Source organism: Nannospalax galili, unplaced genomic scaffold (genome assembly GCF_000622305.1).
Source record: "Nannospalax galili isolate Female #2095 unplaced genomic scaffold, S.galili_v1.0 scaffold513, whole genome shotgun sequence".
NCBI lineage: Eukaryota > Metazoa > Chordata > Mammalia > Rodentia > Spalacidae > Nannospalax > Nannospalax galili.
The window spans coordinates 3,313,024-3,380,238 of NW_008334861.1; the positions used below are offsets into that span (position 1 = coordinate 3,313,024).

The following is a 67,215-nucleotide window of genomic DNA, read 5'->3' on the forward strand; positions in this document are numbered from 1 at the left end:
CTCAAGGGAAAAAAAAAGAAGAGCTGAACATGATAGCACACACCTTTTGTCTCAGCACTCGGGAGGCAATGGCAGACGGATCTTTATGAGACCGAGGCCAACCTAATCTTCCTATATAGTGATTTCCAGGCCAGCTGGGGCTATAGGGAGACCCTATCTCAAAAAACAAAACAAAAAGTGGGAATGAAGGGTAAAAAGAGCATACCCAAGCTCAGACACTCAGATCGAATCTGCTCCCTCGCTGCTTCGAAGCGCTATATGAATTTTTTAGTAGTCACTGTAGCTATTTTAACATGCACTCTTAACAAAGTGTAAGCTTAATCAATATATCCACTCTGGTGCTTACAAAGTAGGTCTACAAATTCCTTGATACTCTTCCCTTCAAGAGGTGGCACCCAGCCGGGTGTAGTGGCACATGCCTGTAATCCCAGCACCCTGGAGGCCAGGACAGGAAAAATGCAAGTTTGAAGCCAGTCTGGCCTGCATAAAAGAGACCCTGTCAGAAAAAACAGAGGACCGATGATGTGGCTCAGTTAGTAGAGTGCTTGGCTACCATGCAGAAGGACCCAGGTTCAATCCCAGCCTGTAATCTCATGAAGGATCATCCTTAGCTACACAATGAGTTCAAGGCCAGTTTGGGATACACTTGTCTCAAAAGACAAACAAAAGAACCCAAAAAACAAAAAGAAAAGAAAAATGGGGGCGGCAAAATGTGCATTTACAGAGTTGTTCTGTGTACATGTGTGAGGAAGGCATTTTGAGTTTCTAATTTGTTATACAGCTAGAAAGCTAGGGTCAGCCTCCCTTTTAGCCTGGAATCTCCATTTTACATCAGAAATGAAAGAGTCCAAGCTGTGCCTGACTCCTTTCATGGTTCCTTTCACATGGCCTCTGTCTTGTCTTCACACTGTGCTAAGCTTCCTTGCCCTAGGCCTCCTGCAAACCTGTCTACAAAGATCTCCACGAGCCCCTGGTCCACACTTGACAAAGTTACCCTGTCCTTGGAATGTCAAGAAAAGCCTAAAGAAACTATCTTGAATGCTTCTCTAGGACTGGAGCTGCCCTACTGGGTCCAGAGGGGCATTGGCACCTTCTGCTGCGTGTTCCTCAGCCTGGCCTCCATTGCTGCTTACCATCAGTCATGTGCCAGTGGTGCATGTCCAAAACAACATCCCAAACCTCTCAGTTTCTTTACCCTTTTATCTCTCAATACTCTGTTATTTACTTCTTTATTTTCTTGTGTTTGTTTTTGTTTGTTGAAACAAGGTCTCACTACATAGCCCTAGCTGGCCTGGAACTTACTACTCGTAAATCAAGCCGGCTTTTAACTTTTTATCCTCCAATTTCAGCCTCCCAAGGACTGGGATTTCAAGTGTGTACCACCACACACAGCAACCCCAAATCATGCTAATCTCACCTCAGCCTCCTTTTCCTGACTCCACTGCTCTGACTTGGCCATGTCAAATGCTCACCCTCTGTTCACAGCCTCAGTCTGTTTTTTCCCATTCTTTGCATCTCCCTCCCACCCCTGAGTCTGGACTAGTCCCTCAAGCCCTGTGCACAAGCTGTGGGCTAAGTGGATGCTTCCCTTGCTGGCCACCTAGACCCTTGAGTGCTAGCAACTAGCCTCAGGTATCAGACGGAAGATCTTCCTTGGGACTCATCCTAAGACATAGGAACTGAATACAGCACTGATGGAGTTTACTATACACCAGTCCCCAAAAGGTCCCTGTGTCAAAGGCTCAGTTTCCAACATGGGCTACTGGGAAGTGGTCATGGGATCCAGTGGGAGGTATTCCATCCAACCATTTGGGTCATGCAACAAAAAGGGAAGGAGGGAGAAAGGGAGAGAGAGACAGAGCAATCCTATCCCCTCTCCCCATTTTTTTAGACAGGGTCTCACTGTGTAGTCCTGGCTGGTTGGGAACTCTATGTAGACCAGGCTGGCCTCAAACTCACAGAGATCCACCTGCCTCTGCCTCTTGAACGCTGGGATTAAAGATGTGTGCCACCACGCCCACCACCCTTTTTTCTTAACCAACCATGAGGTAAGTGGTTTGTCCTACCATGAGCTCCTGCTATGATCAGCTGCTTTGTCAGAGCCCCCAAATCAGTGGGCCAACCAATGATAGTCAGAAACAGTGGGTCAAAATAATCTTCATCTTTCCCAGGTGTTTCTTACAATGATGGAAAGCTGAGTAACAGAGTTCCAAGGAAACAGTCCAACTAGATCACCTACAGTAAAACCTGGGGGCAAGTCCCTTTTTATCAATTAGCTCTTTTTTTTTTAGTTATTTTGATATAGAGTCTCCCTATATCTCCAGCTGTCCTGGAACTCACTATGTAGACCAGGCTGGACTTGAAATCACGGAGATTCACCTGCCTCTGCCTCCCGAGTGCTGGGATTAAAGGCGTGCACCACCATGCCCAGCCTCCAATTTTTTTGTTTTGCTTTCATTTTTTCTTTTTTTTTTTTTTTTTTTTTTTTTTTTTTTGGTACTGGGAACTAAACCTAAGGCCTAGGTTATTCTAGGCAAGTGTTGTACCACTGAGCTACAGTCCAAGTGATGTTTTTTTTTAATTTTTAAAATTTTTATGTGTGTGAGTGTATTGCCTGCTTGTAGGTAAGTGCACCCGTGTCATGCAATGCCCACGGAGGTCAGAAGAGGCTGTCTGATCCCCTGGAATGGAGTTATGGACAGTTATTAGCTGCCATGTGGGTGCTGGGATTCAAACCCGGGTCTTCTGCAAGAACAACCAATGTTCTTACCCACTGAGCCATCTCTCCAGCCCCAGCCTGTTCTTTATAATAAGTTCAAGGCCATCCTCCACTACAATGTGAGACTCTGTCTCAAAACAAAAGAAAACAAAATGTGCAAAAAAGGGGCCTGTAATCATAGCACTTTTTAGGCTAAGGTAAGAGGATAAAGAGTTCAGAGCTAGGCACTGCTGTTTAGTCACTCTGAAGCTAGCCTACACTACATGAAACTGTCTCCAAAAAAAAAATTTTGTGTTTTTTTTCCCTGGGCTGTAGCTATGGCTCAGTGGCAAAACAGTTACATAACATGCAAGAGTCCCTGGATTCCAAAATCTCCTCCCAAAAAAGTTTTCTGAAAAATAATCAAAACTTTACTTCCTTAGGGAGACAATAGAATGTAAATATATCTATGAAATAAGAGATGGATGCTGTAAAAAGGAGCATCCAGAGGACAAACCAGAGTTATCTGTGGTAGTATAAATTGAAGCTTCAGTAGATGGTGTGCTGGTTTGTCTTGGTTGTCAAGGTGACTAGATTAAGAGAGTTCTAGGATTGACCAAATAGAACTCTGAGAGAGCTGACATGTGGAACAGTGACTGGGAAGAGGAGAAGACCCGCCCTGAGTGTGGGTGGTACCATTCAACGAGCTGGTGGCCTGAATGAAAAGAAGCTAGAGACAGATGATACCTGTCTCCTAAGTGAATGTGGATAGCTACAACTGTTCTCCACTGACATCAGATTCCCACTTCTTTGGCCGTCCAGTGTGGAAGCAAAACCTGTTACTCTTGGGGATTGGAGAGATGGCTCAGTAGTTAAGAGTGTGTACTCCTCTTGGGCTGGAGAGATGGCTCAGCAGTTAAGAACACTGGCTGTTCTTGCAGAAGACCCAGGTTCAAATCCCAGCATGGCAGTTAATAACTGTCCGTAACTCCAGTTCCAGGGGATCTGACAGCCTCTTCTGTCCTCTGTGGTCATTGAATGACAAGGGTGCACTTAAGTACATGCGGGTAATACACACACAAAATAAAAATAATAAATAAAATATTTACAAAAAAAGAGTGCACACTCCTCTTACAGTACCCACACAGCTGCTCTGGTACCCTCTCCTGGTCTCCCTGCTATACATACATACACACAGGCAAAAATTTGTGCACAAAATAAAAATAAATGAATCTTTCTGCATTAAAAGCAAACAAACAGCCGGGCATGGTGACGAACTCCTTTAATCCCAGAACCCGGGAGGAAGAGGCAGGCAGATCTCTGTGAGTTCAAGGCCAGCCTGGTCTACATAGTGAGCTCCAAGCCAGCTGGGGCTGCAGGGAGACCCTGTCTCAAAAAGATGAAAAAGGCAAACAAAGAAACACACAAACAAATACTGTGCCTCTTCGGGGAGCTTCCAGGCTTCAGTGCGGGAATGGGACTGTTGAGGTGTCCAGCTTTGGGGACTAAGCAGTACCAGGTGCTCAGCTTCTCCAATGTGTAGACAACCATTATTAAACTACTCAGATCTATCATGTAAGCCAATCCAATAAAACCCCTTTGTAATATATGCTGTCCTAGTTTGTTTCTTCATTACTGTGACAAAATACTCTGACCAATACCAACTTGAGGAGGAAAGGGTTTATTTAGTTTACATCCCTTAAAGATCAGCTTTTCTAGCCGGACGTGGTGGCGCACACCTTTAGTCCTAGCACTTGGGAGGCAGAGGCAGGTAGATCTCTGTTACTTCGAGGCCAGCCTGGTCTACATTGTGAGTTCCAGGCCAGCTGGGTCTACAGGGAGACCCTCTCTCAAAAAGACCACAAAAAAAAAGTTCAGCTTTTTTTCACTCATATGGCAGCTGACAACCATCTGTAACTCCAGTTCCAGGGGATTCAACGCTCTGACCTCTTTGGGCATTGCACGACAGGGGTGCACTTACATACACATGCACGCAATCAACTCATGCACATAAAATAAAAATTTTTAAAAAGAGAGAGAGAAACAAAGGTGGTACTGTAGAGATGGCTCAGCAGTTAATAGTACTGTTTGCTCTTGCTGAGGACATGGGTTTGGTTCACACCCACTTCGCAGCTAACAACTGTCTGTAACTCCAGTTCCCGAGGATCCAAGATGCCTTTGTCTGACCTCCATGAACATTGCATGCATATAATTCACTTGTATACATGCATGCAAAATAGCCATATGCAAAAAATAAAAATAAATAGATGATAAATAAAAATAAAAAGCCAGGCCGGGCGTGGTGGCATATGCCTTTAATCCCAGCACTTGGGAGGCAGAGGCAGGCAGATCTCTGTGAGTCAAGGCCAGCCTGGCCTACATAGTGAGTTCTAGGACAGCTGGGGCTACAGGGAGACCCTGTTTCAAAAAGACAAAAAAAATTTTTTTAATTAAAAAAATAAATAAAAAGCCAGGTGTGGTGGGGCTTGTCTTTAATTCCAGCACTTGGGAGGCAGAGGCAGAGGCAGGCAGATCTCTGTAAGTTCAAGGCCAGCCTGGTCTACATAGTGAGTTCCAGGCCAACTGTTGCTACAGGGAGACCCTATTTCAAAAAGACCAAATAAATAAGAAATAGCAAAAAAATAATATAAAAACTCAATCCCAAAATAAATATTTTTTAAATACAATAGCTATTATCCAGACTAAAATGCACCCTGGGTGTGGTGCTGCATATCTGCAATCCCAGCACTCAGGAGACCAAAGCAAGAGGATCACCATGAATTGTAAAACAGGCTGAATTACAAAATGAACTCAAGGCCAGCACAGAACTATAGTAAGACCCTGTCTCAATGACCCCTGCAAAAAACTGAAATGTAAGAGAAACAAGAATGTAGAAAAAAGAACAAAACAAAACAGAGGATATGAGATCAGATCGTTTAACATGAAAGATAATCAGGCAGTGAAAACATTTGAAGAAGTGTGACCAGAACATTTCCAAAATCCATGAAAGAGGTCATGGATGTGGCTCAGTTGGTAGAGTACTTGTGTGGTGTGCAGAAAGGCCCTGGATTCCATCTCTAGTACTACATAAACTGGGTGTGGTGGGGCACACCTGTAATCTTTGCAGAAGGATCAAGGTTATCCTTGACTGCACAGTGAGTTCTGAGGCCAGCCTTGGATACATGAGATCTTGTCGCAAGAAAAAATTAATATATAACATCATCAATCTACGGATCCAAAATTGTTAGTGAACTTTAAATCAGATAAATATAAACAAAGCCTCTCATAGGCACTTTATAGTCAAGTGGCTTGAAAAAAAGAAGGGGAGGGAATCTTGTAAGCAAAGAAAAAAGGAACAAGACTGGCAGCTTATTCTCCATCTGACATAACAGAGGCTGGAGGTAATGGAACATTATCAAATGCTAAATTAGAAATAAAAATTGTCAGTGGCTCACACATGTAATCCCAGGATTTGGGAGGCTACAGCGAAGAATGCCAAATTTAAGGCCAGTCTGAAATTAGCGAGTTTGTGGTAAACCTGAGACCGTGCTTCAAAAACACCAAAAGAAAAAAAGAAGAGCAGAAAGAAAGAAGAAAGGAAGGGAGGGAGGAAGGGAGGGACCAGTGAAACAAATCAGCTGGTAAAGACCCCTGCTCCCTGTGGTGGAAGGAGAGAGCCAGCAGAGACTCTCACTCTCCATCCTGCCCCCACTCTCCACTTGTTTACTTTTTCTATAACCTTGGAGAGAGGCCTTGTGAAGCTTCTTATACCTTTGTGAGAGCATCTTTTTTTTTTTTTTGGAGACAGGGTCTTCCTGTAGGCCCAGCTGGTGTGAAATTCACTATGTAGACCAGGATGGCCTCGAACTCACAGAGATCTACCTGCCTCTGCCTCCCAAGTGCTGGGATTAAAGGCGTGTGCCACCAGGACCCACTGTGAGAGCATCTTAAACCTCGAAAATTAAATTTCGTAAGTTTCCTGAGTTTTGTAGGTTTATTTAGTTTCTTGAGGCTTAAGGAGCCTCCCTCCTCTAGGAAGGAATGTTTCAATTCAGAGGAAATAACTATACACTGAAACCAAGGGCTGGGATGTAGCTCAGTGGTAGAGAAAACTGTATCAGCCAAAAAGTGGAAGGAACTAAATATCTATCAGCAGGCAAGCAGATAAATACAACAACTCAGGAAGTAGATTGGGGATGTAGCTCAGCTGGTAGAGTACAAAGCCTTGGGTTCTATCCCAAGCACTGCAAAAAGCCAGTGTGGTAGTGCACTCCTGTAATGTCAAGTGAAGGCAGATCAGAAATTCAAGTCATCATTGGCTGTCTAGTAAATTCAAGGCCAGCCTGGGCTACATGAGACCCTGTCTGAAAAGAAAGATAAAGGCAGGAAGTTTGGATACAGGTCAGAACATGGAGAACCTTGAAAGCATTATGCCCAGCTCTTGGGAGGCTGAGGCAGGCTCATCTCTGTGAGTTCAAGGCCAGCCTGCTCTATGTAGTAAAGACAATCAATGTTACATGGTGAGACCCTGTATCAAAAAAAAAAAAAAAAAAGATTTTCCTGTGCTTGTGTTTGCCCTGGGGGAAAATGTAGATCATTGCTTAAGGACTACAGAGCTTTTCACTAGTGTGACTTTTTTAAAAAGGATTGAGAATAAATAGTGGTGACTGTTGTATGACATTGTGAATAAAATTAGTGCTACTGAATTGTGCATTTTAAATGTTTAAAATGTTAAACTATGTCTGTAATTACCTGCATTTATAATAGCTAGATAAATAGATAAACCACAACATTTTAAAGGCATCTGGAAAGGGTTCACCTGGGCAGTTCCGGCTCACGGTTTTTCATGTGCTTGCTGCCAACAAGGACTGCAGTTAGAGCTAAAGCTTGCCTGGCCCTGTTGCCTTTGTGTTCTCTGTGAATCATTCTCCGTGCTTTGAGTCTTCTCATGGTGTGGTAGGAAAGTTGGGTGGCTGACATGGTTTTGACGGGTGAGCATATCTGCTAATAAGGGGGAAGCTGTGTTGCTTTTTCTGACACAGCTTCACAAAGCAAGCAGCACTTTTAGTATCTGATCTGAATCACAAGCAGCATACAAGCCTACCCTGGTTACAAGGGGAAGGTTAAATTCCACCTCTTGATGGGAGGTGGCAAGGTTCCAGAGGAACATGTGGGATGGGGATATTGTTGGGGCTACCTTTGAAAAACACAATCTGCCACTCATATCAGTTAAAGCCAGAGCCTGCCAGCCTTAAACAGAATAGCTATATGTTATTCCCAGCACCCACATGGTGGCTACGAACCGTCCTTAACTCTAGTTCCAGAGGAATCAGAAGCCTTCTTCTGACCTCCGCAGCATTGCACAACACAGGTGCACTCACATACATGCAGGCAATACAGTCATACACATAAAATAAAAATAATAAAAATAATAAATCAGCATAAAAGGTACCAGAGACAAGAGGCACATTGAGAGAGACAGGAGGAAGAAAAGCACCTGATACCAAATCTCCCGAATACATGAAACAAAAGCTGCTAATGCTGAAAGGTTCTAGAAATAAACAAATCTCCAAACATAGTTGGAAACTTAAACATCCCTTTCTCATAAATTGATCAGATGGGAAAAAACTAGTAAAAATATAGATTTGAGCAATCTCATCAACCAAATTAACCTAATGGATATTTACAGAACACTACATACTAAAACAGGATAATCCACATTCTTCTAAAAAGCAAATGGAAAATTCAGCAACATCAACAATAAACCACAATAAATGACAAAGGATAGGACTTGGATAATATCTTTTCACGATGCTGTTGAATTAGAAAGCAACAATGATGGGCAAGGGGTAAAAGTGCCTGCTGCCACACCTGATGACCTGAGTTTAATCCCTAAGACCCACAAGGTGGAAGGAGAGAACTGACTCAACTTGTCCTCTGCCTTCCACACTCTCCCTGTGGTGGGCACACACATGTCCTCATGCCACATAAACAAATGTAATAAAGTAAAAAAAATATATATTTATCTTACCAGGCGTGATAGTACACGCCTTTAATCCCAGCACTTGGGAGGCAGTGGCAGGCAGATCTCTGTGAGTTTCAGGCCAAATTTTTTAATATTTTATTTATTATTTTTATTTTATGTGTACGAGTGTATTGCCTGCATGTATGTGAGTGCACCTGTGTTGTGCAATGCTGTGGAGGTCAGAAGGTGTCTTCGGATTCCGCTGGAACTGGAGTTAAGGATGGTTCGTATTCACCATGTGGGTGCTGGGAATCAAACCCAGGACCTCTGTGAGAGCAGTCAGTGCTCTTAACTCCTGGGCCATCTCTCCAGCCCCCTTTTTTTGCATTCTTAACAGCAATGCACAATTTTTCTAGGTGCTCTCTAGGCATCGTACCTCACACACGCTTGTCAGTGCTGCTGCAGTTGTTGCTGACAATCTAGTGGATATCTACAGCATATATCTTATTTCTCTTTTCTTTGTCCATTTTTCATGTGAGTGTGTGTGTGTGTGTGTGTGTGTGTGTGTGTGGCACATATATATTTATCTTAAAAATCAACAACAAAAGCTATCTATGTGATTTCTAAATATTTGGAAATAAAAAAAAAGAACTTCCAAATAATCTATGAGTCAAAGAAAAAAAATCACAAGAAAAATTAGAAATTATCTTTTTGTTTTTGTTTTTTGAGAGAGAGTCTCACTATGTAGTCCTGGCTGCCTAGAACTCATTACGTAGACTAGGCTGGCCTCACAGAGAACCATCTGCCTCTGCCTCCTGAGTGCTGTGATTAAAGGTGTGTGCTACCACACCTGGCTAGAAAGCTAGAAAATATCTTAATTTTGTTTTTGGTTTAATTTTGGTGACAATGTCACACTATATAGCCCAAGCTGGTCTGGTACTTGCTATGTAGAACATACTAGCCTCAAACTTATAGAGATCTGCCTGCCTCTGCCTCCCGAGTACTGGGATTAAAGGCCTGTGCCACACTGCCTAGTCATCTTTAATTTTTTAAAAAATTACATTTATTTATTGTGTGTATACACATGTGTATGTGTGTGCATATGTGTAGGTAGATGTGTGCCATGTGTGTGCCACAGAGCACCTGTGGAGGTCAGAGGACAACTTATGGGAGTCAATTCTCTCCTTCTACCCTGTGGGATCTGGGATTCAAATTTAGGTTATCAGATTTGGCAAGTGCTTTTGCTTACTGAGCTATCTCACCAGCCCCAAAATACCTTTAACTAAATAGAAATTAAGGCATAAAACATCAAAATTTGGAAATCCGATTAAATATGTTATATAGAGGAAAATTTATAACATTAACTACTTATATTAGAAAAAAAGAGCTGGGTATATAATTCAGTGGTAGAGTCCTTGCCTAACATGACTAAGGCCCTAGGTTCAGTCCCCAGCACTGCAAAAATTGTTTAAGCTTCCACTTTAATAAACTAGAGAAGGGCAGCAGAAGCAGATGGATCAGCGGACAGGTTCAAGGCCAACCTGTCTACAATAGTGAGTTCCAGGACAGCTGGGGCTACAGGGAGAGCCTGTCTCAAAAAAGAAAGAAACTAGAAAAGGGGGAGCTGGAGAGATGGCTCAGCAGTTAAGAGTGTGTATGGCTCTTCCAGAGGACCAGAGATAGTTCCTTGCACCCACGTTGTATGGCTCCTCAACTGCCTGTAATTCCAGCTCCAGGGGAATCTAACACCTCTGGCCTCTGTGGATACTGGCACTCATGTACCTATATCTACACATATGCACATAATTAAAATTAATAAAAATTTTGTTTATAAGACAAATATTTAATGAAAATTGGTCAGTGGGTATGTATAATCCATGCTGCTCAATAGTTACATAAAACTATCAGAAATGTAAACCAGCGTAGATGGAAGAAGATGTTACATATTGTCATCATCTGATTCATCTTACTTCAAGGATTCCTTAGCATATTTGTCTGCTTCTTTCCTTGTATCTTTTGGAACAATCTCATGTCTTCCTTTAGTCAATACACCAACCCAGCTGAGCTGTAGTTCAAAAGCTTTAGTTTAACTTTATCATGTACTATGTAAATTATTTTTGCAACTTCTTTAACTACATCACGGCAGGTCATCTCTTTCATATATGAAACACCTGATGGATCAATCATATAGGGTTGAGCACCGTAATTTATACTGTACAACCCTAACATAAAACTGCAGCCGAAAGGTCTAACAGTACTGTAGACTGTATAAGCATGTATGTACATGGCCACTTTGCAAGATGTTTTAGTGGAAGGTTATAGCCAAAGTTAGACCTAAAGTTGGAAGCGTCTTCTCTTGCTATGTCTGCTAGTGAATGCGCATCTGTCAATAAACCTGCTACTGCCTACTATTTTCCACTGCCTTCATGGCATATTCAACTTGAAAAACTCTTCCATCAGGAGAAAAGTAGAGGCTGACCCGGTGCCAATGGGGCTCATGGTGCTGAACCACCCAGCCGCCCGGGATTTGCAGGCCTCAAGTCAACAAAAATATTTTTTAAAATATGCTGGTTATAGTGGTGTATGCCTTTAATCCCAACACTCTGGAAGAAACAGGTAATCTGAATTGCTCTGTATCTGTAAAAGGAGTTGAGCTTGTATCTAAACATTCTCATGAAGAAAGCTGCAGACTTTCAGTAGGCCTGACAACCTGAGTTTTATCCCCGGAACCTATGCTGTGGAAGAAGAGAACTGACTTCCAAAGTTGTCCTCTGACCTCCACATGTGCAATGTGGTACTCATGCACCCACAAACATACAAAAATAAATAAATGTAAAAGAAAATAAGAAAGTTCCAGGCTTAAACAGCTTCATTCATATAGCCTATCAAATACTATGGACAAAATATTAATTCTCCACAAACTTAGAAAGCAGAAAAGGAGAGAGCAACCTCATTCATTTTACAAGGTCAGCATCAGACTTACCCAACACCAAAGAGAAATCTATAGGTCATTATCTCTTAGTACCACATGTGTAAGAAGCTAAGTGAAATTTTAGCAAACAAAATCTAGCAATGTATAAAAAGATGACACGTATGGCTGAGTAGTTTCCTTCCAAGAATACAAGATTGCTTCAATGTTTGAAAGTCAGTCAATGTAATTAACCATATTAGCAGAACAAAAACGAAAAGAAACTCCACATGATCTTCCAGATACACAAAAAAAATTGACAAGGGCTAAAGGGACGGCTCAGTTGGTATAGTGCTTTCTTTGCAGCACAAGCACCTGAATCATATTTACAAAATCTGTGTTTTAAAACAAGCTGGGATGGTGCCTGGCATGGTGGCGCATGCCTTTGATCCCAGCACTTGGGAGGTAGACGCAGGCAGATCTCTATGAATTCCAGGCCCAGCCTGGTCTACAGAGTGAGTTCAAGGCTAGCTGGGGCTACAGGGAAACCCTGTCTCAAAAAGACAAAAAAAGAAAAAAGAAAAAAAAGAGGTGGGATGGCTGGGTGTGGTGTGGTGCACTCCTTTAATCCTAGCAGTCAGGAGGCAGAGCCAGGAGGATCTCTGTGAGTTCAAGGCCAGCCTGCTCTACATAGTGAGTTTCAGGCTACAGAGAGACCCTGTCTCAAAAAGAAAAAAAAATGTGGGGAGGATAGCTATAATCTAGTGCTGAGAAGGCAGAAACAGGTGGAGTCTTAAGGCTCACTGGCCAACCAGTCTAGGCTAATCGGTGAACCTGTGACAAAGTGAATGGCATTTATGAGAATGACATCTGAGGTTGTCCCCTGGCCTACACACACACACACACACACACACACACACACACACTTATCCCTACACACATGAACACATACACACATAAGCATTAAAAAGTATCAATTGCATCTAGGAAAGGTGGCAATAGTCTGTAATCCCGGTACTCGAGAGACTGAGGTAAGAAGATTGCTGTGAGTTTAAGGTCAGCTTGAGCTAGTATGAGACCTTGTCTCAAAAAACCAAAACCAGGCTGGATGTGGTGGTGCACACTTTTAATTCAGAGTTCAAGAGGCAGAGACAGGTGGATATCTGTGAGAGTGAGGCTAGCTTGGTCTACATAGGAAGTTCCACTCCAGTTAGGGCTGCACAGAAACCCTGTCTCAAAAAACAAAGAAAAACAAAACCCAAAACCAGGTCTGGTGAGATGGTTCAGAGTGTAAAGGTGCTTGCCAACAAGCCTGACAACCTGATTTTGAACCCCAGAACCCTCATGGTGGAAAGAGAGACCCAAGCCTTAGACGTTTTCCTCTGACCTCCACATGTACACCATGGCATATGCATGTGCACCCACACAAATAAATTTAAAAAAACATAAAAATAAAATAAAAACCAAAAGTCAAGTATGTTGGCTCACATCTGAAAATCCTATACTTTGAGAGGTACAGGCAGGAGAATTATAAGTTCCTTGCCAGCCTGGGCTACATGAGATCTTTCTACCTTCCCAAAAAATGCCCCCCAAAACAGAACCCCCCCAAACAAAAAGACAATAGATGAAAAGGTGTCCAATATCATAGGTTACAAGAAAAATACAAATTCAAACCCCACTAAAATGATTCAAATTGGAGATACCCCCAAAAAGGTGGACATTGTAGCTCATACCTATATGAGCATGTGGAAGCCAGAGGCAGGAAGATTGCAAATTAGAGGCCAACCTGGTGTTCCAGGGGATGTGATGTCCTGTTCTAACCTCTGTGGGCATTGCACAACACAGGTGAACTTACATACAGGCAGGCAAAACACTCATACACATAAAAAATAAATAAAATTTAAAAATGTAAGCAAGAGGGAGGAGAAAATAATCCCAGCACTTGGGAGGCAGAGACAGGAGGATTGTACAAGTTTGAAGGCTGCCTAGTTTACATAGGGATCTCTAGGCTAGCCAGGAGACCCTGTCTCAAAACAATAACATCCAAAGGACCCTAAAAACATGGTAAATAAGCATGTGGAATATATATGTGAGTGATGGCATGGTATATGGGTGTGCAATGTACATTGGATGATATGTAGTCTATGCAGCATGTAGACATCTGAACTGCACAGCATGTGTGCACAGGTATGGGGGTAGGGTATGCAAGGCACCTACCTCTATATCTCCCCTACCCCAATGGGGCTGGGGGAGGGGCTGGAGCCCACCATGCTTTCAGGGCAGGAAGAGGAGGCCTTGGCTGTTGGCAAGGTCCCTCAGCCTGGACCTGGTCCATACTAGTGTTGTTTTGGTTGCTAGCCTTGCAGGTCAAGGGGAGAAGACAGACAGGAAAAAAAGGAGCCTGGCCCCAGGTGAGTGAGCAGGCTGCAGGCTGGTGCTGGACCAAGGTGACCCAAAGGGAGAGGGAGCCATGGAAGAAGGGGGAGATGGCAGGAGTGGGGTATAGAGGGGCAGGAGGGCCCTGAACATCTAGGCTCCTAAGCTCTTCTCTTAGGTTTCTCTACATGGGATCTTGCTGTATGTACACAAATGTGTGTTTAAGTCTCTGTGTCATATGAGACTTGTGGGAGAGAGAGGGGATTGTACAGAACAAGGCCCTGGAGGTCAGGCCAGAAGCCCCTCCTCCTGGGGCAGGCAGGTAGTTGCAGGTGGGGAGGAAGAAGAGGGCGGGAGTGCTCCTCCTAGCTCCCCAGGGAGGAAGTGGGGATGTACAGGGTCACATTAGGCCCAGTCTCAGCCCCCACCACATCCCCTCCCTTCCAGTCCCTCATGTCTGGCCACGCCTTAATTGAGAAGGTGGGGCCTGCTAGGGCTGGAAGGGCTCCTGCTCTGTGTAATGAGAACTCCCCAGGCTTTTACCCCTTTCTCGCTTGGGAACAAAGGAAAGAAGGCATCTGCTTTCAGAAGGGGGATTTAAGAACTTGTCATGAAAAAGTTGTGATCCTGGATCAGCTCTAGCTCTCTCTGGCCTCAGTTTCCCCTCTTAGAAGATGAGGTGCTGTACTTAATAGTTTCCCACAGTGCGCCCAGATCAGCCAATACTAGAGTGGAGTGGGGGAAGTCAGGATGGAAGTTCCTGCGGAGCCCTGAGCAAGGCTGGGAACTGGCTGACTGTGCCTTGGGGCCTCAGGCTGGTGAGGAGGAGAGTCCTGGGGAGAGATCTGGGACGCCTGGGTCAGGAAGGGAAATTGGAGGCCAGGAACTTACTTCCTGGTGGATGGAGGAGGGAAGCCAGGGGAGGTGCATGGGGGAGGCGAAAGGGGAGGAAGTCTCCCCCTGTGCAGGTCACTCCCTGAGGCTGGGGCGGGGCGGACGATGGAGAGCAGATCTGAGTGCTGGGCCACCTTCACGCTGCCGCCCAGCTACCCAGAAAACGGGGAGTTTAGCCAGGTAAGGGGCTCTGAGAAACACACCTGGTCCCTTCTGCCCAGTTCCTAGCCTGCAGATGGTGTTCTGTCTAAGCCGCTGTTGGGGCTAGGAGATTTTAGTGTTTGCCTCTGATTTCCCATTCCCATTCCTGATTGACTGGGCTCCCTGGTTGGATCCCAGGCTTTCTGTGCTATCTGATTAGCTACCTCTAATATTCCCTGCCAAGGGCTGGGCACAGGCTGGACCCCTCTCTTATGTGCACCTGCTGCCTGGCACCTCTCTTTCTAAGGGCTCCTGTGCAGTGACCCTGGACAGCGGGGCTGGCCCCTTGAGTGGAGGCTGAGTTGGCCCCTGTGACAGGAGGGCAGGTCACTTGCACCAGTCCCACCATGCTCCTGGCATCCACCATATCCGGTAAGGCCCTGGGCTCCTGCCACCCCTGATGGGATGAGCCCTGTAGGCTGGGTGGGTTTGATGAAGCCAAGAAACACCTCTTTTTAAAGACCTTTGTCGCACTCTTGGGGAGTGGTTGGGAGCAGGTGTTACCTGCTTCCCAAACCACATGTGTGGAGTTCCTGGCAGATGATGTTTCCCTAAGAGTCCCCTCTGCTGGTAGCCAGGAGGTGGGCAGTGAGGCAAGCAAGAGGCTCAAGGTGCCAGCTGCACAGGGCACTAGCCCTGACATTGGAACCTCCTAAGGCCAGAGACGCAGCATAGCACCCCACTAACTTGGCCTTCATGCCTCATCCTTGCCCAGCTGTGCCTGGGCCCCTCTCTCCCCCTAGCTCTTCCAGCAACAGCAGCCAGAAGGAGCCACTGGATGACCGGGACCCACTGCTAGTCCGGGCGGAACTGGCCCTGCTTTCTACTGTCTTTGTGGCCGTGGCCTTGAGCAACGGCCTGGTGCTGGGGGCCTTAGTGCGGCGGGGCCGGCGGGGCAGATGGGCACCCATGCATGTCTTCATCAGTCATTTGTGTCTAGCTGACCTGGCTGTGGCTCTGTTTCAAGTGCTGCCCCAGCTGGCCTGGGATGCCACCGACCGTTTCCGTGGGCCTGATGCCCTGTGTCGGGCTGTCAAGTACCTGCAGATGGTGGGCATGTATGCCTCCTCCTACATGATTCTGGCCATGACGCTAGACCGCCACCGCGCCATCTGCCGCCCCATGCTGGCATACCGCCATGGAGGTGGGGCTCGCTGGAACCGGCCAGTTCTGGTGGCCTGGGCCTTTTCACTCCTTCTCAGCCTGCCTCAGCTTTTCATCTTTGCTCAACGAGATGTGGGAGATGGCAGTGGGGTGTTTGACTGTTGGGCCCGATTTGCAGAGCCCTGGGGCCTTCGTGCCTATGTCACCTGGATCGCTCTGATGGTGTTTGTGGCACCTGCCCTGGGCATTGCTGCCTGCCAGGTTCTTATCTTCCGAGAGATTCATGCCAGTCTGGTGCCAGGTCCATCTGAGAGGGCAAGGGGGCGCCGCAGAGGGCACCGAACAGGCAGTCCCAGCGAGGGAGCCCATGTATCAGCAGCCATGGCCAAGACTGTGAGGATGACGCTGGTGATTGTGATTGTCTACGTGCTGTGCTGGGCACCCTTCTTCCTTGTGCAGCTGTGGGCAGCGTGGGACCCAGAGGCGCCTCTGGAAAGTGGGTGTGGGTGTGGCTAGGGCTGTGGGGGAGGTAAGGGCTTGCCATACACATCCAAGTTCTCTATTCTCTACCCCAGTAGTGGGTTCATATGTGGTGCCCCCATGGCTTGCTAGCCCAAGCAAGGACACCCTGAATTCCAGCCTAAACTCCCCCTCCCTTCACAGGGCCCCCGTTCGTGTTGCTTATGCTGCTGGCCAGCCTTAACAGTTGTACCAACCCCTGGATCTACGCTTCCTTCAGCAGCAGTGTCTCCTCAGAGCTTCGAAGCCTGCTCTGCTGTGCTCGCAGGAGCACCATACCCAGTCTGAGCCCCCAAGATGAGTCCTGTGCCACAGCCAGCTCTTCTCTGACTAAGGATACAACCTCCTGAGCAGCCAGTGGGCTTGGGCTCTTTTCATGCAAAGGCTCCGTGTACCTCACCTGACTGACTGGGGTTGGCCCAGAGAGCCACCAAGAAAGGGGCCCTTGGACAAGCCTTGGTCCTCCCTAGGCATTACTATCCTCAGGTATATGAGAAGGAATGTTTCAAGACTGTAAGAAGACTCTTGGGTCAGTTCCTTTGTGTCAGGCATGGGAACAACTGGGGCAGAAGCCTCAGGGCCTGGGAGGGGGCAGGTGACAGAGGTGCTTGTGGTTCTTGCCCTCTCTCCCTAATAAAAGTTGCGGTTTATTTTCCACATGGAGAAGGGTCTCCTTGGACCAGGGTAATGATGGGTGTGGAAGCTGGAATATAAACATATAAAGACTCACGCACCCATAGGCACTCGGTAAGGAACCTGTGATGTAAGCAACCAACACTGCACTTTTGGGGGTAGGTCTCCAAGTAACATAGGACAACCCCCAATGGACAGCTCCATGTCAGAGGACCCCCAACAGAAGTGTTCAAGCTGTTCAGGCTGCTGTCTTGGCATCTGGCTTCTAGTAGTGCAATGGGTGCAGGGCGCTGCTCTGTACCCCACCTGCTCATTCGCTCCAAAACAGGGCAGGCTGGTATCTGGCAATCAGTGCATAGGTCTTTATGAATTGTTGCCAGGCCCACCCTCCATAGCCACAGCTCAAGCTCTCCCAGCAAAGCTGTAAAGGGTCTGGTTCCCAGCCTCCCTCCTTTGCTGCTTCCCAAAGGGGCCTAAGCTAGGGCTGAGGAGAGGCAAAGGGTCCAGGAAGAATGGTGGATTCGCTGGTGTCTGCTGGGGGGTGAGCTGCCTCAGTGTGGCTTGAAAGCTGAGTCTGGACTCTGAGGATGGGAGGCAGAGGGGGAAGCTGTGGCCCCAGGTCCCCGGGAGAAGACTTTGTTTTTGCTGAAGAGGCTGCAGGCCAGAGGCTTCTGGCTTCGGGTGCTTGGACTGGGGGAGGCTGTAGCTGCTGGCCCAAGGCCCTGGCGGACAGCAGCCTTTCCCAAGAGCTCCTTAAACACGGAGTCCATGTTCTGCGACACAGTCTGGTAAAGAGGGAAAACATAGAGGGTCCAAGTGACAGCTTCTTCCACTCCTCAAATGGAGGCCTTGGCCTAGCACCCTGTGGTCAGGCCAGGCCCTTTCCCCAGAGGCCTCCAGGCCACCTCCCCCACTCAGTTCCAGCTCCCTTCCTTCTGTCACTTTCAGTGTTACTTTTGGGACAGTAACTCCTTGGACTAGTTCTGAAGTAGGAGCCCCTCTGACTGGACCCTAGGCCCCATCTCTTCTTACCCCTACTTTCTCTCTGGCTGATATCACAGCTTCTACCCAGGGCCTTTGGGGCTGTCAACATGCTGGGGACTCCCAGGTCAATGTCCTTCCCTGCAATCTTCCTGCTGCCAGGCTCCAACTCCTGTGTCTACCAGCCTATCTTAGGCCTAGGAGCTGGCCCACTCTTCCTAAGGCTCAGCCACTGTCCCCCAGGGCCTCCCTGCTCAGCCCATTGGGGCTCACAGGACCCACTTCCTAGAGAGGAGCTCCCCAGGTTGTATCACTCCCTAGAGCCTTGTCCTAGGCCCAATTTGTTTCCTCAGCCAACCGCCCCTCCTGCTTCCCTGCCATCTGTCCTTTCATTCTCCCTGGCGTGCTAAAGCACCTGCCATGTCAATGCCTGTCACCTAGCGTAGCTCTAGGTGCCAGCCTTGAAGTCTGTCCCAGAGCCCCTCACCCACACCAGCCTAAACAGCCTGCCTTCTCCCTTATTCAAGAATGTTGTGAGGCCCACACCCCAGTAGGGCTCCTCCCAACTGTTCTGACCACATGCCCCTCCCTAGGCTGTGACTTGGGCTTGCTTGTTTGGCATCAGGTACCCCTGAATTAAGGCCAAGGGGAGCAGCAATGAGCCTCACCTTGGGGAGGGCAGAGCCAGGTTCATAAGAGAGGCAGAGACCATGCAGGAGAGGCGCCCCCTGCTGGCCCCATAGCCAGTCCAAACTCTCACCTTATCCATCTCTGCATGTCTCTCAGGGGAGGTGGGAACCAAACAGTGTCGTCTGGGCCCAGAAGGGCCCACAGCCTCAGGTGGGGTACCTGGCTCTGGCCTGCAAGGCACAGATAGAAAACCTGGCAGTGGTCCTAGGAAATCCCTGACCTGAGCTGGCAGTGGCCATCCCAGGTATGGTAAAGGAAAGAGGTGCACCTCTGTAGTCCTCAAGGTCCTGTAGGCTCTCTCCAGATCATACCCAGGCTGAATCTATTCTGTCTACCCTTAGTGTCCTTTATTCAACAATTCCCCTAGTCCCATGTAGCCAAAGCGTGAGCCCATACCCTCTAAGCCTAGCATAGTGGGGGCAGCCTCTGGCCAGTGTCTGCTACTTTTAATAGCAATGTGGGGCAAGTGGACCCTCTGAGGGGTCTTCCCAAGGACCTGTCTTCCGGCTCACCAATGGGCGAACTCCAAGGTCAGGGGGCCCTCTGGACGGCTCACAGACTCCCCTGTGGCCTGCAGCCCTAGGTCAGCCGCCTGCTTCTCATCCCTGGGTAAGGAAAAGACTGGCTTGTTTCGGACACTCCTCCCTGGCTGAGGCCTAGAGGCCAGTGGCCTCAGCCTTAGCCCCAGCCCCAGTAGTTGGAAATGATTGTTCTTGGGTCCAACACTATAGACTGGCTTGAGTTGGAAGAAGTCCTGTTTGAGCATGTCAAGTGACAGAGGTTGCATCCAGAAAGAGGAAGACATGGAGACTATGCTCAGTATGGGCTAAAGGGAAGCCATAACCATCAGAGCCTGGGAGGGTCAAGGCTAACACCTTGGACAACCTCCCCAGGGCTTCAACTCACTTACCCCTCAGGCAGTGTGATGTACTTGTGTGGAATGAGTCCCCGAACACCAGCATGCTCCCCTCGCCACCAGTCACTTGATGCCCGAGCATGTAGCCGCAGCACATCCCCTCGCTGGAATGTCAGCTCCTGGGCTGTGCGGCCTGTGTAGGCAAAGCAGGCTACGGCCTCCAATATTCCCTCCAGGTCTGCAGGGAAGAGAGAGCCTGACTGAGAGGGAAGTGGGTACAAGGGAAGAGGATGGGGTAGGGCCTCCCTGCTCACCATCCTCTTGAGCTGTGGTCCCAGCTTCCAGCTCAGGCTCCTGCTCCCCAACAATGCTCTCCAGCTGAACTTCCCTGATATTCCAAGTAGAGCAAGGCAGGTAAGGCAGGTGTTTCCCTTCATTAGAGTCCCTTCTCCTCTTCCCACCAAAGCAGCCCAAGAGCATACCCCAGGCAGCTGGCAGAAGGTGGTGCCATGCACTTCTCATAGACAGGGCCTGGCAGCATGGCCAGTGGTGGGAAAACCCGAGCAGGCTGCAGAATGAGCGTCTGTACCAGCTGGTTCACCCGGCCCTGTAAGGCTACGGGGTCCTGCCCGGCAGGCACAGGCAACAGTGTGGGCCCGAAGCACACAGCCAGGTTGTAGGGATCCATCATGTTCTCATCGCTGTACTGGGCCAGGCTGGAAGAACATACAGATCACGGGCAGGGAGCTCGGGCACTGGGGACCCCTTCCACCCCTAGACAACTAGCTCCCCAGAAGCACTCACTGGTTGAGGAAGGTGAAGAGGTAGCGCAGGACCACCAGCACCGGTCCAGGCAGCCTGGACAGCAGGCGGCTCATAGGCTCCACCCGTTCACCCACGGCCTCCAGCTCTGTGGCCAAGGCAACCCAAGAGAGTGACTGAGTGAAGCCATAGCCGCTAGTGCCAGTGGGCGGCCCTCCTACCCAGCTGGTCTCAGGCCTCACCTGCAGAAGCCAGCAGCTCGTTAAATAGGTCTAGAGGGAACAGAGGGGGCTCCAGGCTCCGGAAGTACAGCTTCAGCACCCCAGCCACTGAGTCTAAGTCATGGGAGGTGCAGCCCTCCACCAGAGGGTCCTCCCCTGTGGAGGGTGAATGGCAGGATGAGGAGGCTGTCTGAGCCTGCTAAGCCCATTGCCACACTGCCTATCCATCTGTCCTCACCTCTCTCAAAGGCTTCTCGGATCTCTGAGATCCGGGCCTGGGCACCTGATACCCGGAAGATTCCCTCATGCTGCAGGCCTGTGGAAGACAAGGAGCTGGCAGGTAGAGTCCCCTCCCCCCAGGGTACCCAGTGCCAGGGTGGCAGGAGAAGATAGGCTGTGCTTACCATTGAGGTTAATGAAGCGGATACAGCTCTCCACTACCAGGGGCACAGGCTGGCCTGAGCTCTGTGGACAGAGACATGTTTATTTCACTAGGACACAGCATGTCCCCCTTGGTATTCGATCACTTTTCTGCTAAAAGTGTTACTGTGGTGTTTCTTGAAGTCTCTGTGAAGAGTATGATTTGCCAGTGCTATTTTAAGTGGTGCTTTACATTTTATTTGCAAATTGTTGCAACAGTATAAAAAGTCAATCAAAATCTGGATGTTGATCTTCAGTCAAGGAACACTGGGAAACTGAAATTTGATCATTTAAATCACCTGATTCTTATAAATGCCTTGTGTGCATAATCACACCATTGCAAATTACAGTGTTACTTCTCTTCCCTGACCTTTAAGACAGGGTCTCATTAATCTCAGGCCTCAAACATGCTATGTTGCCTAGGCTGGCCTTGCACTCCTGTTCCTCCTGCCTCCGCCTCCTCCCAAATACTAGGATTACAAGCATGTGCCACCATGCCTGGCTCCTTCAGATCTCTATTGTTTCCCTTTTTGGCTGATATGACCAAAGCCATGTGGGTCAGCAGTAGAGCCTGTAAGTATCTTATGCTGATCCTAGTAACAGGGGGAACTCTCAACACCTCACCCCTAAAAATGCTGCAACCCAGGTTTTCTGTGTTCCTTAAGAGTTCCCTTTAATGGGTAGGCCACTGGGAAGTCCAGGGAGACCTCAGTCACGCCTGGTAAAAGCCTGCACAAGAACACAGGAAGGGACTTTTGAGGTCCACCCAGGAAGGCCTGGACTAAGAGCACTGGGATCAGGCAGTTGCTTGGGCCACAGTGGTGGCCCAGGGCTGGAGAAAGATCTAAAGGGACAGGGATGGCCTGTAATGAGCTGGAGTGTGAGGCAAAGTGAGTACCTGAATAAACTTCTCCAAGTCACCTCCAAAAAGTCTCTGGTTATACTGGGAACTGGGACGGGGTTGGCGGCTCTTCTGGAATTTTCTCTGTGTGCACTGGGTCCTAAGAATGGGAGCTGCCTCTTAAGAGAACAGGCCATAGAGAGGACAGCCCACGCCGCCCCCAACCCAGCCAGGCCCTGGTCCTCTCCAGTTATTTCAGAATGCACTCGGAAAATTGGAACATTAAGGCCACAGGGTGCTGGCACCCAAGCTGGGCAGCAAGAAGAGGGCGGATGGAGGAGACTCTGAATAGACCAGCACCTTATGAAGGACTCACCAAGATGTCTCTCGCTCTTCCTTGTTACCTGGAGAAGGGAAAACCATGGGTCTATCTCTCAGGCTGGGGATTGTCAATGAATCCCAGAAAAAGGGGGCCTGGTGTAAACACTCAGGATGGTCAGAGGGCCAAGGGGTGAGAAGCCAGTACCCATGCAGGGTTAGTTCCTGCAGGCCAAATAACCTCACTGGACAGGGAGGAACACAGGTAAAGAAGAGGGCAGGGGCAGCTCTAGGCCCCAGACAGGGGAGGCCTGGAACAGGACCCACCTCGTTGTATAGCCTCCTGCAGCTTCTCATGCTTGGCCTGCAGCTTGGCAAGGATGCTTCGGCCACTCAGATATTCCTGTAGCTTCTGGGAAGCCCAAAGAAGAGCCCCTACTTTGAGCCCCAGCTCAAACCCCTCTACCCCTACTGCCCTGTGTGGTTCTGCCCCCTCTTCCCCTGCTGCCCCTCATGGCTCTGCTCCACCTGCCCAGGCCCACCGTGATATAGAAGGTCTCTGTCTCCTGCTGTTGGCCCCGTCTGCGGCCTGCCTGTCGGGTGCCTGGGTCTGAGCTTGTGGACTTGAGGGACTCAGTGGAAGGGCTGGTCTGGAAAGAGTCCAGCATGTCCCCATCCTCTGAGGCCACCACCTCCAGCAGAGCCTGCAGTGTTGCCTTCAGTGTCTTGTTCACCTGAGGGCACAGCATCAGGGCAGTAAATAGGGGACAATGTGGGAGGCAGGAAGTCAAAGTCAGCAGAAAGAGGAAAGAAAGGCTACTGCCAGCTAGGAAGGCACTGTCAGGACAGCCAAATCTGAGAGAGGTCTTCAGGCCCTGTTCCCACCCAAGGCCGAGCCACTCATGCCTCCTCTGTCTCAATGGTCTGTCCGTCCAGGCGACTCTGGATGTTTTGGGCTCTGGGCAAAATCTCGTCCCGCAGCTCCATCTCAACCTGGATCTCAGCCACCTGCAAAAGGCAGTACCAGGGGCTAAGGGCTAGGCCCAGGCCCAGAGCTCAAATGAGGCTGTGAGGATAGGCCTGAAGAAACGGCACATTTCTGTTGCCTGCCTCCACTTCCCAATTATTGGGATAACAGGTTTCTGTGTTGCTGGGGATGGAACTCAGGGATTTGTGTATGCTAGGCAAGCACACTAGCACTGAGGCACAGTCCCAGCCGCAGATATATCTACAGCACGCTGAACAATCACCCTACTCTCTCTTCCCAAGTGCCACCACAAAGGAATGCATGAAAGTGTAAATCATGGGAGAAAGGGACATGTGCCACAACACGGATGATTCTACAAGACAAATGCTCTATGATTCCACTTCTGCGAGAGACCTTATGTGACAGTGTTGGAGTCAAGCTCATAGCAGCAGCAGGGTAGTGGGTTCCAAGGAGCTGGAAGGGAAGCAATGGAGACCTGGGTGTTTAATCGGGACAGTTTCCTTGTTAAGAAAAAAAAAAAAAAGAGCACTCTGGAAGTGGATAAGGGTGATGCTTACCCTCACTGAACTTTGCACATGAACATACCCACACACATATACATAATTAAAGACATAGTGGTACAAGCCTATAATGTGAACACTTGGGAGACTGAGACAGGAGGATTGTCATGGGTTCAAAGCCAGTTTAGGCTATATATTAAGTAGCAGACCAGCCAGAGAGTTTGTCTCAAAAATACAAAAAACAGGGGTGTGTGTGTGTGTGTGTGTGTGTGTGTGTGTGTGTGTAGAGATGCCCACCTCACACCAGTTCTCCATTGCAGTAAATCTGCTCACAGCACGGAGGGACAGAGGGAGCCGTCCAAGGGTGGCATCTGTGGAGTATGGCGCTACAGCTGTGCCTTCAAAGGATAGCCACAGAACACAGAGTCTGAAGAACTCCCTCTGGGGGAAAAGGCCTATTCATGAGGAACGCCAAAAGGACCCTAATATTCAGGATTCCTCAGCAAAAGAGCTGAGCCCCTGTCCTCTCACTACAGGAAGACACTGTTGCAAGCTGTCACATATAACATATGCACTGTGACCCTCAGTACCTCTTAATAGGAACTGATAGCAAAGAACTGACAGATGTTTTCAGGGGACTCTAAAATGGACAACAGAGACCAAAGCAAGCTTTTGAAAAAAATGCCAGAAAACAGAGCAAATGCAGGGAGAACACAGGCAAATGAGCATTTTCCCAAAAGTCCAAAAGATGCCAGGTGTTGGGGGGTGCGTCCCTACAGTTATAGCAGTTGGGAGGCTAAGGCAGGAAGGTCCTGAGTTTGAGGCCAGCCTGGGCTACAAAGCAAGATTCTTATCTCCAAAAAATTAAGACATGGAAGTGTAGCTCAGTATTAGTGTACTTGTCTAGCACGTGCAAAACTCTAGGTTCAATTTCAGTGCCATAAATATTTTTATTTTATGTGTATGTATGTATTGCCTGCATGTAGGTAAGTGCACCTGTGTCGTGCAATGCCCGCAGAGGTCAGAAGAGGCTGTTGGATCCCCTGGAACTGGAGTTACAGACAGTTGTTAGCTGCCATGTGGGTGCTGGGATTCGAACCTGGGTCTTCTGCAAGAACAACCAGTGTTCTTAACCATCTCCAGCCCCATAAATAGTTATTTTAAACAGAATTCCAAAACAAAATTCTTATAAATGAGAAACATTGGTAGGCTAGGCATGGTGGTGCACACCTATAATCCCACCACTCAGGAAGCAGAAGCAGGAAGAAAACAAGTTAAGAGCAGGACCTGGTCAGCACAGTGACTATCAGACCAGCCAGAGCTACACAACAGAAAAGAGAAGAGAGAGGAGGGGAGGGCAGGGGGCGGGAAGGGAGGGGAGAATTTTCCTAAAGAAATCTCTGAGAGTAGAATTTAATAGAGAAACAGGAAGGAGGAAATTACAGAATCAACCTGTGCAGTCAAATGCAATAATCGAGTGGCGGGGGGGGGGGCATTGAGTGATGGCTCAGCGGTTAAGAACACTGACTCCTCTTGCAGAGGAAAGGACTTGGGTTTGAACACCAGCACCCACAAGGCAGCTAACAACCGTCTGTAACTCCATTTCTAGGGGATCTGACGCCCACTTCTGATCTCTGCAGGCCCTGCATGACATGGCTGCACCTACCTACGTGCAGGTAATATACTCTTACACATAAAATAAAAAATAAAATAAAATATTTTATAAAAATGAGGGTGAGTGGCAGTGGTGGGGGACACAGAGAAACAGACAAAGAAGAAATAAAGGGCAAGACATATCAAAGGAATTCTACAAGCCTCAAACAGACCAGCACAATCATTACCTAGCACCAGGATGGAAAATGGATCCCCAAGGCAGATTATCATGGAATTTTACATCAGAGAAGAAAGACTATCCTAAAACCTCATGGGATGACTGCAAAGATGTCTAATTAGAAATGACTGGTGCATGATGTATTTCCTCCCAAGTTTCCATTATGCAGTATTTTTTGTTTCTTGGTTTTTGTTGTTTTGTTGTCTGTTTAGAGACACAGTTTTAAACTGTATCCCAAGCTGTCCTGGAACTCACTACAAAGCCTAGGCAGTCTTGAACTCAGGGTAACCCTCCTGCCTGAACTCATCCTACCTCAGCCTTCCCAGTGATGGAATGACAGGTATGTGCTTTCATGCCTGGCTGTAAAGTTTTCAGTGCATGGTGCATGGATAGCCACAGTGAACATTTGGGTTGTGGTGGCTGTGCAGTGTTTGAGAGTAGCCCTGAGTGAGCTGCTGCAGCAAACTGCTCTAGTGGGCCACATGTGCCAGAGGCTGAGGAATGAAGGCCTGAACCTTTCTCTAGCATCCAGGAATTTTTTTTAAAGCAAAGTGCAAATTATGTGACTGACCCACATTGGCAGAAGGCCTTCATGGTAGTAAGAGGGTGACTCTTACCTCATCACCCTCATGGGGCTGGTATTCAAAACGTAGAGGGGGACAAAAGGCCATTGCATGCACTTCAAGCACCTTGGCCTTGTCCCCTGGAGGATCTAGGGCCTCCAGAGCCTCTTCCAGGCTGCCCAAGCCCTGCATCTGGGAGGCTTGGGTGCGGCTCTCAGCGGCTGTGTAGCTCCGCAGTGCCTGCCCCAGGGCCAAGTGGAAGCCTGTGTCACAGCACTGGAGAGAAGCAAGCAGACACTGCTGTGGGCCTGGAACCAAACCCAAGGGCTCTGGGCACTGGTGCTCTAGTACCCCGCCTCCTGCCTGCCCATCCACCCCATGCAGGACTCACATCCATGAGGTCCAAGACATCATGTAAGTAGTAGTTGCTGACAGCGGCGTTGACACTGGCTAGGCTGAGCAGGTACTCATTCCGGGCCTTGGTGCACTTGAGTTTATGCTCCAAGAACTTGGCCTGACGCTGCTCAAGACAAGGCATACCAGGGTTTCCCATTTGGTGGTCTCCCCTCATCTCTGCTCTTCCCTCCCCTCTGTCTTCAGATTCCACCTGATGTGCCACAGGCCTTTCAAACTCAGTGTGGATTTCTTCAGTCTGCCACAAACCAGCCCTTGATGAATCCTCAGTGCTCAGCCCTACTGTGTACATGGTACCATTCAACTCCAGCTCCCAGAACCTGACTCGATTCCCCATCTGTCCACTGGCCACTTCTGATCCACTGACAAGGGATGATCCCCCCACCACTGCCCTGCACTCTTCCCTTCCTTTGGTTTGAGTGCTCAACATGCCGCCCTACCATTCCCTATAAAAGTGGAAGGGGGTCACGTGGAACTAGATGATTAAGTAAAAGGCATTCCCACACACACCTCATGATGGAGGTAGGAGGTAGGAGGATGAATGAGAAAATCACTTGGGTGCTACACAGGGATGGCACAGAAGAAAAGGTACATCCCAAGTGTCAGGGCCCAGGTCATTGCCCTCAACCCCAACTAGCTTGGGCCTCCACATATTTTCCATGAGATTGCTTTGAAAGCTTCTTCTGGAATGGCACCCAGGTGCACATCTTGAGTTCTTGGCCTTCTGACACCTCTGGGACTAGCTAGGGGAAAGTCCCTGAGGCTTGAGAGTTCCAAGTGTTTTGTGCGCCAGCAGGGCAGTTAAGGGGACAAGCTTGGAACATAAGGTGATGGCCTCAGGCGATTATGGACCCTGTGACAGTCTTTCCCCCTATCTTTTAGGCCTGTTGAAATCCCTGTAACCTCATGGCATTGTTTTTCCATGCCCCAGAGCTACTAAGACTGAGGAGGAAGAAAGAACCTTGCTAGAGGCCTGTGACTCTTCCTCTACCCCACCCTGCCTCAGGGACAGGCAAAGACTTGCAAGGACAAAGGCCAGGGGCTTCAGAGTTGGACAGAGAGACCATCCATAGCCTTCAAGGCCCACCTTCTCTACCAGTCGCCCTGCCTTCTTGAGGGAGCTCTTGCGGAGAGGCCCTGTCTCAGCAGTGGCACTGGTGGCGGTGGTGGCAGTGGTCATGATCGTGGCAGTGGCAGCAGTGATGGTGGGCAGGGCACTCCGGCCCGCCCGCTTCTCCTCCTGCCGTTCAGCTTCCCGGAGCTTGGCCTCTGCATTCATGCTTTCCACGTGGTATATGTGGTATGTCTTCTTGGTCTGTAGGGAGGCCCAGGGCAAGGCACCCCTGCTGAAGGCCACAGCCAGGATCAGCCCTTTACCTCAGCCCATCTGGGACTCAAATCTGAGAGCTGGGCCATCCCATATGAGTATGTTGTCATTTAACCACGCTGTCCCCAGAGCATGGAGGAGAACTTACTTGCTGCCCCCAAACCCAGGTCTCTTCTGAGCACCCATTCTCTCCAGCTGGGGGATGCAATGGACTGGGAGCTATTCTTGCCTCCCCCTGACCAGCACATGGTGGGCCCTGCTTACCGTCTGGAGCTCTGAGACCACCTCCAGGAGCTCATCCTGAAGCTGCTGTACCAGGTCCTTACTCTAGAGGTGGGGGAGGGAGGTAACTATAGCATTGCCTCACTAGTGCCATCCTGGGATGACCCATCCCACCTCAGCTTGGCACAAGCCCAGCTTGGGCTATAATATCCTCCTTACTTCCCATACCTCTCAACCACAGCACTTCCAGATAGACCCCTGCCCCCCCGAGCACTTCCCTTGGTAGAGCCTTAGGCCTTCTACAACTTTTGTGATGCTACCTTTATTTTATTTTATATTACTTTACAAATTATTTTATTTTATTTTATTTTTGAGACAGGGTCTCACTATGTAACCCCAGCTACCCTAGAACTCACTATGTAGACCAGGATGGCTTCGAACTCACAGAGATCCACGTCCCTCTGACTCCTGAGTTACGGGATTATTACCCTACCTTCTTAACGATACGTCCCACATCCTCTGCAGTGTGACTCAGGCGTTGGGCCAGGGGTCCACCCAGCACCTCACTGAGGGCTGCACTTTCCCGACTCTGCAGTCGTGTCTGCTCCAGCAACACAGCCCAGCAGTGCAAGGGCGACAGGAGGGATGGTTCCTTCCTGCATGCAGCAGAGGGATACTCAGACCAGTGAGCCTAGACCGCTGGCCCTTGAAGGTATTGCTTCCAGTGTGGTACCTACCGGAAGCTTTGCTGCTCCCGGCTGCTGCCCCCCAGGCGGCCACTGCGACTGGCAAAACGTTCGGCCAGCTTGTCCAGGCCCCGGGAGTACTCCAGCTCCACCTCGGCCCGTCGCCGCATGAACTCCGCCAGCTCCTGCAGCAAATCCCTCCGTAGTTCGCCCTGGAGCTCCAGGCAACGAAGCTGCTCGCTCAGCTGCCAGCGCATCTCTGCAAGGGGACCTCGGCTTAGGCCTGACCTGCATGCACTGCGTGGGCCAGACAAGCCAGCAAGGGGTAGGAGAGGCAGAGACAAGCAGACAGCCATTCTGTCTGCCCCTAAAACTCCTTGACACCTGACTAGGCTAAAAACTGGAGCTAAAAGCAGAGCAAAGAAGTGTGCCCTGCAGCAGAAAGGCGCCCAGGCATGCTGCCCTGGTGCACTCGGGAAGGGCCTGAGGCAGGGAACTCTATGCTAAGGCTTCTGCACAGACCCAAGAAGCGGCTGGGGGCGGGGCTGTTGTGGGGCTCCGGCCAGGTCTGCAGGGACTTTGTGGCCTTCATACTCAAGGAGTCCTTCCCTCTGCCAGGCCAGGCCAGTGAGGGCTAGCTATGGCCAAGTATGCTAGTCAAGGCTGGTAAGTGAAGGGTCAGAAGGAGCTGGCCTAAGTCTTCTGTTTTCACTAACAGTCACCCACCCCAGGGCTTTCCCTTTACCCCACAGGGGAGACACCCGTAGGGGCCCCATACCACCTTATCTCTGGCTTGATTTAGCAATACTGCTTCCCTCACTCAGCTCTAAAGCAAAAGCTGCCTGTCTTGCAAGCTGTTAGCAATACCTGGGCCACCCACCGAGGGTCCAGGTGGGCAGTGGGGGCACCTGAGTATATAAGACATGCCTTGGCTTCTGGCAAGAAGGCTTTCCATAGACAGGTCTGCAGTTACATCCCTGGGCTGGGACACTAACTGATTTCTCCATTTAGTAGAATGGTGACTTCACATCCATTTTGTTATAGCCACATTCCAGACACTGTGCCTACTCTGCTGACTAGAGGAGGGAACAGATAGCAAGGGGAAAGAGCCATAGTAGAATAACCAGGAGTGACAGGTGCTAAGATGATGAACACACACATATAATCCCAATACTCAAGAGGTAGAGGTAGGAGCTGCAGAAGTTCAAGGTTATCTTTGGCTACATAGTGAGTTCTAGGACAGCCTGGGGTACATGAGACCCTGCCTCAAAAGAAATTATACAAAAAGCAAGCGGGAGAAGTCAGTAAGGAGGGGGACCGGATGGCCTAAACTCTGTGGTCCAGGATCCCCAGTTAGATGCCCCAAAGAGAGAAGAATCAAGTAATGGAGCCCTTATAGACTCTCTTCATTTTCAGGGTCCTCCTGGTTACTGTGTAGAGTCCAAGAAGATGGCAGGGGCTGGGGACCAGGGACTGAGCCTCAGAGGTAAGCCCCAGGGTAGCTGTTCAAAAGAATTCTACTGTAAACAGCTCAGCATGGGTAGACTTCTGTCTTGCCAGTGACTTCCCTGGGGCAGTGAAACCAAAGGCCTCTCTTTGTGGGTGTCTCTTGCCCTTGCCTCCCCATCTCCTCCCCTGATTTCCTCTTGCAAAATGTCCCCTGCCTGGTCTCAGACCCCAGTCTCTGAAGGGACTGACTTTTTTTAGAGGGAGTGGGAGGTTTGAGACAGGGTCTCACTATGTAGTCCTGGCTGGCCTCAAACTCACAGAGATCTGCCTACCTCTGCCTTCTGAGTGCTGGAAATTAAAGGTGTGTACCACCATGCCCAGCCTTGGGACTGACTTCTTTTCCTGACTCCAGGTGCCCCAGATCCAGCTACCTACATGCCCCATGTATTAGCCTTCTACTCTACCTAACTGGACTCCCTCAAGGGTTGGCTTTGGAGCATGCCCTTAATCAGGTCACTGGAATGACTGAATTTCCACCAAGGGGACAAATTAGGCAGATAGAAGCTGAGGTGGGGTGGGTACTTCCCAACATTGAAGCCAATGCAAGGCAGGGCAGAGCCTACAATGCCAAGTGTCACTGCCACCCGCCTCTTGTGGCTAGTGTGGGCTGTGCTGGCTTGCTAGGGTGGACACTAATACCACTGACTTCAGTCAGAAGGGTCTTCACTGAATGAGGATAAGAGGTTTTGAATGATAGTGATTTTTTTTATCTTATTTATTATTATTATTTTTTTTATTTTGTGTGTATGAGTGTTATGCCTGTGTGTATGAGTGTTATGCCTGCTTGTAGGTAAGTGCACCCGTGTCTTGTAATGCCCGAGGAGGACAGCAGAAGCTGTTGGATTCCCTGGAACTGGAGTTACGGACAGTTGTTAGTTGCCATGTGGGTGCTGGGATTCGAACCCGGGTCTTCTGCAAGAATAGTCAGTGTTCTTTTTTTTTTTTTTTTGAGACAGGGTCTCCCTGTAGCCCCAGCTGACCCGGAACTCACTATGTAGACCAGGCCTTGAACTCATGGAGATCCATCTCCCTCTGGGATTAAAGGCATGCGCCACCACACGCCACCTCGCCGGCCCCGAATAAAAGTGATTTAATTCATTCCAAGCAAGGTCTCAAGAGGACCAGTCAGGCCCTTCCCTCTGAGCCCTACCCTGCCCTCTAGGAGGGATATGCTCCCCAGGGAAGGGACCTATTATAGCTGCATAGTGTGTGCTGAGTGGAGCAGCAGACCACAGCATCCTGTGGATTCTCCACCAGCAGCAGCAATAGTCTCTGGATCTGCATATGCACATTAGCTGGTGTCAAGTAGCTATAAATTGCAAGCCAATTGCATTTGAGGTCCATGGAGGGCAGGGACCAGGTTGTGCCATGGCAGAGCTTACAGATCTCAGCTCAAAGAATCCTGTCCTGACCTCCTCCCAAGGAAGCTCCAGCCCTTGTTAGACCCTAGTGTGCTCTTGTCTGTCCTTTGCAGTGAGCAGAGTCTTGGGCAAAACAGATGCATATAAAAAAACAGCTGGTAGCTGGGCATAGTGGCACACACCTTTAATTTCCAGCACTTAGGAGGAAGAAGCAGGCAGATCTCTTGAGTTTGAGGCCTGGTCTACATGGTGAGATTGTCTCTCAACAAAACAACTAAATAACAATAACAACAAAAACCCAACTAAACAACAACAAAACAGCTGGCATCTGGGTAGAGTGGCACATGTTTGTAATCCCAGCACTTGGGAGGTTGAGGCAGGAGGACTGCTGCAAGTTCTAGGTCAGCCTCAGTTACATAATGAGTTCAAGGCTAGCCTGGGCTACTTAGCAAGCTCCAGTCCCAAACAAACAAAAAAACAGCTGACAAAAAGGAATGAAGATCCTACACATTTGCATTGCAAAGCTTGGCTCCAGGCCCCTCTAGCACTTCCTGTGAGCTGTGCAGTCCCCTCTCACTTTTGCTGACCAGTGGGGCAGAAGAAAAGATGGCCTCTGGAACATCAACTATGCTGACCTTTCAGAATTTAGAGCGTCAAAAAACTGTCCCTGTTCTAGCACAGTTAGAGGACTATTTTTTGTTGGGGGGAGGGGAATGGATAAAAGTCACAAAGGTTGGACACCCTGAGTGAGCAAAGGACATTTTAAAGACTGTTGCTCCAAACTTCAGTTTCTTGGTGGGAACTAACTGGCCTGTGTTTGTTTGCTGATGAAGACTTTTTTAAGGTCCTTGGGCTTCATGACAGTTTGAGGAAGTAGGATTGGACGGACCACTGTCTCCATCTAAGAAATGATAAAGGCTAGACTTGCAATCACCTCAAATTGGCTCTGGATACAGGTAGCCTCTCAGATGAGGAAGTCTGGGGCTCATACTGGTGGTGAAACATGCTCATCACTACAACACTAACACGACACTGGGACAAACTGCTTGCACTGAGTAATTACAATGGAACTTGCATCCACAGGTTGGAAAACAAGGATCATTTCCTTCTATCTCTTGGGAGCTGTTGTGCTGTGTGACTGTGCTTCTCTGAGCTTCATTCTACAATAAGTAAAATAAAGCCATTTAAAGTGATAAGTCAGATGTCTCATTTGGGACAACCAGGAACTGCAGAGCTCTTAGATGTAGCCTCCATTCCTTTGCAAGAGTCACCACACCCTGAATAAAAGCTGTCAAGTAAGAATTCACAAAGCTCATTTGCATGTGATTTGCACTAGGGTGTTTGTCAGAATCCAGAGGTCTAATAGCGTAAAGCTGCATAGCCAGTCCCATAGAATTTCTCTAGTTTATATCTACACTTGAAGCCTGACCCAGGGACTACCACCCTCACCTTCATGCCACCTCAGTGCCAAAGGGAGGCGAAGGTACCAAGGCTTTCAGGGACTCCAGTGGTGTTAGGGTGAGGTACTAGGCTACTAGCAAAGTCAAGGTGGCCCATTTCACTCTAGCTAGGAAGCCAGCTTCTTAGTCTGTCCTTCCCTCGGGCCACCAGAGTCATTGCTGCCTGAGTGAGCAGCAGCCTACCCAAGTTGGGCAGAGGTGGGAGGGAGAGTAGTAGAGGCAAAAGAGGCGCCAAAAAGCAAGGCTTGGGCTTCCATTTCCACCCCTTTCCGGGGGTCGCTGGGGATCAGCGTCGCGGGGGATCAGCAGGAGGCACATGGGGGTCTCCACAGGGAACCAGGCCGAGTGCGCCCTCTCACCTTTGACTTGCGCCTCATATTCTGCCTGCAGCCCCCGCTCCCGCCGCAGCTTCCCGTGTGCAGCCATGGCCGCGGGCCGCTAGCACCGTCGAGTCCCGATGCTCCCACGCGGCGCGGAGCCAGCGGGCGCTGGGACCTGGGACGCCACAGCCAGCACCCAGAACCGGCTCCGCCCGGCCCCGCCCCCAGCGCGGCCCCCGGAGGGGCGGGGCGACCCAGGTCTGGCGCTGCTCGGGTGGGGCTCCTAGGGACTGGGCCCCCTCCCAGGCATTCGGGGACTGCCTCCTTCCTCCCTCCGAGCCTGCCCCTAGACCACTTTGGCCGAGAGCTGGAGAGACCCTAGGTTCCTGTAAGCTGACACCACCTGCTGCTGTTCCCCACCGTCTCCAGAAGGCTATCTGTAGTCATCACTGCCAGAGCACACCCGCATGGCCACTGGCCCTCGTTACCAGTGAAGAACGGCGCCATAGGTGCTTCAGGCCCAGGAATGCCCCTGGGCTGCCCATGCCCCCCAGCCTCCCAGAACATCAGATGCCCCCCACCCCGTTCCTGAGTCACAGCCCTGAGTAGGGCCTAAGGGAGTGCAGACTGCTGGATGGGAAGTTCCCCAGAGGACAGCAGGACTGTGTTCCCGCTGGGCCCCCTGAGGGGGAGGGAGCAGGGTTCAGCTACAGTTCCCCTTCTGCTCAGCACCAAAGGAAAGAACTAGTCTTATTTCCCCATAGGTGGTTACCACTTCCTGCTGCCGGAAGAGACTTTTTTGCTTCTTCCCCTGCAGCTTGCACCTGCGGGGACCTACATTGGGGGGACTCAGCTACTCTGGGGGCAACTCATATGGGCTCTCTTATCTATGGATAGTAAGGGTTCCCCCCACTCCTACCCACCTATAAGCCATAGGGGAAGACACAGTAATCAATTTGAGGTGTTTTGTTTTTGGTTTTTGAGACAGGGTCTCCCTGTAGCTCCAGCTGGCCTGGAACTCACTATGGAACTCACAAACATCCACCTCCCTCTGCCTCCCAGTGTGAGTGCTGGGATTAAAGGCATGTGCCACCCTGCTTGGCCTTTGATTTTGTTTTGTTTTGTTTTGTTTTGAGATAAGGTCTCACCCTGTAGCCTGAGACTGCTGGTTATATAGTCCAGGCTGGTCTCAAATTTGAAACAACCCTCCTGCCTCAGCCTCTTGACTGCTGGAATTAAAGCTGTGCACTACCACACTCAGCTTCTCCAATGAATTGGGGAGGTAGAAGACAGGTGACAAGCCTCCTGTCTTCAGTTTAGTAGCAAAGAAGTCCCTGGGGTAGGGGGCTGGAAAGATGGCTCACTGGTTAAGAGCACTTCCTGCTCTTCCAGAGGACCTAGGTTTGGTTCCCAGAACCCACATCCCAGCCAATAAATGTAATGACTTCAGTTCCAGGAGATCCAATATCTTCTGCCCTCCATGGGCACAGCATGGACATGGTACACTTATATATGTGCATGCAAAACAGTCATACATAAAAAATTGTTTTTTTAAAGAAGAAATCCTTTAGGTATAGTTGGTGGGAGACAGGCAAGGCAGTTAGGCACCATGTGTGTCTAGGGAGATAGGCTTGAAGGTACCAGTGCATGGGAGTCCAGGTTTGTATATGCATGCATGGATGTCGAAGTGCATAGATAGGCACATGTGACCTTGACCTGTAGATCTGGCAGGGAGGAGAGAATGTTTCAGCCTTTCAACTGTACAAAATTACTTCTCTTGCTCAGAAGGAAAAAGCATCCTTATCCTTAGCTGTGGACCTCTCCTCAATCCCACTACCAAAGCCTTTTTCTAAGAAGCTTGTGCTCATAGAGCCTTGAAGGAAGGTCTGGGTGCTATCTACAGCCTGGCAGGCCCAGATCCTGGACTTCCAGCAGCTGATCTCAAATAATAATCCATCCATGAACGACCCTTTTGTGCCAAAAAACACATAGCCTAGTAGTGCTTCATGCTAAGGGGATTCATGCCCCCCATTGGCTAATCCAACCCATTTTAACTGCCTCCCCTTGTATCTGAGCCCTGATTGGTCCTCAGAAGTCCCTCACCCACCCAGCAGAACCAGGCCCAAATCTTAAAAGGACAGGAAATGGCTGCTTAACTAGCTTTCAAATGTTCTCAGTCCTGGATGCAGAAATCCTCATATGGTACCTCATTCAGACCCTGCTATGAAACTGCGTGAAATTCGAAAAACAAAACAGAAAGCTTAAGTGACTGGCCCTGGTGCTTAGGACACTTGTTTGGCATCTGAAGTCCTCAATGAAACTGTGCCCTGTCTTTTTCTTGGCTTTTGTTCCCCTCCAAGAATCCAAAAGCCAGGGGTGGAGGGATGGCTCCCCAGTTAAGAGCCCTGGCTGCTCTTCCAGAGGACTGGGGTTCGGTTCCCAGCGCCCACATGGCAGATAACCAGAGTCCTTAACTCCAGTTTCAGGGTATCTGACTCCCTCTTCTGACCTCCATGGGCATTGCACAACACGGGTGTACTTACCAGGTGAAGTTACCCACATTTGGGCAAAACACTCATACACATTTGGAAAAAAAAAAAAAGAATCGAAAAGACAAAAGTGGGGGTGGGGGCTAGAGATGGACCAATGGTTAAAAGTATTGATTGCTCTTGCAGAGGACCCAGGTTTAGTTTCCAGCACACACGGTGGCTAACAACTGTCCATAACTCCAGTTCCAAGGGATCCAAAGCCCTTCTCTGGCTTCTATGGGCATTTCACAACATGGATGCACCTACATACATGCAGGCAAAACACTCATATGCATACAAATAAAAATAAAGCCAGCCAAGCATGGTGGTGCAGGCCTTTCATCCCAGCACCTGGGAGGCAGAGGCAGGCAGATTTCTGTGAGTTCAAGGTCAGCCTAGTCTACAAAGTGAGTTCCAGGCCAGCTGGGGCTACAAGGAGACCCTATGTCAAAAAGACAAAAAATAAAAAAGTAAAAAGCCTACAGGTTATAAGGGACTCTGAGGCTGGAAGACCACTGCCAAGTCCAGGCCAGCCTGGGCTATAGTAAACACAAACACTCCCCACCCCGAAAAAAAGAAAAAAGATGGGGGCTGGAGAGGTGGCTTAAGAGTTCTTCTTGCTCTTCCAGAGTATCAGAGTTCAGTTCCCAGCACCCACATCTGGTGGCTCCGAACTGATTTTAAGTCCAGCTCTGGAGGATCCAATGCCTTCTTCTGGCTTCAACAGGCATCTGTACACACATACACATGGCAGATGCATAGAAACACACAAATACAAATAAAAATCTTTTTTTTTTTTGGCCTTTTTGAGACAGGGTTTCTCTATAGCCCCAGTCAGCCCAGATGGAAATCGCTATGGAGCCCACGCTGCCCTCGATCTCAGAGATCCATCCACCTGCCTCAGCCTTCTCAGTGCTGGGATTAAAAGCTTGCGCCACCACGCGAAGGCCAGATCTGCAGGACCTTTCATTTTTATTAATTTTTTTTTAGACAGGGTCTCATTATGTAGTGTCGACTGGTCTGGAACTCGCTATGTTAAACCAGACTGGCCTCGAACTCCTAAGACATTAGTCTGCCTCTGCTTTCCAAGTGCTAGGATTCAAGGTGTGCGCCACCATGCCCGGGGCAAAACCATTTAAAACCCGATGAAGAATGTACACTAATTCCTTGGGTGTATGAGAGATGAGATCAACTCTAAGGCAGGGCTTGGGCGAAACAAGGGATAGGAGCATGAATTAGGCAGTGAGAGTTCACTCTGTAGGAGCGTCCCTGGAGTCACCCATAGTCGCATAGGAAACAGGCGGCAGGGTCAGCCTCCCGGTCTCAGCTCACAAGTGGCCTATTCCAAGAGGCGGATGCCGCTGAGGCAGGGGAAATGCTGGGCCCCTAAGGCCGGCGGGTCTGCGGTTTCCCGCTCCGCAGCTCCCACCTCCGCCCAGGAAACCTAACCGACTAGGGGCGGAGGGGAAGGCCAGCGTCTACCAGCCGCCAGTGACTCTGCGAACCGACAGCAGAGGGCGGCCGAGCCAGCTCCGCGCGAGCTTTGGAAACCTCCGCGAGCTCCGTCCCATCAGCTCTGGGGCGCGGCCGAACCAGCGCGCATGCCCGCCCGCCCCGCCGCGAGGAGTTGGGCCCCGGGACCAATCAGAGCCTGAGAACTAAATACGTCCCGGGCTTGCGAACCGGAAGGAACTGACGCCGGCACGGTGGGCGGGGCAAAACACCTCCCCGACTCATACAAAGGAAAGCACGCAACTTCCGCCAATTGGAACGCAGCTTCGCTCAGCTCGCGGGCTGGAACTATCCGTGCGCAAGCCCAGGCCCCGCCTTCTAGTCGCTACTTGTCGGGTTTCCAAAGGATCTCTAGTGGTATAACCAAATAGAGACCCGAGCTACAGGTACAAATTATTCAATCTAGTGGCCAATGTGTCACTTGTTGGGACAGGGACATTATTATAGTTCACAGCTGAGATTTCCCCGTTCCCTCGGAAGGCGGGTGGTCCAAGCGCCTACGAACTGGGTACCCCTAGTGATAGCCTTACAGCTAGAGAAAGCTCAAGAGGAGCGAATGTTTAGGCAAGTGACAGTGTCCAGGGAGTAGGATGAACTCACTTGCTCTTTTAGTTCAAAAAAAAAAAAAAAAGCCGGGCGTGGTAATCCCATCACTTGGAAGACAAGACATAAAGATCAAGACTTAAAGCCAGCCTTGGCTACATAGCAAGTTCAAGACCACCCTGGGGTACACGAGACTGTGAAGGGGAGCGGAGGAAGGAGGAAACGACCTAACCGCTTATTTTATAGTTTCTGACCTCGGTCGTGGTGGTTTGGAATGGGCCAATATCCAGCTAAAATATCTGTAAATTCAATGAGCAATTGAACTTGGGCATTTGGGGCCCAGAAGGCATTCAATGAGCAAATGAACTTAGGCACTTGAGGCCCAGAAGATAAATAACTGCTCTACCTGAAAGCAAGTATGACTAGAGAAAGGGCTGAGTGGGACATAAAGGGCAAAGCAGTGGCAGTAGAAGACACTAAGGATGGGACAGCTGTCTTTGAACCTAGAGGCTGACTAGAAGGTCTCAAGAATCATATAGTTAAACCTTGCAAATTTAGTGAAGACATTAATAAGGCTGCAGAAGGCTAGCAAGGCAGCAGCACAATAGAGCATCCAAGCCACCTCGTCTGTCCCTACCCCCAAAGCTGCTGAAGGTAGCCAGGGAGAGGTGGTGTCCTATCTCCAAAGCCCTGGAAAAACTTCCCTTTGACTTGTGAGCTTGGTAGGTGGCTTTGGGCCAAAGGACTGTAAAGTTGACATCCCTGACGCGGTGGGGCACCGCTGGAAAAAAGCACATCCCAGTAAGCACATTCACAAATCCCCCAAGGCCACAGGGTGAGGTTTATTGTAAAAGCTCTGGGGAGAGGCTGTGTGGGGCAGGCTCTAGGAGGCAGAGTCAGAGGCCTCTGAGCTGTCCTTGACATCTGTGCTCTCTGTGGTCTCGCTGACCTCGCTGAGGTCCTTGCTGTCCCCACCACTATCCTCAGCAGCCAGGCCCTTCTCCTCAGGACAGGCCTCTCCTGAGCTTGGAAGCGCGTTGCCTTTGATCTCTGCCTTGTTCTCCATGACCGCCAGCACCATGTGCCTGCCCTTTTCTTTCAGTTCCAGGTGCCGCCTCAGCTGTGGCCGGGAGCCCAGGTAGAAGCGGGTGGAAAGAGACAAGGTCTAAGTCTCCAGACAAGAGGCCAGGAGAGCCAGGCTCTGGGGCTGGCCGGGGGAAGGGACACAGAAGTGGCAGGGCCAGCACAGCATAGGACTGGGTAGGGAGCCCTGGTTTCAGTTTTAGCTCTGCCCCTCTCTAGACCTGCTTTATCTATAAAATACCAGGGATTCTGCAGTCCTCAAATGAGCTGCCGAGGAGCCCCCAAAGAGTATCAGTGTCCCATGAATAGCCCTGCCCCCAGGGACCCTTTCTCCCAGTCCAGTTTGTTCCTAGCTCTGAGTAGGTAGGGCATGGCTGTCATCCTGTCCCTGCCCCCATCCTGGCTGTCTCACTCCCTCTGCAGAAAAATCTCCTCCTGGGACTGGAGAGATGGCTCAGTGGTTAAGAACACTGGTTATTCTTGCAGAAGACCCGGGTTTGAATCCCAGCACCCACATGGCAACTAACAACTGTCCGTAACTCCCCGTAACTCCAGTCCCAGGGGAGCCGGCAGCCTCTTCTGACGTCCTCAGGCATTGCACGACATGGGTGCACTTACCTACATGCAAGCAATACACGCATACACATAAAATAAAAATAAAAGAAAAAAAAGGAAAATCTCTTATTGTCCCATACTTCACCTGCAAACTTCATTGTCCTCCCCACCCCCCCAAAAAAAAAACATCCTATGGCCTCTTCCTCTACTTGACAGCTTAGGAAGTGAGGTGAAGAGGGACTTCCTGACTCCCTGACTGTAGCTGTAAGTCAGGTCCTGCCTGCAGCCACTATGGGCCTCCTCCTGTCTCAGGGTTCCTAAGTAGCAACCTTTCACAAGTAGAGCATCCCCACCACTGCTGAACTGCTGCGGTGGTCTGGCTGGACTCTTACCTCATCAGCCATCTGTGTGAGGTCCCGCTTCATCGCGTAGGCATCTTCTCCATCTGCATAGTATTTGGGCTCCACTTCACTGATCCTGGGGGGTAGGATGGAGACACACCTGGGGGCAAATTCTCCTGGTCCCTAGGCTACTGGGGCAGGTGTCATCTCCCCCTGAAGGACTCTTGTGGAGGCAAAAGGCTAGCCTGAATGGACTCTTCCTTTATTTATTTGAATGGACTCTTCCAATAGCCACATTTTCATCATGGCTTTCTTTTGCACTCTCCAGCAAAGCCAAGCAGCATGCAGCATCCAGGATACCAGGAATATGCCCACCCCCAGACCTGCCACCACTCTAACCCTAGCCTAACTAGCAAGGATTTGTGTCTTACAAGATGAAGCCCTCAATTCCCCCTCCCCTTGCCCTGCTCCCAGTCATTTACTGGGCATGCATTGGAAAGAGGTGCTGTATCTCTACGCAGGTAGTCATCCCAGACAACCTGGCCACTGCCCAGACAGCTGAGAGATGTATGTGCACACTTGAGCAGCTCTGGCACTCAAAGGGAAGCCAAACTCTCAATGCCTAGAAAAGCCTTTGCCAGCCTAAGACACGAGAATTGGTCTGTATGTGTGAACATGGATGCATATGGCACATGGAGGCTAGAGGCAGATAGGAGTCTTCCTCAATCACTTTCCACCTGATTGGCTTTTGTTTATTTTTTGAGACAGGGTCTCCCTGTAGTCCCAGCTGCCCTGGAACTGGCTATGTAGATCAGGCTGGCCTAACTCATCAAGATCCACTTGTTTCTTGCCTCTGGAATGCTGGGATTAAGGGCGTGTGCCACCATGCCCGGCTTGTCTTCCTGTTTTTTGAGATAGGGCTTCTAACTGAATCTGCAGCCTGCCCATTCAGCTAGGCTAGCTAGGTAGTAAGTCCCAGGACCTTCCTATCTTACCACTCCAGTGCTAGGATTACAGGTGCATGCCATTATACCTGGCATTTAAATTTTTTAAATTTATTTTTTATTTATGTGTATGTATGTTTGCTTATTTCAAGTGTTCTGAACCACTGGGCCATCTCTCCAGCCCACTCCTGACTTTTTTATGTGTGGGTGCTGGGGATGGAACTCAGGTCCTTAAACTTTCACAGCAAGTACTTTACTGATTAAGTCATCTCCTCAGCCCCCTCCTCTACCTTTTTTCTGGTCTTGCTGTATGGCTGAGACTGATCTGGAACTCCCTATATAGAACTCCCTATATAGTTCAAGCTGGCTTCTAAGGCAGAATCCTCCACCTCCTGAGTACAGGGATTAACAGGGGTGCACCACCACACTCAGCTAGAATTGAACTAGCAAGTGAAGCACTTCCTACCCGAGGCATCCTTACCTGGGTCAAAGGTCCCTCCCTCCCTGCTTCTGGGTATTGAGCCCAGCCTGGCTTGAAGGCCACTGTCCTGCCCTGGTTGTTCTTTACCTTCACTCCCTCTCTAAGCCTAGTGCTGTTCTGCATGCCCTGCACAGGCAGCCCACTCCATCCTCACTTTTAAGCAGCACTAAGTACTGCCAGGCCCTCTCTTCCATGCTGGTCACACGGAGATGCTTGTGTCCTGAGCAGCTCAGTCCTCAGCCACCATGACAACCTCACTGCTCTTGTTTGTGGCCCTTCATCCCCATAGCCCCCTTTTTTTTCTTGCTCTCACCTGATGCTTCCAGGAACCAGTTACTTCTCAACCTGTATTCACTCCCTAACCTACCCCTCTTTACTCCCAAACTGACAATAAAAAGCTTTGTATGTTCTTCACCACACTGCCCTTCACCAGCATCAGCAGCACCAAGCAAGCCCTTCTCCACCCAGCAAGATGCACTGAACCCCTCCTCTACCACACAGGCAGGAAGCAGATGCCTTCTCCAAGTCAGCTTGTCAGTGAACAGCCATTGAGTATTCAGAGACCTCTCAGCAATGTTGAGTACCTCTACCCCTTGCCCAGAAGGCAGCTCAGCCCACCTTAGCAACTGGATTGATCATGCCACTTAGAAAAATCTGTGTACTTACTGAAAGTTGAGGGTGTTGGAATAGAGATGCAGGGCAGCCCGGTTACTGCAGGAGAATAAGGCACTGCTGAGCTGCACAAACTTGGCCAGGCAGGTTGGCAGGCCATGTCTAGGTCCTGCTCTTATTCCTGGTCCCCCTTTCCCATTAAGCCTACCTCCCTTCTCCAGAAGGCAGGGCATCCCAGAACCCCTGGCAATATGGTGTCTTTTCCTCCCCACTCCCCCACATTGCCCCTTCCCTCAGCTTGGCTTCCACCTCTTCCTGACATGCAGGGAGACATATTTGGCATTGAAGTTCTCTATCATGGCTCGAGAGGCCTGGTCCATCAGCTTCTGAGCCAGGCCAAGGCGCCGATGGGAACGCTTTACAGCCTGCGGGGAGAAGGATGGGTAGGAGGTGGATCTCAGTGCCCCCTCCAAATTAACCCTACTCCATCTCTGCCAAACCTTCAGTAGCTCCATTTACCAGTGAGGTGATGTGTCCATGTGGCACGTCATCTGGGTCTTCTTCCCTAGAGGAGAGAACTAGAAAGGAGTCTCGTGTGGTGCAGTCTACCCTGGGTACCTGTGCATACCAGATGTGCAAATTCCTTAAGGTTGATCCTATAACACCCCCAGACCCAGGCTGGGGAGAACTGGAAACATCTGAATCACACCCAGTCCTGCCCTCCTCAAGGCCCCACATTGCACCTACCACATATATGTAGTGTCAACAGAATATCCCCCAGTGATTTGACAAACAGAAAGTAGCTTCAAGCCATAAAAAGAGTAATGCTGAGCCAGTCATGATGGCCCACACCGTTGATCCCAGCACTTGGGAGGCAGAGGCAGGCAGATCTCTGTGAGTTCAAGGCCAGCCAGGTCTACATAGCAAGTTCCAGGTCAGCTGGGGCTACAGGGAGACCCTGTCTCAGAAAGGCCAAAAAAGAAAAAAAAAGAGTAATGCTGAATGCAGGGCACTACACAAAGGGAGCCAGTCTGAAAGGGCTACAGACTACGGTTCAACTCTGTGGCATTCTGAAAAGGTGACTGTATTGCTGCAGGTTAGTAGGGAGGGAGGGGTGGAATACTCTAAAGGAAGACACTAACACTCTTCAGTTGTCCAATTCAGAGTGCAACACAGCCAGAAGCACAGTAATGAAGACCACAGATTTGCTTAACAAAACCTGTGTTGGTTTCGCAGTTTGAACAAGTGTACCACACGTTATTAAGAGTGTGGATAAGGGGTATATGTGTACCTTCAGCTTAATTTTTCTATAAACTTTAAGCTGTCCTACAAAACAACCTGTTAATTTTTGTCTGAGAGAGGTTCTCACTAATACTGCCCTGGCTGACCCAGAACTCACTATGTAGACCAGGCTGGCCTTAAACTCAGAGATTCACCTGTGCCTCTTGAGCACTGGGATTAAAGGTGTGTGCCACCATACCCGACATGTTATTTTTAAAAACTCACATGATGGTTCACGTTAATAATCCCAGCACTCAGGAGGCTGAGTTTGCAGAAAGACTGCCACAAGTTTGAGTTACCCAGTGAGCTCCAGTCTATGATGTGGGGTGAGACCTCTGTCAGACAAACAGCAGCATCCAGCAGACATGGCTTCCCACCCCCTTCTCCAAACCTTGCCCCCCACAACCCCAGCACTATGCTTCTCTCTTCCCCCTTGGTGACTCACATTTTTGCCAGGACGTACCCCACAATCTTCCCATTCTCATCCTCAGCAATGTAAGAGAGCTGGTAACAGAAAGGAAAAGGAAGTCAAAGCAGGCAGATGCCAGCTGGAGCTGCAAGTGGTGAGTTTTGACACCTGGCGATCTTAGACCCAAGGGGTTCGGGTCCCCAATCCACACTGTGTTCCATCTTGACCTAGAAGAGGGCAGGCACAGGTGCGAATACTGTCACTACCCTGTGTCTAGCCTACACTCCCTTCATCCACCTTCTTTTCAGTTGCTTGGCTTTGCCATCAGCCAAGGCTTCACTGTACCGAGGTTCTTAGGGCCTTCTCACTGCTTCTTTGCCTATTCAGATTGATGTTCTGTTTCTGTTGTCCGCTACCTCCAGAACTCAAATTTTGCTCACCTGGGGCCAGGAGAGTCCATGGTAGAAATAGTACTTCATCTGGTAGTTCTCGGGTAGGCAGAGGAGGTTGCAATGCTGCATGTTCATGAGGTCCTCGGGCTGCACAACAGCGGGACATGGTTATTGCAGGGGTGAGGTAACTAAGAAGGCCTCATTCACGTGGATTCCCTGTTCCCTGTCAAGTGTCCTGGGCCTCCCCTCCTGGGGCTAGACAGGGTTTTGACTGTCTGACTTTGCTCAAGTCTGGCCACAGGCGCCGCGCAAAGCGCACTGGTTTCAGGACCGAGTGTGCGCGCCCGGAGGTTCCCGGAGCTACCTGCTGGAACCCTGACATCAGGAGGACGCGGGTACTCTAAAGCAACTAAACAGGCGGGTGCAGCCCTAAACTCTGGCGGCCTCACGCAGGGCCACCACACCAGGGCCTCGGGAGCATGCGCATGCGGCCGCCGGGTCCGAGGACCACTGGGTCCTGAGGCCACGCGGCGCAGACAGCCCTGCGCCCCGACCCTCACCCTCGCGTTGCGGATGTTCATCCCGGAGGCGGGGTTCGCGGGTCCTTGGGGGACGTGAAAGCACTCAGCCGCCGCTGCTCGGGAACGCAATTCGGGATTGACGGGGGCCCGAGCCGGGGCCAGGCTCGCGGAGGTGGGGGCGACGAGGTCCAACCGGAAGACGGCGGATGTGCGCCTCTGCGGGATCCGCCTCGAAGCGGCGCAGCCAATAACCAAGGGGCCCACCGCGCGCTCGAGCCAATGGATGCGGCCGGGCGGCTCCTGCTGGGGGCGAAGGCCGGGTGAGGCCGACTGCGCGGGGAGTGGTAGCTCCCTTCCCGGGGCCCACAGAGGCGCACACACGGACAGGTGGAGCAGGTTTAGCTTTATTTCGCGCCTTCGCGGGCGGGGACAGCGGGCAGGGGGGCGGCGTGGGCTGGCTCTAGGCGGCCAAGCAGGGCGTCCAGCATCTGCTCGCACATGGCCAGGCATCGAGGCACGTGAAAGCAGCCTGCGGGGCAAGATGGGCATGCAAATTGAGAAGGCACGGGTAGCTGGGTGCCACGAACCCTTGCAGTTTCACTCTGTCCCCACTCACCTTTGAAAGGGCCTCCCTTGATGGTGAGGGCCACCTTGCCCTCTCGGTTCAGATAGCCAAACCATTCTCCGAACTCGGGATCCCGAAACTGGAATGAGAAAATGACAGGACCTACTTGGATGCCACGGGCTGAGGAAGGGGCCCTCGCTAGCCCCACTGCACACCACTACTGGTGGTCAGAGGTCAAATTGACCCTAGACGATATGGCTCCATAATTGATTTTAACCAAAAATGTCCTGGACAAAGATGAAAGCTGAGGGTGGTTGGCAGCAGGCTGCCCCACCGTGTAACTGGAGAAAAGGCTGCAAGTAGTATAGGAAAACACTTGATGAGGAGGTCTATATTTTGATTGTAGTGTAAGCATTATCATAACACTTTGACTCGAATACTTAAAATGGACAAATTTTAGCTTATGTAAGTTATACTTCGATACAACTGAACTAAAAAAGAAATAATCCTAGGTTGATGAGCCTGCCACGAAACTTACATGAGCTAAAATTTAAACTGATTTCAGGGGAGTTCAAGTCCTCTTCACAGGCCTGTGGTGGAATAGATTACTTTGCATCACAGAGACATGTGACTCCTGTCCTTGTTTAGTTTGGTTTTGTTTTTTGCTTTTTATTTTTTTTAATTAAATTTTTTTTTTGGTCTTTTTGAGACAGGGTCTCCCTGTAGCCCCAGCTGGCCTGGAACTGGCTATGTAGACCAGGCTGGCCTTGAACTCACAGAGATCCGCCTGCCTCTGCCTCCTGAGTGCTGGAATTAAAGGTGTGCACTCCCATGCCAGGCTTCTCATCCTTTTGACCCTGCGTAGTGAGTCTAATACTTTGGATGTGGGAAACAGCAGCACAGCTGGTTGGATGGATCCATTGCACACTCCACCCTTCTTTCCTGACTACACCTCATCCTGCATTTGTCCCACCAAGGCTTGTCAGGATTCCACAGGTCCCTTCACTTAGGACCTTCTGTCCTCACTGGTAAGAGTTAAATGAAATCCCTTCTCAGAAGGATTATAGGGCAAATCAGCTGCACTAAAGTCCACCATCAAAATGTCCCTTTAAGGGACCAGTCGTGGTAGTACATGGCTTTGATCCCAGCACTCAGGAGGCAGAGGCAGGTAGATCTCTGTGAGTTCCAGGCCAGCTGGGCTACAGGGAGATACTGTCTCAAAAAGCAAACAACAAAGTCCCTTTAAGGGGGCAAGACCTGGTGCCCCACACCTTTGATCCCAGCACTCAGGAAGCAAAGGCAAGTAGATCTTTGTGAGTTTGAGGCCAGCTTGGTCTATATAGTAAGCTCCAGGCCAGCCAGCACTACATAGTGAAATCCTGTCTAAAAATAAAAGTCTCTTTAAGAGGCTCATTGGTTAACAGCACTTGTTCTTGTAGAGAATCAGAGTTTGGATACTAGCACCCATAGTGGGTAGCTTACAACTACTCATTCCAGAGAATGTGATCTCTTCTTCTGATCTCCATGGGCACCTACTCGCAGACATATGCATACACATAAATAAAAATAAAATCTTTTTTTTTTGGTCTTTTTGAGACAGGGTCTCCCTGTAGCCCCAGCTGTCCTGGAACTCACTATGTAGTCCAGGCTGGCCTTGAACTCACAGAGATCCGCCTACCTCTGCCTCCCAAGTGCTGGGATTAAAGGCGTGCGCCACCATGCCTGGCTAAAAATAAAATCTTTTTAAAAAGTCCCTTTAGCCTGGCATGGTAGTGCAGCAGAGGCCTGGTCTATAAAGTGTGTTCCAGGCAAGCCAGGGCTGCATTTTGAGACCCTGTCTTAAGGTTTCAAAAAAAGTGTCCCTTTAAATTGTGACATATGAATTAGTATAATTTTAAGCCATGTGATGGCCTCATGCCTGTAATTCCAGCACTCAGGAGACAGAGGCAGGTGAATTTCTGTGAGTTCAAGGCCGACTAGCCTGGTCTACATAACAAGTTTCACACGAGCCCGGGCTGTCTAATGAGACTCTGTCTTTAAAAAAAATAAAGTATATTTTTCATGGGAGGTAAAACTATTTCTGTATGTATTCATTGTAACCTTTGAGTGACTTTGGCAAATCCTTATTTTTTTTATTTTTATTTTTGCAAATCCTTATTTTTAATTACTTGATCTGACACAAGATAATATGCTTCCTTGGCCATCTAGATTTTTGCCTTCTGCATTATCAAGTGATAGTGATCAACCTGTTGATTATAACTTTTGTAACTCATTTTTCTGTTTGTTGTATTGGAGACAGTTTGGCTATGTAGTCCAGGCAGGCTTTGAACTCACAGCCTTCCTGCCTCAGCTTCCAAGTGCCCTTACAAGCATGTACCAACGAACTGGCTCTTATACGATATGTTTAATATCATCTCTATCCTGTTCAAATACATTCTTATTTCATTTTATGGTTAAAACTGGTAGCCTCTAATCCATGCCCTTGATAAATACATTTAGTTTTCAGGCAGAGATTCAGGGTAATGACCCTCATGTTTGGTAGTGCTGAACATCCAGGAGAGCTCCAGTCGTTGCTCCTCTGTGTGCGATTGCAGTAAAGATGCAGCTGAAATTTTGTTGTTTCCAATCACAATAAAACTATGCTAGATTTCAGCCACAGTTAGTAGCCAAGTGTAGTGGCACACACCTGGCATACCAGCACTCAGAAGGCAAGGTGGAGGAAGGAGGATCAAGGTTATCCTCAGCTATACAGTGAGTTTTAGGCCAGCTTGGATTACATGAGACATCTTTCTTTAAAAATTACAAATAATTGGGCCAGGTGTGGTGGTGCACGCCTTTAATCCCAGCACTTGGGAGGCAGAGGCAGGCGGATCTCTGTAAATTCAAAGCCAGCCTGGTCTACATAGTGAGTTCCAGGACAGCTGGGGCTACAGGGAGACCCTGTTTCAAAAAAAAAAAAAAACAACCCAAAAAATTACAAATAATTTAGCCAGGCTTGGTGCCACATGCCTTTATCCCAACATTTAGGAGGCAGCGATAGATGGATCTCTGTGGAATTGAGGCCATCCTGGTCTACATAGTGAGTTTCAAGACAGCTGGGGCTACAGGGAGACCCAACAACAACAGCAAAATCACAAAGTTACCATTTTCCGCAGAGTGAAAGTCCCTGCTACAGTCACAGGGTTGGCATTAGAGCAGTGGCCTTGGACGCATTCCACCAATCTTTAAGTACATGCTAGAAGCCCTTACTTTGATTCCTTTCCTACTTCATGAATGATTTCAGTATCCTTTGCTAGCTTTGATTCTCACTTCTTCTATACTTGAAAGCTTACTTTGTGGCACACACCTTTAATCCCACCAGATGATTGGGATTGGGCAGCAGAGGCAGGCGGATCTCTGTGAGATTGAGGCCAGCCTGGTTTACATAGTGAGTACCAGGCCAGCTGGGGCTAAAATCTATGTAGACCAGGCTAGCCTCTAATTTGCTGTGATCCTCTGGTTCCAGCCAGCCTCCCAAGACCTGGGATTATAGGTATGACCCACCATGACCAGGTCACCTACATTTTTCATGACAGCTAGACATTTGTGGCAGGCCAGACCTCTCCCTCTGAACTACAGCCTCAGAAACCCAACTCTTGTTCTGGGAAGACATAGCTTAGTTGGCTAAGTGCTTTCCTTACAAGCATGAGGGCCTGAGTTAGATCTCCAGAACACATGCAAAAAAAGGCCAGGAATGATGGCAAACTTGGAAGTCTACCATTGGATAGGTAGCGATAGGTGGATCCCTGAGGTTCGCTGGCCAGCCAGCATATTTGAATTAGATGGAGAGTTCCAGGCCAGTGAGAGATCAGGTGAATGGTGCCTGAGGAATAATACCTGAGGTTGTCCTCTGACAAGGACACACACACACACACAGAAAGTGGGGGGCTGGAGAGATGTCTCAGCAGTTAACAACACTCATTGTTCTTGCACAGGATCTGAGTTTGGTTCCCAGCACCCACATGGCAGCTCACAACTGCCAGTAACTCCAGCTCTGGGGCATCTGAAACTCACCTGGCCTCTGTAGGCACTGCATGCACATAGTGCACATTCCTACATGCAGGCAAACACTCATACACATAAAATAAAAAATGAATCCTTTATAAAACCCCAAATGCTGCTTTACCAGCCTCACAGCCTAGCAGCTGGGCTCCCTGTCAAGGCTCAGGCTTTCTGACCCCTGGTGCATCAGGCATGTTCTTACCACATGGAGCCCACCTGGCTGGGTCCTGCCTAGTCTCCATCCTCTCAGTCAGACATGCCCTGTTCTCCATTATCTCAGATCCTTGCTCAGTGGCTACAGTCACTCATGTTCACAAGGTCTTCCCTGGTCCCTCTATAACTTGCCATCTGCTTTGTTTTCCACAGCTCACTGCTGTCTGCATTTGCTTGTGTACCTGGTTATAGTCTGGAAGCCCAGAAAGATGAATTCCTTGAGGTTCGGGCTTGTTGGTTGAGTGCACAAAAGGCACTCTGAGGACTCTCAAAGCAGCTGAGGGCAATGCCTGATGAGTGCCCATTGTGGGAAAGCCTCCTGGACCCCAGTCAGGCTAGCCCTGTCCCCACTGCACAGCCCTTGCTGCCTGTCATATCCTCTGCATCCCACTGGGCCTGCAGGAGACAAGGAGACAGCACTCACCTGGCAGAAGGTGTACTCAGCCACCTGGTAGAAGAGGTGCAGCAGGGCAGGGTCCCCACTGTCACTGTAACCCATGAGGAAGGCAATCATGGCTTCACTGTGTGGCCACCACAGCTTCATGTCCCACTCCAGCTGAGGGCAGAGCAGAGACAGGCAGCTGAGATCCCTGCAGTCCTTAGGACACTCAGTCCCACGCTCTGATCCTGGCTCAGTCTCTGTGTTCTTAATCATGAGACACGGGGAGAGGTCTGACTAGTCCCTGGGAGTGGGACTAGCTTTCTGACTTGTAGACATTCAAAGCAGCCCCTTAAAAAGACTACTAGAGGGCTACAGGGAGACCCTGTCTCAGAAAGAATAAAAAGGACAAGTTGTGGGGAAGACTCCCTTTAACCCCTGAGTTGGAATGCTGTCTGTCTTGTCAAGCTACCTTTAAGCCCCTTGGACACTGCTCCTACCCAAGGGTTACACAGCCGCCCTCTGTGGATCTGTAGCAGGATGTGGGTTTGAGAACTGGGCTCTAGGTTCAAATTCAGACCCAAATTCCCCTTCTACATGTTGGAACTTTGGGTAAGCTGCTCTGAGCATTCCCACCTGGGTAGGGCAGAGATCATCAGCATCCTGAAAATAGAAGAGGCCTCCATGCTCCGGGTCCCAGCCAGAGTGGAAAGGCAACAACAGAAACTTGTCAATAATGTAGGCTCGAAGTTTGGGGTCACTTTTCCGGATGGCATGCTGGAGCAGGAACCAACCAGCTTCCAGTGCATGGCCTAGTGAGGATCCAGGGTGGAAATCAGATCCTTCCCCAGGAATCAGGGTCTTGAGCCCCTGCCACCTCCCTTCCTCCCACCTCAACAGTGAAAGCTGCTCCATCTTTCTGTCAAAACACCCACTCTCCTGCAAAGAGGCCCCCAACACACACTCAAGCTCCTGTAGCCAATGCCCAGCCTTGGGATACCAGTCTCCTCCTGCCTGCTCCTTGATGGAAGGAAGGCAGCCCCTCCCTCCACCTGAGGCCCAATCTCAAGGCTAAATGCTTTCTTTTTCTGAACAGGCCCAGCATATACTGTGCCCTCACCTGGGTTCTGGTGTCTTCCTAGGCAACCAGGGAGTTCCTTGCCATCTTCTGATACGTTCTCTAGCACAACTTGTCCATCCCGCTGCCAGGGAGGAGGCAAGAAACAGCTGTTGCCAGTTCTGAACCATCCAACCAGAATGATCTAACCTCAAAACTCCTTTCCTTCCAAGACTGGAGAGATGGCTCAGTGGTTAAGAGCACTGGCTGCTCTTACAGAGGACCAGGGTTTGATTCCCAGCACCCATATAGCAGCTAACAACTGTCCATAACTCTAGTTCCAGGGGATCAGACACCTTCTTTTGGCCTTCATGCACAGGTGCACTTACATACATGGAGGGAAAACATTCATACACATAAAATAAAAATAAATCAAATTAAAACATTTAAAAAAATCTCCTTTCCCCCTTGGCACCAGCCACCCACTTGCTCAGTGGGCCCAGAGGAGCATTTTTGGTTTGGTGTGTATATGTATGTGTTTTGAGAGAGTCTCAGGTAGTCCTGGCAGGCTTAGAATTCACTGTGTAGCCAAGGGTGACCTTGAACTCCAGATCCTCCTGTTTCCACCTCCCAAGTTAACAGATTACAGGCATATGCTACCACACCCTGCTCCACAGGAACATTTTTGGAAGGATTAATTGTTTCCCATGGGCCTAGGATGTTCTGATTCTTCCTTCAGGCCTGGGTTTCTGGGGGTAGGGGGTGGCTAAAATGGGGAGGCCAAGAAGACTTGAATGCCCACAGAGGCTAGGGAGGAACAAAGATCAGAGTCTAGTTTCTAGGTCTCAGGATGTGCCTGGCGCTATGGCCTCTTCCTCTAACCTTGGGCCCTTACCCAACCCTGCCCTAACAAGCTTGGGCTTCACCTTCCTGAGGCCCCTGGGCTGCATTTCAAAGGAATAAACTTCCACATATCCACCAGTTTGGAAAGTTGGTGAGCAGGTGGCTGCAGGCAGAGGGGCCCTTGTGGCATGGGAGAATGGGATTCACTTTGTCCTCCGGCCCTTGCCCACCTGGACGTGCTGCAGGATCCTCTGGGCACACCAGTCCCCTAGCTCCAAGTACTTGCTGGCCAGTTCCTTGTCTGCCTCCCCGAGCTGTTCTACCAGGCTGAGCAGCATCATGGGCACCGCCATGGGTTCTGTGGCTGGGGTACCCGAGAGCTGGGGTCGGCCCAGTCCAGCCGGGTCCTCCCTCACCCAGTGGACAATCTGATCCATCATCTCCACAGCCTCATTCTGTGGGGAAGCCAGGCAGAAGCTGCACGCCCTGTCCAAGCAGGACTCAGGACACAGCCTGTAGTGGGAGTGCTGTGTCCACTCCAAGGACACCCGTTCCCCTTCCTGCTCTCAGGGAAAACCCTATAGTTGAGCACTGGAGGCCAAGCAGATACACCCGCACCCTGCCTGGGGGGGGGCGTTGGGGTGCAGGCTACTCTCAAGCAGAGGAGCCTGGGGTCTGGCATCCCCAGGGAAGGAGGGAAAGGACCCCTTCTGGTTGGGCACAGGGATGGAGCATTCTTTGCCCAGGATCCTGTGGTGGTAGGTATAGGAAGTAGGAGAGAGGTGAACAGACATGGGGGTCACAACTCAGAGGTAGGACAGGGGTGCATGGGAGCTGTGGCAGGTTCCTAAATCTGTTGTCAGAGTGCGCTCAGACCCAGCAGCTTATGGCAGTCCCTCTGACACACCTGGTAACGCATCTCCCCTGTCACTCTCCAGAGCTCGTTCATGGCCATAGTATAGAAACACTCGCTGAAGATGGTCCTCTGCACCTTAACTGGACAGCCATCCTGAGTCAGCACAAAGGCACACTTCTTGCTAGGAGGTGCCACTCTGGCATAACGCAGCAAAAACTCGCCACCTGGTAGTTGGGGAGCAAGCATGCTAGGTCTCTGGGGAGGACTCTACATGTACTGCCTCTGGAAAACTCTCCAGTCTCTTTCATGTTCTAGACCCTTCTAGGAATGAGAGATCCATTGAATACAGAAAGACAGGACCCATGAGGCTCCTGGGGATACGGAGACAGGAGAGGGTACCTGCTTTCGCCGCATCCAGAAGGTCAGTACGATGGAAACGCTCAAAATTGCGGTACAAGCGACAGTACATCCATACCTGTGAGGTAACAAAGTTTAAAGGAGAGCAGGTGGGGTGAGGGCAAATTCAAGTTCTACGTGGGAAGGACTTCTATTGTGGGAAAAAGTGTTGAGTGACAGCTTTGTGGCTGCGGACTGAGGGAGAGGACTGGCTGCTCCCTACCTGCCTCCCCTGCAGCCAGACATATTTGAGGCGGTCGTACACCTGCCCGTCTCGTCCAAGGCACGTGAAGAAGCCCCTGTGGGACATGCAGGATTTTAAAATATTGGGAAGGAGCTTTGCACACCTTCCTACAATCTCACTCCTTTCCTGAGGCCAGCAGAGCTGAGTTGCCTCAGTGAGATAGGGGATTGGGCGGGCGGGGCACCAAACCCGTGTTCCAGGTCATGGGAGTGCTTCATCCAGAAAGCCACCACACTGTCGAGCTCCTGTCCCACACGTTTCTTCCAGGCGTACAGTGTCTCCTGTTCCTTCTCCATGTCCTGAGGAGAGATTCAGGGGTTGGAAGTACAGCTCCTCACAGGAACTTCCTTAACCAGCTTAAGTGGGCCCCAGAACTGCCTCCCATAGAGCCCCCATAGATCCTTGAGCCAAGGGTCCCCTCCCACCTCTGCCCTGGGCTTCTGATCCCACCGTCGACTGGGACCTTTCAGAACAGCACCTCCCCTAACAACCCCACCACTGGCCTGCAGCACTCTGAGACCCCAGTCCATCACACTCTCTAACAGGAAGACAGAGTTGGTCGAGATCCCGTGATTGTCACTCAGCTGACCCAGCTGAGCCCCACCCACCCGATCATCGTGAGGGCGCCCAAGGGCCAGGGGCGTGGCCAGGACAGAGGGCGGGGTTTGGAATCTGCCCTCTGCCCATTTTGGCCTGGGCTGAGCACCCAGGCTCCAGATGCCCTGGTGGGAAGTGGGTAAGCCAGCAGAACATGACAGTCTGCCAATGGAAAGGGAGGAGGGGGTACTGGATCTGGGCCTGGTAACTGAGGCTGGTGGTCCCAGCAAATGTGGGGTTGGGGTACAGGTGGAAATAACTGAATCCTGAGACCCTATGACCCCATATAGTGGGTAAATCCTCGCTACCAATTTGTTTAGCTGCTTCAGCTGTCAGTGTTCAGCAACTCACAACCATTGGCCCTGATGTCTTCACCCCAAAGGAAGTTTCTGGAAGAATAGACAATAACCATGCAGGGCAGAGTGAACTTCCTTCAGCTCTCTGGGCCTGCCTTTCAGCTGCCCAGTATGGATTGTGTTGCTCTTTACTGACCCTATCAGATGTTCTGGAGTGGGCTGGCTGAGCTATCCTCTTGCTACCCTCATTGCTCAGCAGACTTCTATGGAAGGAGACTTCCAGGAGTCATAATATCTGAGGTACCTTGGGGAGCTTGAACCTTTTGTGAAGGATGGATTGCAGCCCAGGAGCATAAGTAGGCCTAGTTGATGGGCTCTGAGAGATGGCCAGAACAGATAATAACGTTCCTGGGCATGGTGCTGATCTTGGGCTCCCTCTACTGAGTGCTCCCTCTTTCCAGGCAATGGCTGCTGACTTGAGCTGCAGGCCTGTGAGCTGACAATCTTCCAAACTGAAACATTTTCCCCTTACTTCCCCAGGAAGTAAGCCTGATCCCCGTGTCAGGCAGGTAGGTGTATACTGCAGCTGCTGCTTTCATATCTACCCTCAGGTTACTTCATGTCTGGGGGACCCTGGCTCTGTATCCAGCAAAGCTTGATTGTGTGTCTTACTTATGTGGTATCCATTTGTGTCCAGTCTCTCTCCCCTCATGTCCAACCAAGGACAAACCTTGGTATGATCCTATGGGTGGGTCCCACTAGCCCTGGGTTTCATGGGAACAGGATGAGACAAGGCTATGATGCTTTTTTCTGTCCTCAAGCTGAGTTTGGTTTTTAAAAAATATATATTTTATTTCTTTCTTTGAAGGTATTTTTTAAAATATTATTTTTATGTGTATGAGTGTATTGCCTGCATGTAGGAAGTGTACCCGTGTTGTACAAGGTCCACATAGGTCAGAAGAGGCTGTCGGATCCCCTGGAACTGGAGTTATGGACAGTAGTTAGCTGCCATGTGGGTGCTGGGATTCGAACCTGGGTCTTCTGCAAAAACTGTGTTCTTAACCGCTGAGCCATCTCTCCAGCCCTCTATTATTTTTCTTTTATGTATTGCCTGCATGTATGTAAGTGCACCCGTGTCCTGAAATGCCCACGAAGGTCAGAAGAGGGCACTGGACCCCCTGGAACTGGAGTTACAGGTGGTTGTTAACCACCATGTACGTTCTGGGAACCAAACCCAGGTCCTCTGCAAGAACAGCCAGTGCTCTTAACTGCTGAGCAGTCTCTGCAGCCCCTTGTTGGTTTATTTTTGACAGGGGCTTGTGTATCCCAGGATGACCTTGCACTCCATCTACCAACTGCTGAGATTACAGGTGTGTGCCACCACACTTCGCTTCAAGCCCAGTATTTTGAGATGAGTACTAAAGGACTACTGGAATATTCCTTTTAAAAAAATTTTATTATTTTATGTGTATTTGTGTATTGCCTTTATGTAGGTAAGTGTACCCATGTTGTGCAATGCCCAAGGAGTTCAGAAGAGGCTGTCGGATTCCCTGGGACTGGAGTTATGGACAGTTGTTAGCTGCCATGTGGGTGCTGGGATTCGAACCCGGGTCTTCTACAAGAACCACCAGTGTTCTTAACCACTGAGCCATCTCTCCAGCCTTGGAATATTCCTTTTTAAAAAAAAAGATTTTGGCAAGGTGTGGTAGAATATGCCTTTAATCGCAGCACTTGGGAGGCAGAGGCAAGCCGATCTTTGTGAGTTCGAGGCCAGCCTGGTCTACATAGTGAGTTCCAGGACAGCTGGAGCTACAGGGAGACCCGGTCTCAAAAAGACAAAAATAAATAAAAAATCAAAGATTTTGAGGGCCAGGCATGGTGGCACATGCCTTTAATCCCAGCACTTGGGAGGCAGAGGCAGGCAGATCTCTGTTGAGTTTGAGGCCAGCCTGGTCTACATAGTGAGTTCCAGGCCCACATCTCTCTCTCTCTCTCTCTCTCTCTCTCTCTCTCTGTCTCTCTCACACACACACACACACACACACACACACACACACACAAAGATTCTGTGTATTATGTGCACAGGCATGCAGGTGCCCATGGAGGCCAGAGGTGTTGGATATCCGAGCTGGGTTAGGGTTAGGGTTGTGAGCTGCCCTATATAGGTGCTGGGGACTAAATTCGGATAATCTGCAAGAGTAGTATGCACCCTTAATCACTGAGCCATCTCTCCAGCCTTGCCTCTGAGTGTGATAAGCATCTGAACACAGGGGAGGTAGAAGGGTGACCCCACAGGTACTGGCTACAGGAGTAAGGTAGGAAGAACTCTTGCACTCCTGGCAGGCTAAGTGTCCACATCTGACAAATCTGCACAGGCCTCTCCATCCCCTCCTGGGGCCAACCCCAATGGAACACTGAACATAGCCAGCCCATGTCCTCCTTTCCCTGGGCATTGCTCCTACAGCTTCTATCTGAAGGACAGCTTCTCACCCCTTTCCCTAGGCTTGGGGCAGGCTAGTGGAACTTTCCCTCACTCTTCTTGCCAACAAGATACCCTCACTGAGTTGTCAGCCTCTCTTATCCTCCTGCCCAATTAGTACTACATCATTTAATCCTAGTTGTACTGCCCAACCTGGCAGCTGTCAGTTGGGGCCTGTAATTGTGCCTCTTCCTTTGGAAACCTGGCTTGTGCATTGAAAGCCAGAGATTTGGTCCTGCAGCAGACTGCCCACCACGTGCAAGACATACCTATCTTGTTGGGAGCTGACACTGAGCCTCCTGAGCTTGTGGTGGCAAAGCACATGGAGGCTGTGACTCACCCTCAGTATTTCTAAGGAAGCTGACTGCCAATGGCCAGCTAGGCCTTTGCCCTGGCGCTGTCTGTCCCCTAGTGAAAGAAAAGGTGATCTGGCCTCCATACCAGAGTCACCAGCAAATGCCCATGAGGTCCCTCAGCCTTTGGCCAGTAAGGGACCACGGCTATAGGCAATTAAGAATTGTTCAACTATGATCATGTTAAGAAGTGCACCCCCCACCAGAGGCTCAAGAGAGCCTTGGGCAGGTCTGAGCTTCTCCTCTCCAAAGATTTAAAGACATCCTGACATGGAGGAAGACACCAGATGATTATTTCAAAAAGTCTTTTTAATTGTTCAAAATAGCACAAAACAACATCGCACTATGGTAATATTGAGTCACAGGGGTTACTCTACAAGTATAGATGAATGGGTGGTACTATTCTCAGGAGAAATCAAAGGGCGCTTGGGAGGGATGGGGAAAACAAAGGGATCAGGCGAATGGGCTCCAACTTGACTAAACGTGACATTTTCCACAGAGAAATATAATACAATAAACCAGAGGCCCCGAGGGTTTAGGCCAGTGGAGAGAGGCTGAACACATTGGCTGTCCACTTAAATCCTTAGTAACTTGCTTATAGACATGACTCACTGTGGAAAACTTGGGTCCCAGGGAGAAAAATCCAGAGTCTGGGGGAGTACAAAAATTCATTTTGAAATCGTGTCTGATACCTATCCCCAGCCTCTTTGGGACACTGCATACTCACCTCCACTCTGGGATGCCTCCAAGGCTAGGGCTAGGCCCAATTGCTCCCTACCCCCGCTGTGGTGTTCAGCATCAAGTCTCTGCAATAGTTGATGGTGACGGAGGTGGAATCCACCTTCAAGTCCAAGCCTGTACATGTCAAGTGCTAACCCACAGGGAGTGAGGTCCAATGTCTCACACTCTGTTCCAGAGGCAGGCAGGGACTGGTAACAGGAAAATTGGGCTGAGCAGTGAGTACCAGGTGCCACCCTCCGGGACACTCCATTATCTCCTGCCCCAGCTTTCCCCCAGGAAGATCCCTGCCAATGATAAGCCGAAAAGGAAAAAAAAAAAAAAAAAAAAAAAAAAAAAAAAAAAAAAAAAAATAAAGAAGAAATTTTAATAAACCAAAAAGAGTTTCCATTTCTAGTTAGTCTGTACACAGCTAACAAAACGGGGATAAACCCCCACACGCTAAGGCTAAAATTACAATAAAAATGTTAACTTCATCACTTTCAACCTAAAAAAATACAACAAATGCAGCAGTTGGTGATGTGGCCTCCAGGCTCAAGCCAGGTGGGCCAAAGCTGGGGTCCACTCTGCCTATCAGGAAGATTTCACAGCCACCATTCAGACCACCCAAGGCTCTGCTCCTTCTTTTCCCTCTTTTCTTTTTCTCTTTGCAGAGGAAGGGGAGTTGGGAAGGTGGGAGCACAAAGGCTGCTGAGATGTGTAACCTTCCTGTGGGGTTTGCTGGGTGAGATACGGCTGGCTAAGCCTGAAAAAGGTACAGGAGGTGGCCGGAAACACAAGGGTAGTAACACAACAAAACAGAACCAGACAGACACCCAGGATGGGGCACCTACCTGGGAAAGCCTCTCTGAGGGGACTTGGGGGACACCCTCCCCCCAGCCCTTGGCTGCCCCTCAGGCCAAGGGCAATGAACCACAAACAAGTGCAGGCTTAAGTGTGGGTGCTATCTCCTTTGTTTTCAGTTTCAATTTCTCTTCCCAAGGTCTCTGAACTGTCCAGTCTCACTCTGCCCAGGCAGGGCACACGGTGGGGAGAAGGAGCACAACTCTCACTCGTTCGTTTGTTTGCTCACCGCTCTTTCCAGTCTGCCTTCTGCTTCCTCCCAACAGCAATGGTTAAAATGTGCTTTCTTTATTGTAAAAACAGAGGGAAAAGGGGAGACTGAATGGTGGCCAGTGGCTGGTGAGGGCGAAGTGCAAAGGCCAGGTGGGCAGGGTGGGAGGGTAGGCCCTACAGGGCTGTTCCTGAAGCAGAGGGGTCTGGAGCATCCAGGTGCTGGCCAGCTTTCTCACTGACCGTCAGCCTTAGACTTCTTTGGAGCAGATTTCCTTGTGAAAAAGAGAAGGGATATTAGGAAGGGTCCCAATAGCATCCTAAAAGCATTGATGAAGGGCCCTGTGTGAATACAGCCTCAAGCAGCTATTGATAGGCTGAGCCCACTATCCCCACTCTAAGCCTTGCCACAGAAGTTTGACAAAAGGTTTGCTGCTTACATTTCAGGAGATGACATTGGCCGCTTGCTGGCCGGCTTCGTGCCCGAGCTGTCTTTACTGGTTTCTGAAAGAAACAAGATGGATAGTGAGCAGCACAGCACCATGATCCTGACCCTGTGTCATCCTCTGACCCTGTGTTATCCTTTGGGTTCCTGATCCTGGGGGGCGGGGGTGGGGTGGCGGTGGTGGTGGTCAGAAGCTCTCTCAGCTCAGCTCTAGCCTCTAGTTGCTCTTCCCACAGCTGCCTGCTGTCACTGCAGTCTGGGCTCTGGCCTCAGTCTGGGGCCTTGGGACGTGCTGTTCTTGAGTCAGAAAGCGTCTGCTTTCTTATGGGCCCTCCCCATCCCATCTCACTTCACTCAGGGTGCCATCTGTGCACCCTGAGAGTAAGGAAAGGCCCTCTATAGCACCATGTACCTTGCAAACCTCCCTAGTATAGTTAAATCCCCCTGCCCCACTTGCTGAGTTTATCAATTGAGCAGGAATGACCAGGGGAGAACAGGATGGTCAAGATGACAAGGGGCATGTGTGAATGGTCTCCAATGGAGACAATTCCTACAGCCAGTCAGTGCCAACTTCCTGCTGGGCCTGGCTCCCTGTGCCTTCCCTAGACATCACCTTAAGAGGTCCACTGAATAGCACACTCACCTTGCAACCACCTCACTTGTGTTGCTGGGCCATAGCCCTTTTCGTTACGGGCAGCAATGCGGAAGATAATCGCAGGCTTGGTGGTGTAGTCAATGTGGGCGTTGGAGAGGCTGGAGGACTGCACAAGGCAGGAGGGGCTGGGACCGCAGTACACCCTCATGAAGGCCAGCTGGGCTGGGGTGGAGCTCTTGGGCTCCCCACCAGCCTGTGAGCTCTGGATGGCCAGGTACACAGAGTATTCGATGATCTTGCCAGAGGTCACAGATGGTGGTTCCCAGGTGAGATGAGCACCATCTGGACTCTAGAAGGCAGGACAAAAAGTCAAGTCTTGTCTTCTTCAGCCACTGTGACTTCTACCTGTGCCTAGAGCAAGAAAGCTAGAAACTTCTAGAACCACTAATACCTCTCACAAACCATTATTTTTTTCCCCAACACAATAAATATTCCAGGGGTCAGTGAGATGGCTTGGTGGTAGAGTTCTAAAGGCACCCACTGCCAAACCTCACTGAGTTCGAGCTCTACGAACCACAGGATGCTCTCTGACTACCGGTGCACCTACCAGTGGAGAACATGGCACATAGCCTCTGTCCTCCATGCATGGATGTGGCTGCTTTGTCCATATCTGCCACTTTCTTGGACCAGCCCCCCCACCGCCTTATAGTCATATGCACCTCCCCAGGGCAGACCAAGGACCAACAGGACCAATATGGAACAGAAACGCAGCCCATAGTTGAGACTCACCTTGCTGATTTTGATGGCACAAGGAGCCCCTGGGAAACCAGGCAGACACGTCTTAAAGGCTGAGATCTCACTGAAGGGCCCCCGGCCACAAGCATTGATGCCAGCAACACGAAATTTATAGGCTGTGCCTGGCTGTAGCTCCTGCTTCTTCAGCTGGTTATAGTCTGGGACCATGCCTGAGTCATCCTGGGGAAAGAGATGGAAAAATAGGTAGAAGAAAACAGCATGAAGGCTGCTGTACTCTGATAGCGTGCTTATCCAAAACAGCTAAGGTCCTAGGGTCCACCCCTAGTACTACAAAACCAAAACAAAGAGCTGCTGCAACCTGGCAACACTGTAGGTACACAGCGACTATAGGATCAAGAGGAAGGTGGTCAGCAATAGGTGCCCCTTTACAGCAAAGCACGAGGGACATGGTAAGGTTGACTGAAGCTGGGTATTATCAGGGAAGAACCAAAACGCTTTTTTTCTTTTTGTTGGTTTTTTGACAGGGTCTCTCTAGTCACAGATTGACCTGCCTCTACCTCTGAAGGGCTGGGATTAAAGGCGCACACTACCACGCCCGGTGCCCAAAACACTTTTATTCCCTGAGAAGGTGGTCTCCAACGGGCTGCCCTACCACTTCCTATTCATTCATGTGGCACAAAAGTAGTTTTCCTGTGAGCCTGCTCTCAGAGGGAGCTAAGTTTGCTTCTACAATAGTTGCCGTATGGGCAGGATCCACCCACCTAAGGTACCAGTTACTTACATCTGATGGAACAGCATCATCTGATGGCAGGAAATAGTGTGTCACCATTACATTGGTGCCCTTAATGACACCTACATCAAACCACTGGTTCTCCTTTTTCACAGGGGCTTTGCTGGGTGGGGGTGGCAAGTCTGCTTTCTGGAGAACAGAAATGAGATGACATCACGTTCTTAAGGGACCAGAAACAGTGTTGTCCCTGTCCCTGGGCTCTAGTGCACCTGACTCACCACACCCAGGGACTCGATGCCATTGGCCACTTCAGTTAGAGTAGCTGCAGCTTGCATCTTTGCTGGGCTAGCTACCACAACAGGCTGGGGAGCCACAAATGTGTTGGATGGAGCCAGGCCTGGGAAGAAACAAACTGTCAGGTGGAAAGGGTTCTGTGGTAGGCAGGAGCCTCCTTGGCACCTCCAGGTCACCCTTGCCACTGTGTCCATCTCCCATCTATTCAACTCTAGCAACAAATAACCCCTGCCAAGAAGTAGACCTGCTTACTTTCAGTGGCTGTCGAAGGTAACAGGGCCACAGTGCTGGGGACAGCACTAGCCAGCTCATTGAGGCAGTTGCTCTCGATGGTAGGGTCATTGAGGCTGTCAGCTGGGGCCAGGGCCTCAGTGGGGAGGTGGTGCTGCTGTTGGGCCTGGGCCTCCTGAAGCTGCTGTTGCTGCTGCACCAGGGCTGCAAGCTCCTGCTGTGTCAGCACAATGGGTATGGTGGTGGCCTGGCCCTCTTGGCCCTCGGCTGAAAGATGACCCAGTTCTGCCTGTGTCACAGCCGCTGCCGCTTCAGATGTGTCCATGGGCTCTCCAGTGCCTGCTCCAGGACCAAGAAAACTACTACTCAAAAGGGATACCAGTACGCCTGCCCCAATGGACAGAAATAGTGTTCCAGATGGAGACATGTAGTCTATCCCAGAGACTGTCTCCTTCCCAGACCCCCACCTGATCTACACAGGCTTCCTTTGCGGCTCTTTGCACTCTCACAGGAAGTAGGCCTTCTCTTCTCAGGCTATCCCTTAGTCCTCCTGGTAGGGCCATCACTCATCCCAAGGGGCCTGACTTCCCTCCAAGCTCCCAACTGGCACTTACCCATGACAGCCTGCTGTGCGGCCTGGAGCACAGCCTGGATGGCCAAGGCTTGGGCTTCTTCAGTGGCTGCAGCTTGGGCAGCTGCTTCAGCAGCAGCAGTCACCGCCAGCTCCTCTGGAGTGAGCCCTGTTACCATGAGGGTTGTGGTGCCTGCCTGGGCCTCGGCCATCAGCTCTTGGGGAAGTGATAATTGGTCTACTTCAGACTGGGTGGGAGGGGGTGGCTGGACCACCACAGTAGCCACGACAGCAGAGCTGGCAGGCTCCTGGCCTGAAGATGGGTCCCCTGTGCTGCTCAGATCCACGGCGGCCTGGAGCTCAGGGGTCTGGGAGGCTGACAGGACCTCGGCGGATTCCCCCATCAGAGGTGTGGAGGCAGACTGCAGGAGTTGCCGTGGCGGCAGCTGCTGGCGAGGCCCTGGTGAGACCTGGAGTTCCTCTGGGGGCTGCAGGATGTCAACAGCAGAGAAGGGCATGTCAGAAGTTTCTGTGTTGGCTATGGTCACTGTAATCGTGGCCGGGATGGGGACTTCGGAAGTCAGAGCCCCTGGGGTAGTCTCAGTCAGTGATGAGATGTTCTAGAAAGGGAGAGAAGCCCCTATCAGAGAAGAGGAGATGGAGACCAGAACCAGGAAGTGGGGCTGAAAAGGAAGATGGCCTGTTTTTCCTAGTAGACCTATGGTACCATTTGTGATAGTCCACTGAGCCCATACTAAATGTGGATGGGGATGGTGGGTCCCAGAGCAGCATGAAGGGTGTGGCAAAAGGAGAGACCCTTGAGATCCCCCTGGGTCAAGTGCAACTCATGCTCAGAGGCTTCACCGTGGAGACAAACAATGGGCAACAGCCAGGATGGGAACCAGCATCGAAGAAAAAACACCCAGGCACCTCTAAGGACTGTCTGCCTTCTGCCTCCTGCCTCCTAGGCACCAAGGCTGCCCTTTTATGGTCTGGAAAAAGAACCAGGAGTAACACCATGCCTGGTACAAGGGTGACACCTGGTGTCCAACTCTGGAACAGCACAGACCAAAGGCATAGTCGACAGAAGGCCACAGAAGGGACCTTCCAGGTTTCTTACCGGCACAGAAGGGCCTGGAACTGGTGTGGACTGTGTCACAGTGGTCACAGCTCGTGGCAGCGTGGAAGACACAGTTGTTGTGATGGCACTGGAGCTGGTGATGTTTGGGCTGTCACCCTGTGTACTCTCTACCTCTCCCTGGTCGCTGGCAGCTGGTGGAGGGTCTGTGGGGGTAAGGGAGGAACCAAAGGGGAGATGGGTTGGCTTCCACTTACCTTTACCACAGGTTTCCTGGAAAACCCCTATACATGACCGACACAGACAGCACATCCGTACCCCACCATACTGACACCTTCACTTACCTTGGTTTGAGCTCATGTTGGAGGTGACAGTGGTGGCTGTGTGTGTGGTACCTGTCTCATGGGTCTCACAAGGAGGGTTAGAGCAAACCCTCTGTGTTGGGAAGGGAGTCAGCAATGTGGCACCAGCCTGAGATGTGGCAGCCACTGCTGTCTCCAAGCCAGACTCCAGGGTCCCATGAGATGGGGTGGCATCAGGAAGCAGGGCACCCACACTGATTGACATGGTGGTGCCAGTGGAAGTGGTCTGGTGTGTCTCACAGGGACGGCCACCAGCAGGTTGCTGTCCACCCTCGGGCTGGCCTGCACCATTGGAAGTGGCAGTGGTGGCGGTGTTGGTGGTGCCCGTCTCGTGAGTCTCACAGGGTGGGTTGGAGCATACTCGCTGGGCACTGCCTGCATTGGAGGTAGTGGCGGTGTTGGTGGTGCCCGTCTCATGGGTCTCACATGGTGGGTTGGAGCAGACTTGGGTCACGGTGGCTGAGGGGCACAGCAGTGCCTCCAAGGATGTCACAGTCATGGTGGTGCTGGGAGAGCTGGTCTGGAGACTCTCATATACAGATGTGGGGACCACTCGAACTGCACCCAGCTCCCCAGAGCCCATGATAGAGCGGGCTGTGGTTGGGGTGTTGGTTGTGTAAGTATGATGAGTCTCTAGCTGGTGCCCTGTGGGCATGTCTTTGCTGCTGGGGCCACTCAGCCCAGCTCTCCCACTTGGAAAGGTCAGCTGCACAAAGGCAGGGCTGTGGGCCCCAGCCTCCAGCGCCACACTTGGCCTAAGCAGTGGGCCAGCTGAGCAAGAGGCTCCGGTGGCCTGCACAGTCATGGTGGTGCTGGTCACACTGGTCTGGCGGGTTTGGCATTGGGACTTCACAGTACCCTGGGCTCTTTCCAACGCTCCAGGAGTCACACTGATCCGCACCACAGTGGGGGTACTGGAGGCACGATGAGCATCTCGCTGCTGCCCAGCACCCATGCTGGACATGGCCGTAGTGGCAGTGCTGGTGGTGCCTGTCTCATGAGTCTCGCAGGGTGGCTTCGAGCAGCCGTGCTGCCCAGCCATGTTGGAGGTGGCTGTTGTGGCAGTGTTGGTGGTACCCGTCTCATGGGTCTCACAGGGAGGGTTTGAGCAGACACGGACCATGTTACCATTCTGTTGTCCCACAGCTGAGGTCACAAGAGAAGCACCTGCCTCCTGTCTGTCACAAACAAACTGTACCTGGGTAGGCTGAGGGTGTCCCCCAAGGTTAGCCACAACACTGGTGGTGGCTGTATTGGTGGTGCCTGTCTCATGGGTTTCACAGGGTGGGTTGGAGCACACCAGTGTCACAGTACCAGGCTGTACATCACCTTGGCCTGAGTCAGGAATGGTGACTGTGGCTGTGGGCTGTTCTGTAGTAGGTGAGGCCAGAATGGACACAGGAAGGTCATGCACAGGTTGGGCCTCAACCCCACTGGGTGCTGTGATCAGAGTCACCTGGGTAGGCTGGGAGACAGGCTGGGGACACAGAACAACGGAGTTAGTACCAGAACTTTGACTTCTCTTTTGTCTCTCACACCATCCTACATTCATCCATGCTGGCTAGGACCACCAACTGCTAACCGGACCTGCAAACCTAATTTTCATTTGTCCTGTGATCCCAAGATAATGACTTGCTCAGAGATGAGGGTGGAGGGGCTGTTAGGTAGTTATGGCAGGAGAGGGGGGTGGGCTACTACTGCCAAGCTCTGGTCAGGAACAGAACTCCTGACAATGCAAAAAGGGCAGTAATAGATCCCTTATCACTTCTAGTCCAGTTTGAGAAAAAAAATATGACAGAACATATAGTATATGCACATGAAATTCAATTATCGCCTCCTATAGCACTGTAAGATCCTAGTGTGTGAAAACTGAACACAGCTCAAATAATGTGTCAGCAAGACAATGTGACAGAGGTCACACCATGTGTCGGAAAGACGCCACAGCTGCATGCAGTAGCAGAACAGCATCTGGAGAGGGGAGAAGGGCCCAATTTTCCCTGCTTTCATGTGGGAATGCTGTTTTTTGGTTTTTTTTTTCCCGGTGGCATATCCTCAGGACCCACCTACCTGCATTGTGATGGTGGGCGTGGTGAGCCCACCAGCAGCTGTCAGTGTGGTCTGTGCAGCAGACACTGTGATGGCTGTGGGGTTGATCACCTGGCTTGAGAGAGTAGCAATGGTGCCCAAGGTGGTGATAGGTGTGGCCAAGGAGGCACTGGTGCTGTGGGCCCCAGCTCCTGCAAGGCTGGTGGAGACAGTGCCAGTCACCGTGCCTAGGGTTGTGACACCTAAAGGGAGGGAGAAGCAGAAGTAGAATGAGATCTGCTGCTGTCACCTGCTTTCCAGCATCTCTGGAAGGGGCTGGGAATTGGGAGCTCTGTAGTATAGCCACCAGGGACAGAAGGCTCTGGAGAGCACCTGCCATCCTCCCCCAGCCAGGCTAGAGGTGGTGGCCACAGGAAAACTGGAGGGATGGAGCCCAGCTGCTGCTGAGGACCTGGCCTGTGGGCTACACACCTGTGGTACCCTTCACAACCAATGTGGTGACGGCTGGCTTGACAGCGGAGACGGTGACAGGGGTGACCAGGCGAACGCCGCCCATGGGCACAGTACGAAGGATGGTGCCTGGCTGTCCAGGGGCCCCCTTTAGCACCACCTGGAACACCAGAGCAAAGCCCCGCCAATGTCACTTTCAGGCTGGCTAGACTGTGCTCCCCCTCCCAGGCTTCTTAGGAGGGTGCATGTGGCCTGCTGAATGGACTGCACTACAGACCGAGGTGAAGAGGGGCCAAATTGTGCCTCACCTGTGTCACCCCTTGCTGCCCATGGCCAGTGGCAATCTTGGGGACAGCAGTGATGATTTTGGCTGGTGCTCCTGTTCCTGAAGTCATGACCTTTGTGGTGATAATCGTGATGGGGGACTTGATGCCAGGACTGCTGGTAACACCTGCATTGGGGGAAGAGTTCAGAAGACAAGGCCTGTTGAGGGCATCCCACCTTCCTCATTTCCATTGGGATCCTTTTTAAAGCAGTTACCACTGCTGTCCCAATATTAGAACAAAACACTACTAATCAGAACCATACTCCCACCAGCTCCCTACAAATGTTAAAAAACAAAAGGTCAGGAGGTGAAGAGAACGGAAAACAAAAATAGGGACCATACTACATCCAGCCTCCATATCTCTTCCCCACTTTCATCTCCTCACTCAACAGCAGGGGTGTTCAGGAAGCTGTGTATTTACCTGTGGCGCCCGCCTGGGTGATAATGGCTGA

General features: G+C 50.3%; 5 protein-coding genes and 1 pseudogene across 17 annotated transcripts in view; 1 reads left to right on the top strand and 5 right to left on the bottom strand.

Annotated features, from left to right (window-relative positions):
- Positions 1–10,602: 10,602 nt before the first annotated feature.
- LOC115069677 lies at positions 10,603–11,162 on the bottom strand (annotated as a pseudogene).
- A 4,227-nt stretch (positions 11,163–15,389) lies between these two features.
- On the top strand, positions 15,390–17,278 carry Avpr2 (arginine vasopressin receptor 2). Its single transcript, XM_008829559.2, has 3 exons — positions 15,390–15,414; positions 15,758–16,642; positions 16,810–17,278. The coding sequence occupies exons 1-3, from the start codon at positions 15,390–15,392 to the stop codon at positions 17,013–17,015; spliced, it is 1,116 nt and encodes a 371-aa protein (XP_008827781.1). The 3' UTR covers positions 17,016–17,278.
- A 362-nt stretch (positions 17,279–17,640) lies between these two features.
- Positions 17,641–33,769, bottom strand: Arhgap4 (Rho GTPase activating protein 4). Of its 5 annotated transcripts, none has more exons than XM_029561838.1 (22): positions 33,608–33,769; positions 28,970–29,177; positions 28,726–28,888; positions 28,275–28,337; positions 27,771–27,998; positions 26,661–26,789; positions 26,324–26,545; positions 23,294–23,395; positions 22,930–23,121; positions 22,715–22,799; positions 22,446–22,473; positions 22,127–22,229; positions 21,213–21,273; positions 21,047–21,124; positions 20,830–20,922; positions 20,630–20,735; positions 20,308–20,541; positions 20,140–20,213; positions 19,880–20,063; positions 19,482–19,574; positions 19,040–19,139; positions 17,641–18,083 (listed from the first exon to the last, which is right to left on the bottom strand). In XM_029561838.1, exons 1-22 carry the CDS (start codon positions 33,672–33,674, stop codon positions 17,850–17,852), a joined length of 2,847 nt encoding a protein of 948 aa, XP_029417698.1. In that variant the 5' UTR covers positions 33,675–33,769; the 3' UTR covers positions 17,641–17,849. The 5 variants fall into 5 exon arrangements, with proteins under 5 accessions (XP_029417698.1, XP_008827782.1, XP_017652730.1 ...); XM_008829560.3 differs by having other exon boundaries at positions 20,830–20,964; XM_017797241.2 differs by lacking the exon at positions 19,482–19,574 and having other exon boundaries at positions 20,830–20,964.
- Positions 33,770–38,961: 5,192 nt separating this feature from the next.
- On the bottom strand, positions 38,962–44,997 carry Naa10 (N(alpha)-acetyltransferase 10, NatA catalytic subunit). Of its 2 annotated transcripts, none has more exons than XM_008829562.2 (8): positions 44,810–44,997; positions 44,298–44,396; positions 43,894–43,952; positions 42,687–42,732; positions 42,477–42,592; positions 42,222–42,266; positions 40,182–40,266; positions 38,962–39,271 (listed from the first exon to the last, which is right to left on the bottom strand). In XM_008829562.2, the coding sequence occupies exons 1-8, from the start codon at positions 44,828–44,830 to the stop codon at positions 39,035–39,037; spliced, it is 708 nt and encodes a 235-aa protein (XP_008827784.1). In that variant the 5' UTR covers positions 44,831–44,997; the 3' UTR covers positions 38,962–39,034. The 2 variants fall into 2 exon arrangements, with proteins under 2 accessions (XP_008827784.1, XP_008827787.1); XM_008829565.2 differs by having other exon boundaries at positions 39,035–39,271; positions 42,687–42,745; positions 44,810–44,948.
- Positions 44,998–45,138: 141 nt separating this feature from the next.
- Positions 45,139–53,962, bottom strand: Renbp (renin binding protein). 3 transcript variants are annotated; one of them, XM_008829568.3, is made up of 11 exons: positions 53,868–53,962; positions 53,554–53,663; positions 53,344–53,419; positions 53,124–53,199; positions 52,776–52,948; positions 52,099–52,323; positions 51,089–51,170; positions 50,605–50,780; positions 50,014–50,145; positions 45,387–45,474; positions 45,158–45,299 (listed from the first exon to the last, which is right to left on the bottom strand). In XM_008829568.3, the coding sequence occupies exons 1-11, from the start codon at positions 53,892–53,894 to the stop codon at positions 45,175–45,177; spliced, it is 1,290 nt and encodes a 429-aa protein (XP_008827790.1). In that variant the 5' UTR covers positions 53,895–53,962; the 3' UTR covers positions 45,158–45,174. The 3 variants fall into 3 exon arrangements, with proteins under 3 accessions (XP_017652757.1, XP_008827790.1, XP_008827789.1); XM_008829567.2 differs by having other exon boundaries at positions 53,790–53,908; XM_017797268.2 differs by lacking the exon at positions 52,099–52,323 and having other exon boundaries at positions 45,139–45,299; positions 53,790–53,908.
- Positions 53,963–58,232: 4,270 nt separating this feature from the next.
- Positions 58,233–67,215, bottom strand: part of Hcfc1 (host cell factor C1) — a 23,166-nt gene continuing 14,183 nt past the window's right edge. For 3 of the 6 annotated variants that reach the window (XM_008829570.3, XM_029561841.1, XM_008829569.3), the window contains 14 exons: positions 67,185–67,215; positions 66,747–66,889; positions 66,460–66,598; positions 66,010–66,230; positions 63,925–65,419; positions 63,623–63,786; positions 62,546–63,122; positions 61,953–62,273; positions 61,685–61,803; positions 61,458–61,595; positions 60,710–60,895; positions 59,969–60,269; positions 59,321–59,384; positions 58,233–59,155 (listed from right to left, as the gene is read on the bottom strand). The exon at positions 67,185–67,215 is cut by the window's right edge and continues 189 nt beyond it. In XM_008829570.3, coding sequence (XP_008827792.1) covers positions 59,116–59,155; positions 59,321–59,384; positions 59,969–60,269; positions 60,710–60,895; positions 61,458–61,595; positions 61,685–61,803; positions 61,953–62,273; positions 62,546–63,122; positions 63,623–63,786; positions 63,925–65,419; positions 66,010–66,230; positions 66,460–66,598; positions 66,747–66,889; positions 67,185–67,215 — 3,939 coding nt within the window. In that variant the 3' untranslated portion in view covers positions 58,233–59,115. The remainder of the gene's footprint in view (positions 59,156–59,320; positions 59,385–59,968; positions 60,270–60,709; positions 60,896–61,457; positions 61,596–61,684; positions 61,804–61,952; positions 62,274–62,545; positions 63,123–63,622; positions 63,787–63,924; positions 65,420–66,009; positions 66,231–66,459; positions 66,599–66,746; positions 66,890–67,184) is intronic. The other 3 variants (XM_008829572.3, XM_008829571.3, XM_008829573.3) reach the window with 3 other exon arrangements.

What these genes read in the sequence shown, in the direction of transcription:
- Arhgap4 (XM_008829560.3), bottom strand. Translation starts at nt 33,674, where the DNA reads ATGGCTGCACACGGGAAGCTGCGGCGGGAGCGGGGGCTGCAGGCAGAA. An exon ending in ATATGAGGCGCAAGTCAAAG is followed by an intron (nt 29,178 to 33,607) that starts GTGAGAGGGCGC and finishes GTCCCCTTGCAG; the next exon opens with AGATGCGCTGGCAGCTGAGC. An exon ending in CCGAGAAGCCTTTGAGAGAG is followed by an intron (nt 20,965 to 21,046) that starts GTGAGGACAGAT and finishes CACCCTCCACAG; the next exon opens with GGGAGGACCCTCTGGTGGAG.
- Avpr2 (XM_008829559.2), top strand. Translation starts at nt 15,390, where the DNA reads ATGCTCCTGGCATCCACCATATCCG. An exon ending in CCTGGCATCCACCATATCCG is followed by an intron (nt 15,415 to 15,757) that starts GTAAGGCCCTGG and finishes ATCCTTGCCCAG; the next exon opens with CTGTGCCTGGGCCCCTCTCT. An exon ending in CCCAGAGGCGCCTCTGGAAA is followed by an intron (nt 16,643 to 16,809) that starts GTGGGTGTGGGT and finishes CTCCCTTCACAG; the next exon opens with GGCCCCCGTTCGTGTTGCTT.
- Renbp (XM_008829567.2), bottom strand. Translation starts at nt 53,894, where the DNA reads ATGGACTGGGGTCTCAGAGTGCTGCAGGCCAGTGGTGGGGTTGTTAGG. An exon ending in ATCAGAAGCCCAGGGCAGAG is followed by an intron (nt 53,664 to 53,789) that starts GTGGGAGGGGAC and finishes ATCTCTCCTCAG; the next exon opens with GACATGGAGAAGGAACAGGA. An exon ending in CAGGGGAGATGCGTTACCAG is followed by an intron (nt 52,324 to 52,775) that starts GTGTGTCAGAGG and finishes GCTTCCCCACAG; the next exon opens with AATGAGGCTGTGGAGATGAT.
- Naa10 (XM_008829562.2), bottom strand. Translation starts at nt 44,830, where the DNA reads ATGAACATCCGCAACGCGAGG. An exon ending in TCCCTGCATGTCAGGAAGAG is followed by an intron (nt 42,267 to 42,476) that starts GTGGAAGCCAAG and finishes ATTCTCCTGCAG; the next exon opens with TAACCGGGCTGCCCTGCATC. An exon ending in TCCAACACCCTCAACTTTCA is followed by an intron (nt 40,267 to 42,221) that starts GTAAGTACACAG and finishes CCTACCCCCCAG; the next exon opens with GATCAGTGAAGTGGAGCCCA.